The 72,089-nt window shown below is 47.0% G+C and overlaps 1 protein-coding gene across 3 annotated transcripts; it reads right to left on the bottom strand.

Moving 5' to 3' along the window:
* Nucleotides 1–36,198: 36,198 nt before the first annotated feature.
* prrg2 (proline rich Gla (G-carboxyglutamic acid) 2) lies at nt 36,199–71,655 on the bottom strand. 3 transcript variants are annotated; one of them, XM_073033933.1, is made up of 7 exons: nt 71,457–71,655; nt 50,550–50,695; nt 49,455–49,618; nt 45,838–45,877; nt 41,745–41,874; nt 41,263–41,433; nt 36,199–38,445 (listed from the first exon to the last, which is right to left on the bottom strand). In XM_073033933.1, exons 2-7 carry the CDS (start codon nt 50,656–50,658, stop codon nt 38,415–38,417), a joined length of 645 nt encoding a protein of 214 aa, XP_072890034.1. In that variant the 5' UTR covers nt 50,659–50,695; nt 71,457–71,655; the 3' UTR covers nt 36,199–38,414. The 3 variants fall into 3 exon arrangements, with proteins under 3 accessions (XP_072890034.1, XP_072890036.1, XP_072890037.1); XM_073033935.1 differs by having other exon boundaries at nt 71,490–71,655; XM_073033936.1 differs by lacking the exon at nt 71,457–71,655 and adding an exon at nt 71,328–71,426.
* Nucleotides 71,656–72,089: the final 434 nt, after the last annotated feature.

Here is a 72,089-nt window from a genome sequence, read left to right as displayed (position 1 = left end):
CGCTTTGTGTGTATTGCTCAAGGTTTCCAGCATCTGCGGTGAATTCAGAGACTGGAGTGTAAAATGGGACAGCCCCAAGAAAAATGCTTAAGTGACAATAATGGATCAAAGAATACGTACACAACGCTGGAAGAACTCAGCAGGTCAGGCAGCATCCGTGAGAAAAGAGTAGCCAACGTTTCGGGCCGAGACCCTTCATCAGGATGAAGGATCAGGGACCCTTCCTGATGAAGGGTCTCGGCCCAAAACGTTGGCTACTCTTTTCTCACAGATGCTGCCTGACCTGCTGAGTTCTTCCAGCGTTGTGTACGTATTCTCTGATCCACAGCATCTGCAGTTGTATTTTTGAATAATGGATTAAAGATAGCGGTAGAGTTAATGGTCCGAGAACTTGGCCACACCACCAGGAAGGGGACGTGAGAGAGGTGGCTGGTTCAGGAGTCTGACACTTACTGCCCTTTACAACACTGGTGTTTGGGGCAGCAATGAAGGTCCTCCATCTCTGTCTGTATAGAAGAATTCTTCACTGCTGTTTCCTTTCCAAAACAATTGTTTTCTGACCGGTCAGGGTGTTAGCCCCGAGCTGAACCCCTGAACCTGGAGGACCGGTGGACCACTCTTAGTCTGGCCTCTTGCCCTTTGACCTGTCTGGCGTGGGTGACCCCACCAAGAGCCCAAGCACAAGGTCCTGAGTCCAGCCGACACAGCTCTCCGGGTCATTGAGGCACGCAAGCCTCCAAACCCGACGACAAGGCTGTGGTCCTCTTGGAGGAGGAGTGGGGAGAAAGCTGTTCCTGACTGTGGCTGTGTGGGCTTTCGTGCCCCTGCAGCTTCTCCCAGGTGTTAGACGTGAGATAAGGAAATGGAAAATGGCTCCTCTGACAGTGAAGCACTCCGTCAAGCGCCGGCCTTGAATTCTGCCCTCTTCTCACAGCTACCACCTGCAGGAGGTACGGAAGCCTGAAGAGCCACAGTCACCGGGTTCAAGAACAGTTTCTTCAACTATTCAGTTCTCGAACCAACCAGCACACTGACCACTGCAATTTACAAAGCTGTTTATCTGATGCTGCGTGTCCGTGACGCTGCTTCACCTGGATGCACAAGTACTTCAAAGTCAATTTATTATCAAAGTACATATACGTCACCGCATACAACCTTGGGATTCATTTTCTTGCGTGCATACTCAATAAATCTATAGAATAATAACCATAACAGAATCAATGAATGACTGCACCAACCAATTCAACCAGTGTGCAAAAGACAACAAACTGCACAAACACAAAAAGACAGAAATAATAATGATAGTAAATAAATAAGCAATAAATATCCAGGACATGAGATGAAGAGTCCTTGAAAGTGAGATCCCGGGAACACGCTAAGACGGTAGCGTGATATTAACACGCAGCAGCCTCTCCGGACTCTGGACTGGGGATTGCCAAACGTTATGTGGATTTTCTAGTGTAGTCTGTTTTGTCATATGCTTTTGTGATATCATTCTGGAGGAACGTTGTCTCATTTTTTAACTGCATTGCATTTGTGGTTTCTAAATGACAATAAACTGAATCTGAATCTGAATGTGAATAGGTTGTGGGAACAGCTCAGTGATGGGGTGACTGAAGTTACCCCTTTGGTTCAAGATCCTGATGGTTGAGGGGTAGTAGCTGTTTCTGAACCTGGTGGTGTGAATTCTGAGGCTCCTATACCTTCTTCCTGATGGCAGCAACAAGAAGACAGCATGACCTGGGTGGCAGGGGTCAATGTTTTGGGCCGGAACGCTTTATCAGGACTGGAAAGAAATGGGTAGAACACCATATAATTGGGCGTGTGATCTCTTTACTCTGGTAATACAAGCAAGAAAGAGCCTGTTCTGGAGTAATGCCAATCATTCTTGTGATCACTGGGCTGTTATGGTTTGTTTCTAGTCCTTAAGCTTCAATTTTTATACAATTCCTATCAGCAGTAATGAAACAAGTTCCGCCTGTCATAATTTTTGAGGGAGGATAATGCCCAGGGAGCAGTGCCACAGTCCCAGGGTCTCGGCCTGAAAAGTCAACTGTTAATTCTCCTCCATAGATGGGTGTGTGTGTGTGTGTGTGTGTGTGTGTGTGTGTGTGTGTGTGTGTGTGTGTGTGTGTGTGTGTGTGTGTGTGTGTGTGTGTGTGTGTGTGTGTGTGTGTGTGTGTGTGTGTGTGTGTGTGTGTGTGTGTGTGTGTGTGTTTTTTTTTTGCTCTGGACTTCCAGCATCTGCAGAATCTCCTGTATTTACAATAAACTTGTCTGATTTTGATATCAGATCTCTGGAATGGAATTTGAGAAGTGAGAGTGTGACCACCAGCGGCAAAGTATAGACTGTAGTGTTACAGTGGGTAAGAGTCTTATAATTTAATTGTTCATTTTTCCATTTTTTATTCAGCTTATTTCACAGATTAAGTTTTAATTTTCTGATATTACCAGTGCACTCTCTCACTGTATCGATTTATGTTTTTATTTACAGACTTTGGTGCAACTTAGAGTGACCTATATATTCATTAAGATGTTTCTGTGAAATTATTCTGTATGTTTAACTTACCTCCCCGTGATAAGCATACATAGCATCAGGAACGCCAGTGACACAACCACCCAAAAGGCTGTCTGCACACTGGTGGAAACCAGTGTTACCCTAATGTTACCCTTACAGGGCATCTCACTGTACAGCGTAGAGGGATCATTACTCTGTATCTAACCAGTCACATCAAGTTATAGAACTCCACAGCACAGAAACAGTCCGTGGTGAACTAGCGACCTGCCTAGTCTCATTGACTTTTTCCTGGACCACAGCCCTCCATATCCCTCCCATCCATATATCTATCCAAATTTCTCCTTAATGTTAAAATCAAACCTACATCCACTACTTCTGCTGGCAGCTCGAGAAATCCACCCTCATGTTCCCCTCAAATATTTGACCCTTCACCCTTAACTCATGACCTCAGTGGAAAAAGCCTGCTTGCATTTACCCTATCTACACCCCTCATAAACTTATATTCCCCTATCAAATCTCCCTTCATTCTCCTACACTCCAGGGAGTAAAGTCCTAACCTATTCAACCTTTCCCTACAACTCAGGTCCTCAAGTTCCGGCAACGTCACTCTAATTTTTCTCTGCACTCTTTCAATCTTATTGATATATTTCCTGTAGGTAGGTGACCTTGTCAAATACTCCAAATTAGGCCTCATTCATGTCTTAAAAAATTTCAACATAACATTCCAATTTCTGTACTCAGTTCTTTGATTTATGAAGGCTAATGTGCCGAAAGCTTTATTTACGACCCTATTTCCCTGTGACAACTACTTTCAAGGAATTATGGACCTGTATTCCCAGATCCCTCTGCCCTACTACATACCCAACAGCTCACCATGCAAGTCCTACCCTGGATTGACCACCCAAACCAAAACAGCTCACACTTGTCTGCTTTAAATCCAATCCGCTATCTTTCAGCCCACTTTTCCTCATGGTCCAGATCCCACAGCAAGCTTTGATAGGCTTCCTAGTTGTCCATTACACCTCCCAATCTTGGTGTCACTTGCAAATTTGCTGACCCATTTTATCACATTACCATCCAGGTTGTTGATATACAGATCCGTGCCAATCCCTGCAGCACACCACTAGTCACAGGCCTCCAGTCAGAGAGGCAACCATCTACTCCCACTCTCTGGCTTCTCCCGTGAAGCCAATGTCCAATCCAATTTACTACCTCGTCTTCAGTGCCAAGTGACTGAACCTTCTCGACCAACTTTCCATGCAGGACCTTATCTAGGTCCATCTAAGCAACATCACTGCCTCGCCTTCATCAGTTTTCCTGGTAACTTCCTCGAAAAACTCTATAAAATTGGTTAGACATGATTGACCATGCACAACGCCATGTTGACTGTCCCTATTCAGTCCACCTCTCTCCAAATACTTATATATCCAGTCCCTCAGAATACCTTCCAATCACTTTCCCACTGTTGATGTCAGCCTCACCAGCCTATAATTTCCTGGCTTATTCTTGGAGCCTTTCCTAAACGATGGAACAACGTTAGTATCCTCCAATTTCCCATCACCTCACCCGTGGCTAATGACGTTTTTACTATCTCTGCTAGGCCCCCTGCTATTTCTGCACTTGCCTCCCCCAGGGTCTGAAGGAACACCTTCTTAGGCCCTGGGGATTTATCTCCTCCAATTTGCCTCAAGACAGCGAACACCTCCTCCTCTGTAGTCTGGATAGGGTCCATATCCTCGCTGCTGCCTTGCCTCACTCCTATCTGTGTCCGTCTCCCAAATAAGTACAGATGCAAAAAAAATCCATTTAAGATCTTCCTCATCTCTTTCAGCTCCATGCATGGATTACCGCTGGCTGTCCAGAGAGCCAGTTTTGTCCCTTGCAATCCTTCTCCTCTTCATATATCCATGGAAGCCCTGGGGATTCTCCCTCACCTTGTCTGCCAGATCAACCTCACACCTTCTTTTAACCCTCCAGATTTCCTTCTCAAGTGTTCTCTTGCATTTCTTATACTCCTCGAGCACCTCATTTGTTTCTTTCGGCCTGTACCTGCTATGCACTTCCTTCTTTATCTTAAACAGGGCCTCAACGTCTCTCATAAACTAAGATTCCCTAATTCTATTATCCTTGTCTTTTATTTTGACAGACGCACACAAACTCTCAAAAATTCATTGTTTAAAGCCTCCCACTTACTGAGTACACCTTTGTCAGAAAACCGCCTGTCCCAATCCACACTTGCCAGATCCTTTCTGTGACCACCAAAATTGGCCTTTCTCCAATTTAGAATCTCAACCCGAGGACCAGACCTACCCTTTTCCATAATTACTGGATGCAAAGTGCTCCCTCTCACAAACCTGTCACGCGCCCCATCCAACAGGAGATCTAGTATCATACTCTCTCTAGTTGGGATTAAAAAAAACTTTCCTGAACACAGTTCAGTAAATATGCAAAAGGATAGGTCTAGTCCGCGGGTTTAGATTCTGAATTGGACAAAGGCCAATTTTGATGGTATCAGAAAGGATCCGGCAAGTGTGGATTGGGACAGGTTGTTTTCAGGCAAAGGTGTACTTGATAAGTGGGAGGCCTTCAAAAACAAAACTTTGAGAGTACAAATTTTGTATGTTCCTGTCAGAATAAAAGGTAAAGATAACCAGTGAAGGGAACCTTGATTTTCAAGAGATATTGAGGCCCTGGCTAAGAGAAAAAAGGTGATAGCAGGCACTTAAGAAAAAAATCAGGAGGGCTAAAAGAAGGCATGAGGTTGCTCTAGCAGACAAGGTGAAGGAGAATCCTAAGGGATTCTACAGATATGTTAAGAGCAAAAGGATTGCAAGGAACAAAACTGGTCCTCTGGAAGACCAGAATGTAATCCATGTGTGGAGCCAATACAGATGGCGGAGGTCTTAAATTAATTCTTTGCATCTGTATTTACTCAGAAAATGGACACAGAGTCTATAAAAGTGAGGCAAAGTGGCATTGCAGCATCAACTTCATAGACCCTGTACAGATTACAGAGGAGGAGTGTTTGCTACCGTGAGGTAAATCGGGGTGGATAAATCCCCAGGGCCTGACATGGTGTTTCCTTGGATCCCACAGGAGGCAAGTGCAGAGATATTTAAATCATCCCTAGCGACAGGAGAGGTACAAGAGGACTGGAGAATAGCCAATGTTATTCCACTGTTTAAAAAAGGTTCTAAACATAAAGCAGGAAATTACAGGTTGGTGAGTTTGCTGAAAGTTATTGGAGGGTATTCTAGATAGATAGATAGATAGATACTTTATTCATCCCCATGGGGAAATTCAACTTTTTTTCCAATGTCCCATACACTTATTGTAGCAAAACTAATTACATACAATACTTAACTCAGTAAAAAAAATATGATATGCATCTAAATCACCGTCTCAAAAAGCATTAATAATAGCTTTTAAAAAGTTCTTAAGTCCTGGCGGTAGAATTGTAAAGCCTAATGGCATTGGGGAGTATTGACCTCTTCATCCTGTCTGAGGAACATTGCATCGATAGTAACCTGTCACTGAAACTGCTTCTCTGTCTCTGGATGGTGCTATGTAAAGGATGTTCAGAGTTATCCATAATTGACCGTAGCCTACTCAGCGCCCTTCGCTCAGCTACCGATGTTAAACTCTCCAGTACTTTTCCCACGACAGAGCCCGCCTTCCTTACCAGCTTATTAAGACGTGAGGCGTCCCTCTTCTTAATGCTTCCTCCCCAACACGCCACCACAAAGAAGAGGGGAGGAAGCATTATGATCAGATATATAAGCATTTCGATAGGCATGGGCTGATTAAGGGTAGTCAGCATGGCTTTGTGCATGGTCTAACCAATCTTATAGAATTTTTAGAGGAAATTATCAGGAAAATGGATGAAGGCAAGGCAGTGGATGTTGTCTACATGGACTTTAGTAAGGCATTTGACAAGGTCCCACATGGGAGGCTGGTCAAGAAGGTTCAGTCGCTTGGCATTCAGGATGAGGGAGTAAATTGGATTAGACATTCGCCTCGTGGGAGAAGCCAGAGAGTGGTAGTAGATGGTTGCCCCTCTGACTGGTGGTCTGTGACTAGTGATGTGTCACAAAGATTGTGTTGGGTCCTTTGTTGTTTGTCATCTATATCAATGATCTGGATTATAATGTGGTAAACTGGATCAGCAAATTTGCGGATGATACAAAGATTAGGAGTGTAGTGAGGAGGGCTATCATGGCTTGCAGAGAGATCTGCTTGAGCTGGAAAAATGGGCTGAAAAATGGCAGATGGAATTTAATGTTGTGGTGAACTACATATACCTGTCTGGACACGCCCCCCCCCCCCCCCCCCGCTGACTGCTCCTGTGGCTCCTCCCACTGACCGTGGCTCCTCCCACAGACACCGGTATAAAGGTGATTGGAGCCTGAGCCCTGCCCTCAGTCTCCAGGATGTAGCATGGTGGTCAATTGCTGCTTATTCTTTCTTCCAGCCAATAAAAGCCTATATCTCGCCTCACGTCTCCAAGAGTTATTGATGGTGCATCAATTTTATTGGCTGGAAGTTTTAAAACATGGAAAGCATTTTACGTCTGGAAAAATTAGACCTTGATCCTCAAAACTCAGAAGCAGCTCTTGCCTTTGAACTCTGGCTTGCATGCTTTCAATCATACTTGGAACAGATTCCAGTGACTGAGCCTGCCATGAAGTACAAAATATTACTATCTAGAGTAAGTCCGAAAGTATTCTCCCTTATCAGGGACCTACCGACACACACATCCCACCCAGCACCATGCCGACAGCTGCGCTACTGACACCACTTGCAGCCTCTCCACCCTCAAGATCCCTCCCCCACCGCTGTTCGCCAACCTGACCCCCGACTGTAAACCTGTGGCAACTAAAAGCAGGAGGTACAGTGCGGGGGACAGGGCCTTCATTCAGTCGGAGGTGCAGCGGCTGCTCAGGGAGGGGATCATTGAGCCAAGCACAAGTCCTTGGAGGGCCCAGGTGGTTGTTGTTCGGACCGGGCAGAAAAATAGGATGGTCGTGGACTATAGCCAGACCATCAATAGGTTCACGCAGCTTGACGCGTACCCCCTACCCCGCATCACAGATATGATCAACCAGATAGCTCAGTACAAGGTGTACTCGACAATAGATCTGAAATCCGCTTATCACCAGCTCCCCATCCGCCCAGAGGACCGCCCCTACACCGCCTTCGAGGCGGGCGGCAGGCTCTATCACTTCCTGCGCGTCCCCTTCGGTGTCACAAATGGTGTCTCTGTCTTCCAGAGGGAAATGGACCGAATGGTGGACCAGTGCCAACTGAAGGCCACATTTCCCTATCTGGATAACATCACCATCTGTGGTCACGACTGGTCGGATCACAACGCCAACCTCCAACGATTTTTCCAAGTGGCCAAAGCCCTGAACCTTACTTATAACAGGGACAAATGCGTGTTCGGAACCACCTGACTTGCTATCCTTGGGTATGTCGTGGAGAACGGTGTCATTGGCCCTGATCCCGGCCGTATGCGCCCCCTGTTAGAACTCCCTCTTCCCACCATCCTCAGAGCCCTCAGACGGTGTCTGGGCTTCTTTTCCTATTACGCCCAATGGGTCCCCCATTACGCAGACAAGGCCCGCCCCCTGGTCAAGTCTACCACATTTCCCCTTTCTGCAGAGGCCCGCACGGCCTTCAGCTGCATTAAAGGGGAGATTGCCAAAGCAACGATGCATGCGGTGGACGAGACCATTCCCTTCCAAGTAGAGAGTGACGCCTCCGATTTCGCGCTGGCTGCTACCCTCAATCAGGCAGGCAGGCCAGTAGCATTCTTTTCTCGTACCCTTCAAGGCTCTGAACTTCGGCACTCCGCAGTGGAGAAAGAAGCCCAGGCCATAGTGGAAGCTATTAGGCACTGGAGGCACTATCTCGCCGGCAAAAGGTTCACCTTGCTGACCGACCAGCGCTCAGTTGCGTTCATGTCCAGCAACCAACAGCGGGGCAAAATCAAAACTGATAAAATTTTGCGGTGGAGAATAGAACTCTCCACCTACAACTATGATATCCTGTACCGGCCTGGAAGGCTCAATGAGCCCCCTGATGCCCTATCCCGGGGAGCGTGTGCCAGCGCACAGCTCGACCAGCTATACGCCCTCCATGCACATCTTTGCCACCCGGGGGTCACCCAATTTTACCATTTCGTAAAAGCCCGGAACCTGCCGTACTCCCTTGAGGACATCAGGACAATGACCAAGTACTGCTAAGTCTGCGCTGAGTGCAAACCACACTTCTACCGTCCTGAAAAGACGCAACTTATCAAGGCCACCCGCCCCTTTGAGCGACTGAGTGTTGACTTTAAGGGCCCCCTTCCCTCCACCGACCGCAATGTCTACTTTCTCAACATTATCGACGAGTACTCGCGGTTCCCCTTTGCCATTCCCTACCCCGACACCTCTACGCGTCCGTCATAAAAGCCCTGCGCCAGCTCTTCACTCTGTTCGGATATCCCTGCTATATCCACAGTGATAGAGGGTCCTCCTTTATGAGTGACGAGCTGCGCCGGTTCCTGCTAGCTAGGGGCATTGCTACTAGTAGGACCACGAGCTATAATCCCCGGGGAAATGGACAGGTGGAGAGGGAGAATGCCACAGTGTGGAAGGCCACACTTTTAGCCCTTAAGTCAAAAGGGTTGCTGGTCTCTCGCTGGCAGTTGGTCCTCCACGAGGCACTCCACTCTATCCGCTCCCTGTTATGTACGTCCACCAATGCCACCCCTCACGAGCGCCTATTCTCTTTTCCCAGGAACTCTGCCACTGGGACCACCCTACCGGCTTGGCTGACATCCCCAGGACCAGTGCTGCTCCGGAAACATGTGAGGAGCAATACATACTCCCTGCTGGTCGAGAGGGTTCACCTTCTACATGCGAACCCCCAGCATGCCTACGTGGTCTTACCTGATGGGCGGGAGGACACGGTCTCCATCCGCGACCTGGCGCCCGCAGGAGCAGCAGGCCACTACCCCGAACACTCCACGGTAAATATGAACCCTGTACTCGAGGTGACACCGCGCACACCGAGCCCTACACAGACTCCTCACAACACTCCTATACCGGGCGTCTCGCACGTGCATATACCAGGCGCCTCGCACACGCATGAGGGATCACTGACGCCTAGTGGGCCGACACCTCCAGTTAGGCCGGAACCAGCACAACCACCGTCTCCGGTGCAATCACCACCGGCACCTGTGGAATCACAGCTGGTGCTACGTAGATCGCAGCGACAGATTCGACCACCTGATAGACTTAACCTGTAAATATACTGTAAGAAACTTCGCCCCATGGGGACTCTCTTTTAAAACAAAGTGGGGGTGAATGTGGTGAACTACATATACCTGTCTGGACACGCCCCCCCCCCCCCCCCCGCTGACTGTTCCTGTGGCTCCTCCCACTGACTGTGGCTCCTCCCACAGACCCCGGTATAAAGGCGATTGGAGCCTGAGCCCTGGTCTCAGTCTCCAGGATGTAGAATGGTGGTCAGTTGCTGCTTATTCTTTCTTCCAGCCAATAAAAGCCTTTATCTCGCCTCACGTCTCGGAGAGTTATTGATGGTGCATCAAATGCAGACAAGTGTGAGGTGTTGCATTTCAGTAGGACCAATCAGGGTAGGTCTTACACAGAGAACGGTAGGGCACTGAGGAGTGTGGAGGAACAAAGGATCTGGGAATAGAGGTCCATAATTCATTGAGAATGGCGTCACAGGTAGATAGGGTTGTAAAGAAAACTTTTGGCACATTAACCTTCAAAAAGTCAATGTATTGAGTACAGCAGATGGGATGTTATTTTGAAGTTGTATAAGATGTTGGTATTATATAATTTGGAGTATTGTGTGCAGTTTTGGACACCTACCTACAGGAAAGATGTAAACAAGGTTGAAAGAATACAGAGGAAATTTACAAGGATGTTGCCTGGTCTGGAGGACCTGAGTTATAAGGAAAGATTGAATAGGTTAGGACTGTATTCTTTAGAACATAGAAGATTGAGAGAAGATTTGATACAGGTATACAAAATTATGAGGGGTATAGATGGAGTAAATGCAAGCAGGCCTTTTCCACTGAGGTTGGGCGGGACTACAACCAGAGGTCATGGGTTAAGGGTGGAAGGTGAGAAGTTTGAGGGAAACACAAGGGGAAACTTCTTCACTCAGAGGGTCATGAGAGTGTTGAATGAGCTGCCAGCACAAGTGGTGCATGTGACCTTGATTTCAATGTTTAAGAGAAATTTGGACAGATACATGGATAGTAGGGATATGGAGGGCTATGGTTCGAGGTTGTTGGGAGTAGGCAATCTAAATGGTTTTGGCATGGACTAGATGGGCCAAAGGGTCTGTTTCTGTGCTGTACTCCTCTATGACTGTGACCGTTGGGTGGTCTATAATATAATCCAATTAACATGGTCATCTCTTTCTTATTCCTCAGTTCTACCCATACTCACTGGACGAGCTCTCCAGTCTGTCCTGACCGAGCACTGCCGTGATATTTTCCCTGATTAATAATATCACCCTTCCCGCTCCATCACGTCAAAAACAATGGAAGCCGAGAACACTAAGCTGCCAGTCCTGCCCCTCCTGCAACCAAGTCTCACTAATGACTACAATGTCATAATTCTGGTTGCCGATCCATGCCCTGAGCTCATTCACCTTTCATACAATACTCCTTGCATTGAAATATACACAACTCAGAACATTAGTGCCACCATGTTCAACCTTTGACGTTGTACGTAGGCATAACAACATCTTTCGCCACTGTCTGCTCTGGCACTCTGGTTCCATCTGCCTACAACTCTAGTTTAAACCCTCCCCCTGTGCAGCACTAGCAAACCTTCCTGCACGGATATCAGTCCCCCTCCAGTTCAGGTGTCGACCATTTCTTTTGTACCGATCCCACTTCCCTGGAAGAGAGCCCAATGATCCAAAAATCTGCACCAACTCCTTAGCCATGACCAAGTTTTCACAATCTATGGAAACGCTTTCAAGGACTCTTCATCATATGTTCTCAATATTTGTTGTTTAGTCGTTTATTTTTTTATTATTATTTCCTTTTTTTCTTTTTGAATTTGCGCAGTTTGTTGTCTTTTGCACATTGGTTGTTTGACCATCCTGTTGGGTGTGGTCCCTCATTGATTCTATTGTGTTTCTTGTGATTGCCACAAGCAAATAAACCTCAAAATTTACTATGAATGTATCTAGTGTCCAATCTTCTGGCCTCACTAGCACAAGGAATGGGCAGCAATCCTGAGATCACAACCCTGTAGGTCCTGTCCTTTAACTTAACACCTATCTCCCTGAACTCACTTTGCAGGATCTACCCACGTGCACCAAGACATCTGGCTGCCCGCTTAAGAATGCCGTGGAGTCGACCCAAGATATCCCTGACTCCGTAGACCTGACCACTGTAGCTTTCCTCTGCTAGCTCATTACCCCAACAGTATCCAAAGCAGTACATCTGTTGTTGAGGGGAAGGGCCACAGGGGTACTCTGCACTGGCTCCCTATCCCCTTTCCCCCTCCGGATGGGGACGTGTGGACCAGGCAGTCGCGGAGGGAACGATCCCTGTGTCCCTCCCCACAGATCTCCCACCTGGTACTTATCCCTGCAAGCACAAGTGCTACACCTGTCCCTACACCTCCTCTCTTACCACCATTCAGGGCCCCAAACAGTCCTTCCAGGTGAGGCAACACTTCACTTGTGAGTCTGTTGGAGTCGCCTATCGCATCCGGTGCTCCCGGTGCGGCCTCCTCTACATCAGCGAGACCCGACGCAGATTGAGGGACCGCTTCGTCGAGCACCTCCGTTCCGTCCGCCACAACAGACAGGATCTCCCGGTTGCCACCCACTTCAACTCTCCTTCACGTTCCCATTCAGATATGTCCATACATGGCCTCCTCTACTGCCATGATGAGGCCAAACTCAGGTTGGAGGAGCAACACCTCATATACCATGTGGGTAGTCTCCAGCCCCTTGTTATGACCATCGAATTCTCCAACTTCCAGTAATTCCCTCCCTCTCCCTTCCCCCATCCCACTTTCACTCTGTCTCCTCTTCTAGCTGCCTATCTCTGCCTTCTTCTACTACCCTTAGTGCTTTCCCCTTAGATTCCTTCTTCACCTCTCCTGCCTATCCCCTCCCTGCTTCCTCTCCCCCACCCTTGATCTTTCCTCTGATTGGTTTTCTACCCTCCCCCCACCATCTTTATGGGGCCCCGCCCCCTCCTTCTTCAGTCCTGATGAAGGATCTCAGCCCAAAACGTTGACTGCTCATTTCAACGGATGCTGCCCGACCTGCTGAGTTCATCCAGCTTGTTTGTACGTGTTGATCCCTCCACAGACGCTGCCTGATCAGCTGAGTTCCTCCGGCATCAAGTAAACTGAATCAGAGAGCTTCAGTCTGACAGTGAGGGGCCGAAGATGATCTCTGAAAGACAGGCCGCACCCACAGGGCAGAGTGGCTGATGCTCACCACAGGGAGCTGTATGTTATCACCCCACCTTCTTATCCTGGCCTCTTCCTCCTTCCTTTCCAGTCCTAATGCAGGGTCTTGGGCCCAAACGTTGGCTCTTTAGTCCTCTCCATAGATGTTGCCTGACCTGCTGAGTTCCTCTAGCATTTTGTGTGTGTTGCCCTGAAGGTGGTAACCCCTGGAAGAATGGCATTAAGGTGAGAGGGGGAAGTTGAAACAGATATGCGGGGCAGGTTGTTTAAACTGGGTGTGGTGGATGCCTGCAACAGGCTGTCAGGGGTAGTGGTGGAGCAGATTCAATTGAGGCATTTAAGGGTCTCTAGATGGCACTGAGCCGGCCACTGAGATCGTGGCTCGGATTTAGTCAAATTTTAGTTTAGTCAGGATGGCTTTGGGGTCGGAGCGGAGAGTTAGGAGTCAGGTTAGAGTTTAGGACCAGGGATGAGGTCAGGGACAGTAAATGAGTCTGGGGCAAGAGCCTGGGTGCAGGTCAGAGTGTTCGTGCTAAAAGGCTGGTGATCCCCATGATGGATGTCTCGTCAGCAGGCCATGTGGACAAGGTCCACGCAGGCAGGAGCTAAGAGGGCCAATGACCCCAAACCTCCCCCCCCCAGGTTGGCATGTCCCAGGGCTGGAGGTCTGGAGTTCAAAGCCCTGTGATCAGCAAGTCCTGGGGTTGATACTGAAAGTGGAAGCATGAAGGTCAAAGATGTGGTCAGCAGGTGCAGAAGTCCAAGTCCAATGGTCTAAGATTCCAGGGCAGCATGTCTGGACATTGGAGGCCTGATGTCTGTGACTCTGGGCCAAGGACTGTAAGTCGGAAGCAACCTGCCCTGGGTTTGGAAGAGTGTCTGTGCGCTTGTGGGTGGGAGGAAGGAAAGGGGTTTTTTTGTTTTTGTTGTTTTATTCCATTGTTTGTGTTGTTCTGCTGAACATTGGCACCAGAATGGTGACACTTTCGGGATGCCCCCAGCACAAATGATGTATTTCACCGTACGTGTGATAAATAAATCTGAATCTGACTAGGCACATGAATGGAGAGTATGGATCATGGGCAGGCGGGGGATTCGTTCAAAGTGGCCTTATTGTTGCACAGACATCATTGTCCAAAACGTCCATTCATTGGGAGAGGAAGAGAGAGAGGGAGAAAGGAGAGGGAGAGAAGAGGAAAAGGGAGAGGGAGAAGGAGAGGGAGAGAGAGGAGGAGAAGGAGAGAGGGGATTTGGAGGTTTGATGTTCTTGTTGCCGATTGCGTGATTTGATTTTTATGTGAGGGGTTGTTTGGGGTTTGATGTTCTTGTTGCCGTCTGCACGATTTGTTTTCTGCGCGCGGGGAGGTGGGGGGGTTGATGTTCTTGTTGCCACTTGCGCTTTTTTTTGCACGTGGGGGGGAATGGTGTTCTTCTCTGAACATCTTCCATGGTTTTCTTTATTTCGTGGCTGTCTGGAGAAGACGAATCTCAGAGCTGTATACTGTGAACATACTTTGATAATAGAGGGCGAGGGCGAGGGAGAGAGGGGGAAGAGGGGGAGAGGGGGAGAGGGAGAGATTCCATTGTCCCCAGCTACCTCATGAGTAGTTCAAGGGTTCTGAATTATGAGCACTGATAAAATCTATCTCAGCCAACACATCTCACTACTCCTTCCTGTCAACCTGAAATTATTAACCTGCTCAGTTGAGGAAAAACACCAGAGACACGAAATTACCTCTGAAACGGTTTTTATTCAGAGAGGAGTTTGCAGCCCCACGCACTTCGGGCGTAAGGTAGCCAACTCCCAATTTGTTGGTTTACAAAGGTCATACTTATAACCAAAAGCAGGGTACTACATTCGCAAATATGGTTACCGATTCAAATCCATCAATTGATTGGCTATTGCATAGCTAAGCACGCGAAATACTCGGAATAAGCATAGACGCAAGCGTAATACTTGGAATAGGTATGGACGCAAGCAAAACACTCGAAAAAGGTATATAGTTCAAAATACTTTGCCGAACACATTGTCTTGTGGTCGCAAGGTTCCTCTTCTTTGTGGTTGCCACATGCTGTCTGGAATCTTATTTTAGCTACCTCTTCCCAGTTCTATTACACTTCCCCAATGACGTATCCTTTCCCTGATCCTGTCTACATATTTTGCTACTCTTACCCCTTCTACACATCCCCCTTACCCTCTTCACATTCTCATTCCCACCATCAACATACTATACATGCAGACTCTTGCAGTGTTATATAACCCAAGAAAATCCCCAGGGGAGCAGGGAAAATTCCTTTTGGAACTCCCCTTCCACATGGATGTTCACAAACAATTTGGGAACTTCTGGGGTTATCAGGAAGATGGTACCTGTCGAGACATTTGATAAGCACTGCCTGATTTCAGTACCAGAACTAATGAAGCCAATTTGATTGCAGTACCAGAGGGACATCAGGGACTGCTGTGTGCTTTGCATTGCTTCATGGAAACATGGCTCACCGCCACCATTTCAAATGAAGCACCATAGCTCAATGGTTTCACCATTCACCACAAAGACAGACATCTAAAGGTAGACAAGGCGGAAAATGCTTTATGATTAACCCGTCATGGTACACAGATGTGGCAGTTCTGCCTCAATCCTGCTCACCCGACCTAGAACATCTAGCAGTCATTTATCTGCCAAGGTGTTCTTCCGCCATCATCCTGGAAGTGGTGTAGGCTTCATCTCTGGCCAAAGTCACACTGGTACTGGAGGAGCTGAGGACCGTGATCAGCAGTCATGAAACAGCACACTCAGATGCCTTCCCTATCATCTTGGAGGATCTAAACCAGGCCAGCTCGAGGAAGTTTCTGAACAACTACCACCAACATATCACCTGCAGGACCAGAGGAGCCAACCCACTTGACCACTGCCATATCACCATCAAGAATGCTTACCGTACCATCCCACACCTGCAATCACCCGGCTGTACTTCTATTCCTGGCATATAGGTAGAGACTAAAGACCAAGAAGATATGGTCAAAGGAGGCGGGGGAGTGCCTTGAGTGGGTGGACTGAACAATATTCAAGAATTCATATTTAAATCTGATTGAATACGCCACAGTTATCACCGACTTCATCAAGATCTGTGTGGATGAGTGTGTGCCTTGGAGAACAAACCAAACACATCCAAAACCAGTCATGGTGAACGAGCAGATTCGTAGTCTATTGATCTGCGGCATTCAAGACCGGTGATCCAGAACTATGCAAGAAGTCCAGGTATGACCTGCGGAAGGTGATTTTAAGAGTGCAAAAACAATTCTGATTGAAGTTACAGATGGAATTAGATGCACGTCAGCTCCAGCAAGGTTTGCAGGCATTTTTTCCTACAAGGCGAAACCCAACATCATGAATGGTTGTGATGTTTCGCTCCCAGATGAGCTCAACGCCTTTTATGCACACTTTCAAAGGGAGAGTAAAACTACACTTGTGCGAATCCCTGCAGCATCTGGTGACCCTGTGATCTCTGTCTTGCAGGCTTGACGTCAGAACATTTTTCAAGGGGGGGAACTCTTGCAAGCCATCAAGCCCTGCTGATGTATCTGGTTGAGCTCTGAAAACCTGTGCCAACCATCTGGACATCGTCAATCTCTCACTGCAGCAGTTCGAGGTTCCCACTTGCCTCAAGAGGGCAACAATTATACCAGCACCCAAGAAGAGCAGGGTGAGCTGTCTCAATGACAATCGCCCAGTTGCACTCACATCTATTGTTAAGTGCTTTGAGAGGTTGGTCATGGCCAGAAACACCTCCTGCCTTAGCAAGGACCTGGACCCCTGAAAATTGCCTGACACTGTAATCGGTCTACAGTAAATGTAATCTCACTGATTCCCCACTTGGCCTTGGATCACCTGGACAACAGTAGTAACTATGTCAGGCTGTTGTTTGTTGATTACAGTTCAGCGTTCAACACCACCAAATCCTCAGTGCTAATCATTAAGCTCCAAAACCTGGGCCTCTGTACCTCCCTCTGCAACTGGATCACTGATCTCCTCAATGGGAGACCACAGTCCTTAATCAGTGCATAGAAGTCCCAACAAGAGAGTGTACGATACTGGATCTGCTATCAGTGAATAAGACAGTGCAGGTGACAGAAATTTGTGTAGAGGAACACTTTGCATCCGGTGATCACGATACTATTAGCTTCAAAGTAAATATGCAAAAAGATGGGTCTGGTCTGGTCTGCGGGTTGACATTCTAAATTGGAGAAAGGCCAACTCTGATGGTATCAGGAAGGATCTGACAAGTGTGGATTAGGACAGGCTGTTTTTTGGCAAAAGTGTGCTTGGTAAGTGGGAGGCCTTCAGGAGTGAAATTGTGAGAGTACAAAGCTTGTATGCGCTTGTCAGAATAAAAGTTAAAGATAACAGGTGTAGGGAACCTTAGTTTTCGAGAGATATTGAGACCACGGTTAAGAAAAAAAGGTGAATAGCAAGTATAGGCAGATAGGAATAAATGAGGTGCTTATGGTGTATAAGAGACACTTATGAAATAAATCAGAGAGCTAAGAGAAGCCATGAAGTTTCCTTAGCAGACAAGGTGAAGAAGAACCCTAAGGGATTGTAGAGATAAGTTACGAGCAAAAGGATTGCAAGGGATAAAATTGGTCCTCTGGAATATCAGAGTGGTAATCCATGTGTGGAGCCAAAAGAGATGGGGGAGATCCTAAATAAAGTTTTTGCATCTGTATTTACACAGGAGATGGACACAGACTCTATAGAAGTGAGACAAAGCAGTATCAACTTTGTGGACCCTATACAGATTACAGGGGAGAAAATGTTTGCCGTCCTGAGACAATTTAGGGTGGATAAATCCCTAGGGCCTGACAAGATGTTCTCATGGACCCTATGGGAAGCAAGTGCAGATATTGCTGGGGCCTTAGCAGAGGTATTTAAATCATCCTTCGTGACAGGTGAGATACTAGAGGATTGAAGGATAGCCAGTGTTGTTCATGCTAATCAAGAAAGGCTCTAAAAATAAACCAGGAAATTATAGGCCAGCCTGATATCAGTACAGTAGTGGGAGTTATTGGAAGGTATTCCTGAGGGACTAGATATATAAGCATTTGGACAGATGTAGACTGACTAAGGATAGTCAGCATGGCTTTGTGCATGGTAGGTCACATCTAACCAGTCTTATAGTTTTTTGAGCAAGTTACCAGGAAAGTTGATGAAGGCAAGCCAGTGGATGTTTTCTCCATGGACTTTAGCAAGGCATTTGACAAGGTCCCACATGGGAGGTTGGACAAGAAGGTTCGATTGCTCAACATTCAAGGTGAGGTCATAAATGAGACGTCAGCTTTGTGGGAGAAGCCAGAGAGTGGTAGTAGATAGTTGCCTCTCTGACTGGAGGTCTGTGGCTGGTGGATCAGTGCTGGGTCCTTTGGTGTTTGCCATCTATATCAATGATCTGGATGATAATGAGATTAACTGGACCAGCAAACTTGTGGATGACACCAATAATAGGGGTGTAGTGGACAGCGAGGAAGACTATCGTGTCTTGCAGTGGGATCTCAACCATCGGGGAAAAATAGGCTGATGGAATTTAATGCAGACAAGTGTGAGGTGTTGCATTTCAGTAGGACCAATCAGGGTAGGTCTTACACAGTGAATGGTAGGGCACTGAGGAGTGTGGTAGAACAAAGGGAATTGCGAATACAAGTCCACAATTCGTTGAAAGTGTTGTCACAGGTAGATAGGGTCGTAAAGCAAGTGGGGTCACAGGTAGATAGGGTCGTAAAGCAAGCTTTGGCAAACTGGCCTTCATAAATCAATGTATTGAGTACAGGAGATGGGACATTATGTTGAAGTTGTATAAGACATTGGTGAGGCCTAATTTGGAGTATTGTGTGGAGTTTTGGTCACCTTCCTACAGGAAAGAAAATAAGGTTGAGAGAAAAATTACAAGGACGTTGCCGGGACTGGAGGACCCAAGTTATAAAGAAAGATTGAATAGGTTTGGAATTTATTCCGTGGAATGTAGAAGATCAAGGGGAGATTTGATAGAGGTATACAAAATTATGAGGGGTTATAGATGGGGGTAAATGCAAGCAGGTTTTTTCCACTGAGGTTGGGTGAGGTCATGGGTTAAGGGTGAAAGGTGAGAAGTTTAAGGGGAATATGAGGGGAAACTTCTTCACTCAGAGGGTCATAAAGGCGTGAAACAAGCTACCAGCACAAGTGAAGCATGCAAGCTCGATTTCAACGTTAAAGAGAAGTTAGGATAAGTACATAGATGGTAGGAGTATGGAGGGCTATGGCCCCAGTGTAGGTCGATGGCAGTTTAAATGATTCAGCATGGACTAGATGGGCCAAAAAGCCTGTTTCTGTGCTGTACTTTTCTATGACCTTATAACTCTATAACATCTCCCCCTTACTGACAATCAACACTGGTGCACCCCAAGGATGTGTGCTTAGCCCACTGCTCTGCTCTCTACACACACAACTGCATGGCTGGGCACAGTTTAAATGCCATCTATAAATTTGACAATGACATGAGTATTGTTGGCAGAATTTCGGATGGTGACAGAGAGACAAGAAGGCATGCTGGAGTGAAATAGATCAACTGGTTAAGTGGTGTCGAAACAACAGCCTTGCACTCAATGTCAGTAAGACCTAGGAATTGACTGTGGACTTCAGGAAGGGGAAGTCAAGGGAACACACACAAGTCAGCAGTGGAAAGGGTGTCAATACCTGGGTATCAACGTCTCTGAAGATCTATCCTGGGCCCAACATATTGATGCAGCTACAAGGAAGGAATGACAGCACCAATATTCCATTAGGAGCTTGAGAAGACTTGGTATGACACCAAAGACTCACACAGACCTCTACAGATGCACCGTGGAGAGCTTTCTAACTGGTTGCATCACTGTCTAATAGGGAGAGCCCAATGCACAGGATCGGAAAAAGCTGCAAAAGTTGTAAAGTTAAGTAATGCAATGCAGTGCTACCTCGAAACGACAATTTATGACATATGCCAGTGATATTAATCCTGATTCTGATTCTTATTCTATCAAACCCTTTCTCTTGTTTGCTATCAAACCTTGCTTTGTTTTAATTAAAAAGTCTCCAAATTGTGGTCTACCTATGCAGGCGAGTTCAATGTGGGCTTGCACTGTGAGAACAAATGGTTCCAATCATTATCAGAGATTGTATATAGTACACAACCTGAAATTCTTGCTCCTCACAGACATCCACGAAAAACAGAAGACCCCAAAAAGAATGAAATATTAGAACCCCTAAGTCCCCTCCACCCCCTCCCATGCACAAGTAGCAGCAAAGCATCAACCTCCCCTCTCCCATTTCAGCAGAAAACACCCGCACCTACCACCCACCAAGCAATAGCAGAGCACCCAAAGAGAGGCCATGATCTGCAGTCAACAAAAACTATTATTCATCCAACAGTTCGACATGCCACAGGTTCTCTCTCACTAACAGGGGAGAGGGAGATGTCATGCATTTCTCGGTGAAAGGGGAGACTAACGAACAGTCACCGTTATGATGTTAGAGCCTGCCATGACATTTCTATTCGGAGATTCTCCGACTCGAGAATCAACAGAAAACTCTCCCTACCATTGAGAGGAGGAGGAGGGGGGGAGGGATCATTCGAGTACAGAGACCTCTGTCTGCAGCATTCACCGCCGCAATGTTCCTCCTCCCGCGATCCCTCGGTCGGCTGCATCGACCTGGAAACAAGACCAACGACCTCCTGATAAGTCCTAATAGAACTGGGTCAAGGGGCAGCTGTGGCCTGCAACTAATGTGCTCCTGGATTGAATACAATGATGACTGGCTTCGCGGCTGGGACTCGATTTTGTGAACTTCAGTTCTGAATGTTATTTGTTTACTTAAATTGTTTGCACGATTTGAGTTTTTCCACACATTGTTCTTTTTCTGTAATGGGTCCTATTGGGTTTCTTTGTATTATGGCTGTCTGCAAGGAGACAAATCTCAAAGTTGCATATCGTATTCGTTCCTTGATAATAAATGTATTTTTAACTTTGCAGATTGAAATAGTGAAACATGGTGACATGTGACAGGCAGCTTACAAAACTTATACTTCTTCTGAACTACTCTCACTATGATTGGCAGCCTGTGATTTCCCTTTAAGTAACGAACTTTTGAACTGTCTTAAAGAAATAGCAATTTCACTATCTTCTGATTGACTCAGCAGACTTAACTCTAAGGAATGCAGGTGCAGCTCCTTTTAGCGGCTGAGAGGGAGGAGGACTCCAAGCCAGACTAAAACATTAGGGTGTGAAACTTCCTCTGCCCAGTATCTTGTTAGCAAATGTACAGTTGTTGGAGAACAAAACTGAGGACATAAGCGCAAGATTGCTGTATTGGAGGGAAATAAGGGATTGCTGCGTTCTGTTTTTCACGGAGACATGGCTGACCTCAGACATGCCAGGTACATCAGTAAGACTTGAGGGTTTCTCAACACACCAAATGGACCGGACAGCTGATTTGAAGAAGACAAAATGCGGGGTCTGTAGTTCCTGATAAACTCTTCACAGTGCTCGGACACAGCAGCCTTATTACAATCTTGTACTCCTGACCTGGAACATCTGATGATTAAGTGCTGATTGTCCTACTTACCAGGAAAGTTCTTCTCTGTGATCCTGACCACAGTTTACATACCGACAAAGGCTGATGTTAAGCAGGCACTGAATGCTGCCATCTGCAAACAAGAAACAGCCTACTCCAATGCCTTTCAAGTCATTGTTGGGGATTTCAATCAGGCTTGCTTGAAGACATCTCTGCACAATTATCATCAACATATCGCCTGCCGCACCAGGAGCCCCAAAAGACTCAGCCACTGCTATATTAACATTAGGAATGCCTAATTTCCATCCCTTAACTGCATTTTGGAAAATCTGATCACCTGGCTGACCTCTCCCTACCTGCATACAGGCAGAGGCTATAGAGCAAGGCTCCAGAGGTAAGGACAACAAAGGTCTGGTTGCAGGAGGTAGATGAGTGGGTATGGCCGGGGTTCCCAACCTGGGGTTCATGGCACAATAAAAGTTGGGAACCCCTGGGCTATGGGATTGCTTCAAGTCAGCTATGTTCAAGGCCTGATCAGAGGATTGCCCTGATTGATCAGTCATAGACAAGTGTGTCCCCTCAAGATCACTCAGAGCCTTCCCCAATCAGAATACCTGGGTGAACGATGAGATCTGCAATCTGCTGCGGTCAAGATCAGTTGTGTTCAGGCCTGGCAACCAAGTACAAAAGGCCTAGGTACGATCTCCAGAAAGCCATCTCACCTGTGAAGTGGCAATTCCGGACTAAACTCGCATCATTGAAGGATGCAAAGTAGCTGTGGCAGGACTTAAATGATATCACCTCCTACAAAGTGAAAACGTGACATATGTGAGCACAAGGTTTTGCTCTCAGATCCACTCATGCCTTTTATGCTTGTATTGACCAATAAAACATGGAGGCACCTTCATGAACTCCCACAGCCTCCGATAATCCTGTGATTTCAGTCTCTGAGGCCGACGTGAAAACATTCGTCAGGTGGGTGAACCCACAGAAAGCATCTGGCCCAAATGGGGTATCTGGCTGAGTATTAAAGACCTGTGCTGATCAAATGGCTGGAGCGTTCACCGATATTTTTAACCTCTTGCTTTGGCAGTCTGAGGTACCCACCTTCTCCCAGCAAGCTTCAGTTATACTGGTTCCTAAGAAGAACGTGGTAACCTGCCTCAATAATTACTGTCTAGTAGCATTTACATCCACTGTGATGAAGTGCTTCGAGAGGTTAGTGATGAAACATTATCAACTCCTGCCTGAGAAGTGACTTGGGATCTGCTCCAGCTTGCATACTGTCACAACAGGTCAACAGCAGATGCCATTTCATTGGCTTGTCACTCAACCTTGGATCATCTGGGTACTGAAGATGCATACATCAGGATACTCTTCATTAGCTACAGCTCAGCATTCAATACTATCATCCCCTCAAAACTAATCAATAAGCTCCATGACCTTAGCCTCAATGCCTCCCTATGCAACTGGATCCCAGATTTCCTCACTTGCAGATCTCAGTCAGTTCAGATTGGCAACAACATCTCCTCCACAATCTCCATCAGCACAGGTGCATCACAAGGCTGTGTACTTTGTCCCCTGCTCTACTCACTTTACACTTATGACTGTAAGGCTAAACGCAGTTCCAATGTCACATTTAAGTTTGCTGACGACACCACTGTCATTAGCCAATTCAAAGATGGTGACAAATCAACTAGGATGGAGGTTGAAAACCTGGCTGAGCGGTGCCACAACTATAACCTCTCACTCAATGTCAGCAAGACCAAGGAGCTGATTATTGCCTTCAGTAGAAGAAAACCGGAGGTCCGTGAACCGGGAGATTAGAAGTGGAAGGTGTCCCCAACTTTAGATTCCTTGGTGTTATCATTTCAGAGGACCTGTCCTGGCCCTGCATGTAACTTCCATTACAAAGAGTACAGGGCAGCACCTCTACTCTGGTAGAAGTTTGTGAAGGTTCGGCACGTCACCTAAACTCTGACAAACCTCTGTAGATCTGTGGTAGAGAGTATATTGACTGTTTGCATCATGGCCTGGCATGGAAACACCAATGTCCTAGAAGAGTTGAGTCTACAAAAAAGTAGAGGCAACGACCCAGTCCAGAACAGGTAAAGCCCTCCCCACCATTGAGCACATGTACAAGCAGCGCCATCATAGGATAGTAGCATCTATCATTAAGGTCCCCCACCATCCAGGCCATTCTCTCTTCTCACTGCTGCCATCGGTAATGAGGTACAGGAGCCTTTGGACCCACACTCCAGGTTCAGGAACAGTTATTACCCCTCAACCATCTGGCTCTTGAACCCAAGGGGTAACTTCACTCACCACAACACTGAAATGTTCTCACAACCTATGGATTCATTTTCAAGGACCCTTCATCTCATGTTCTTGATATCTATTCCTTATTTATTTTCTTTTTGTATTTGCACAGTTTGTTGTCTTTTGCACACTGGTTGTTTGTCCATCTTGTGCGCGGTCTTCCATTGATTCTATTGTGTTTCTTTGTATTTACTGCGAATGCCCGCAACAATATGAATCTCAGGGTTGTATATGGTGACATAGATGTACTTTGATCATTGATTTGCTTTGAACAGTCCTAGGAGTCACAAATCAGCAATGATGTGAAAACATAGGAGAGAGTGCCGACAGTATTTACTGATTTTAAGCATCTCTGTGGAGTCTTTTCTACAGGGGCCAAGCATTGGTCATAAACCAACTGGTAAAGACAAGAGATTCTGCAGATACTGGAAATCCAGAGCAGCACACTCACAAGATGCTGGAGGAACTCACTAAATCAGGCAGCATCTGTGAGGAAGGGCCAAGACCCTTAATCAGGAATGGAAAGGAAGGGGGAAGAAGCCAGAATAAGGGTGGGGCAGGGAGAGGGGATGGAATACAAGCTGGCAGGTGATAGGTGAGGAGGAAGGTGGGACTGTGATTGAGGGGGGGATGAATTAAAAAGGTGGAGGAGGTAAAAGGTTGAAGGAGGAATCTGACAGGAGAAGACAGCAGAGCATGGAAGGAGAGGGAGATGATGGCCAAGTGAGAAGAGGTGAGAGGGTAATCAGAATGGGGACTGGAAAAAGAGAAAAGAAGGGAGGGAGTGGGAGATGACCAGAAGATGGAGACTTTGAATTTCATGTTGTCAGGTTAGAGGCAACCAGAGGGAATATGAGGTATTGCTCCTCTGACCTGAATTTGGCCTCATTGGGGCAGTCGAGGACACCATAGAGAAACGTGTCAGCATGAGAACGGGGAGTCGAATTGAAATAGGTGACCATCGGGAGATCCTGATCTGCATCAGGTCTCACCAAGTTCACAACAGGAGCACTGGATACAACAGAAGACCCTGACGGAGGGTCTCGGCCTGAAACGTTGACGATTGGTTCATTTCCATAGATGCTACCTGACCTGCTGAGTCCCTCCAACGTCTTGTGGGTGAGACTCACAGCTGAAATATTGCCCCACCTGGAATGGCTGTTTGGGGTCCCTGGCACACCAACTGGTGACCTCTATGCTATGACTGACTGACTGCATCACAGCCTGGTATGGAAACAACAATGCCCGTGAACAGAAAATCCTTCAAAAAGTGTGGTTGCAGCCCAGTCCAACACAGGTAAAGCCGTCCCTACCATTCAGGACATCCGCATGACACACTGTAGCAGGAAAGCAGCGTCCATCATCAGGGACCCCCACCACGCAGAACATGCTCTCTGCTGCCATCAGGAGGAAGGTACAGGAACAGTTACTACCCCTCAAGAAAAAGGCTCTTGAACCAAAAGGGGTTAACTTCATTTGTCCCATCACTGAGATGTTCCTACAATGTACGGACTCACATTCAATGACTCTTCATCTCTTGTTTTCCATATTTATTGCTTATTTATTTATGATTCTTTCTTCTTGTACTTGCACACTGATTGAATGTCCAAGTTGGTGGGGTTTTCCATTGATCCTATTTAGGATTTATTAAGTATGCCTGCAAGAAAATGAATCTCATGGTTGTATATGGTGACAGATGCATGTACTTTGATCATAAATTTACTGTGAACTTTGGTCCCGGCCAGTTATTGGTGCCACAATCCAAAGGAGCTGGTGAGGCAACAGGAAACACTGAGTGTCTGCCATGACTTTGGGCCTCCTGGTTGATTAGTGTGGACGAGCTGGGCCAAAGGGTCTGGTTCCGTACTGTATTACACCAATCTATAAATATGATGGGGGACAGAGAAGCTGCATCGTGGGAAAAGTCCACCTCCAACAGCCCAAGCAGGATCCCTCCAATCAGCTAGTATGGGGGGGGGGGGGTCGATACTGACGATCACAGCCCGAATGACGATCGGAAGTCCAGTAGCTGAAGCTTGAAGACTGGAAGTCTGTCCTGAAGTTGAGGGTGAGTGAGTGTGAGTGTGAGAGAGAGAGGGAAAGGGACTTGTTTTATTGTTATGTTCTGTGTTACATACATAGATACATAGAAATCTACAGCACATTACTGGCCCTTCTGCCCACAATGTTGTGCCGACCACATAACCAACACCAGAAACTGCCTAGAATTTCCCTACTGCATAGCCCTCTATTTTTCTAAGCTCCAGGTACCTATCTGAGAGTCTCTTAAAAAGACCCTATTGTATCCATCTCCACCACTCTGTGTGTGAAACACTTGCAACTGACATCCTCCCATACCTACTTCCAAGCACCTTAAAACTATGCCCCCTCATATTAGCCATTTCAGCCCTGGGAAAAAGCCTCTGGCTATCCACACGATCAATGCCTCTTATACACCTTATCAGGTCACCTCTCATCCTCCGTCGTTCCAAGGAGAAAAGGCCAAATTCACTCAGCCTATTCTCATAAGGCACACTCTCCAATCCAGGCAACATCCTTGTAAATCTCCTCTGCATTCTCTCTCTATAGCATCCACAGTGTTGTTCTCCAAAGCATCGTGTACACACTATGCTGGTGCCAGAATGTGTGGCAACGCTTGTGTGCTACCCCAGCATTCCTTAGTTTGTTTGTCAATGACACAAATGGCACATTTCAATGTATGTTTTGATGTGGATGTGATAAGCAAATCTGAGCCTGTTTCCGTGCTGTCTTAATCAAATCTATAAATGACTCACTGCAGAAGAGGGACATCTCCCCCTTCAACAGAACCAGATACTTCACCCATCAGTGGGAGGCAATTCTACTGACGATTGGGGAAGAAGAGGTCCAGGGTCCAGCACCCTGTTGCCCACGCCATGTAACATAGGGTATGCTCACAGATTTCACATCATGATACCCGTACAGAACTACCAAACAATCCCACTGCTGCCTCTGTTGACTGCCAGCTACGTTTTGGCATTACGATTTAAGTTGGAAACACAAGAGGCAGCAGATGCTGGAATCTGGGGTAACAAACCATCTGCTGGAGGAGCTCTGCGGGTCGAGCAGCATCTGCGGAGAAAGAATCGTTAACATTTCAGGCCTATGCTGTCTTGGTATAGGGTTTCAATACCACATCCCCTCCCCCCCCACTGATGCTGCCTGAACACTGAGCTCTTCCAACAGATTGCTTTTTGTGCAGGCACTGATTCAGACCCATACAGCACAGAAACCGGCCCTTTGTCCCAAATGATTCACACTAACCATCGAAACACACGTGTGCTCCATATGCCAGAGAGCCACGTAATGCTACAGCATGCCTACAGGTACTTTGGCTGACTGACACCACACCATCCACAATGCCCACCCTGCCAGTCAGAAATTCAAGTGTTGGGTCCATAATCACTCTAAGACCTGCCCCTCCATGTACCTGTCCAAGTGTTTCTTAAATGATACCATTGCACCTGTCCCAACCACTTCCTCTGCAGCTCGGTCCACATACTCCCCACACTCTGCAAGGAAGTAGCTGCCTCTCCGACTCTTCTTAAATCTTTACCCTCCAATCCTGTGCCTACCCTGGGGAAAAGACTTACCACCCACCTTTCAATGCCTCTTCAAAGGTCATCCCTATTCAGAATCAGATTTGAAATTACTCGCATATGTTGTGAAATTTGTTGTTTTGCAGAGCAGTACATTGCAATACATAAAAAAAACTGTACATTACAGATGCATATATAGTTGCAAGAGAAAGTTTGTGAACCCTTGTAGATACCTGGTTTTCTGTATTAATTACTCATAAAGTCTGATCTTCATCGAAGTCACAATAATAAACAACCACAATCTGCCTAGACTAATAACACACAAACAATTGTACTTTTCATGTCTTTATTGAACACATTGTCTAATTATTCACAGTCCAGGCTGGAAAAAGTATGTGAACCCTTGTACTTAATAACTAGTAGAAACTCCTTTAGCAGCAATAATCTCCACTAAATGTTTCTTGTAACGGCTTATCAGATTTGCACAATGGTGAGGATGAATTTTAGACCATTCCTCCATACAAAACTGTTTCAGTTGATCAATATTTCTGGGATATCTTTCATGGACAACCATCTTCAGGTAATGCCACAGCATCTCAATTGGGTTAAGGCCTAGGCTGTGACTTAGCCATTCCAAAGCATAAATTTCCTTTTTAACCTACTCTGTTGTTGATTTACTCTTGTGTTATAATCATTGTTATATTGCATCTTCCAGGCTTCAGGTGATGCACTGCTACCCTGACATTCTCCTGTAAAATGTCTTCATATGATTTTAAATTCATTGTTCCCTCAAAGACTGCAAGCTGACCAGGCCCTGAGGCAGTAAAGCAGCCCCAATCCATGATGCTCCTTCCACCGTGCTTCACATTTGGGATGAGGTTTTGGTGTTGGTGTACAGTGCCCTTTTTCTCCCAAACATAGCAGAGTCTTTTTTCTGCCAAAACTTTCAACTTTTCTCTCATTTATCGACAGAACATTGTCCCGGAAGTGTTGTGGAACATCCAGGTGGTCTTTTGCAAACTCGAGATGTGCAGCAATGTTTTTTTTTTTTGGAAAGCATTGGTTTCCTCCGCGGTGTCCTTCCATGAACACCATTCTTGTTCGGTGTTTTTCTTATAGTGGACACATGAACAGAGACTTTAGAAAGCTCGAGAGATTTCTGCAGGTCTTTTGCTGTTACCCTTGGGTTCGTTTTCACCTCCAGCATTGCACGTTGTGCTCTTGGTGTGATCTTTGCAGGATGCCCACTCTAGGAAGAGAGCAACAGTACTAATTACTAATTACTAAGTACTAATTAGTACTGCCATGTGCAGAAGTTCGCTGATGACACGGCCATAGTGGGGTGTGTCAGGAATGGACAGGAGGAGGAGTATAGGAAACTGATACAGGACTTTGTGATATGGTGCAACTCAAACTACCTGCGTCTCAATATCACCAAGACCAAGGAGATGGTGGTGGACTTTAGGAGATCTAGGCCTCATATGGAGCCAGTGATCATTAATGGAGAATGTGTGGAGCAGGTTAAGACCTACAAGTATCTGGGAGTACAGTTAGACAAAAAGCTAGACTGGACTGCCAACACAGATGCCTTGTGCAGGAAGGCACAGAGTCGACTGTACTTCCTTAGAAGGTTGGCATCATTCAATGTCTGTAGTGAGATGCTGAAGATGTTCTATAGGTCAGTTGTGGAGAGCGCCCTCTTCTTTGTGGTGGCGTGTTGGGGAGGAAGCATTAAGAAGAGGGACGCCTCACGTCTTAATAAGCTGGTAAGGAAGGCGGGCTCTGTTGTGGGCAAAGTACTGGAGAGTTTAACATCGGTAGCTGAGTGAAGGGCGCTGAGTAGGCTATGGTCAATTATGGATAACTCTGAACATCCTCTACGTAGCACCATCCAGAGACAGAGAAGCAGTTTCAGCGACAGGTTACTATTGATGCAATGCTCCTCAGACAGGATGAAGAGGTCAATACTCCCCAATGCCATTAGGCTTTACAATTCTACCGCCAGGACTTAAGAACTTTTTAAAAGCTATTATTAATGCTTTTTGAGATAGTGATTTAGATGCATATCATTTTTTTTTTACTGAGTTAAGTATTGTATGTAATTAGTTTTGGTACAACAAGTGTATGGGACATTGGAAAAAAGTTGAATTTCCCCATGGGGATGAATAAAGTATCTATCTATCTATCTAATTTTTCTCCATTTGTAGACAATTTCTCTTTCTGTGGACTGATGGTCACTCGGGCCTTTAAAAGTGCTTTTGCAGCCTTTTCCAGCTTCATTCATCTCTACAATTCTCCTTCTAAGGTCCTCTGAAAGTTGTTTTGATTGAGGCATGGTGCACATGAGCAGATCTTTCTTGAGAAGAGCAGGCTCTGTCAGTAACCTGTGTATTTTCTTTAATAGGGCGGGGCACATCTACAACCCTCACCTCCAATCTCATCTCATCAACTGGAATACCTGACTAAATAGTTTTTGTAGAAGGCATTACCCCAGAGGTTCATAAACTTTTTTTTAAAAATCGAGACTGTGATTATTTAAATGGTGTACTTAGCATTGATGAAAAGTACAATTGTGTGTTATTAGGTTAGGCAGATTGTATATGTCTACTATTGTGACTTAGATGAAGATCAGTCCACATTTTATGAGTAATTAAAGCAGAAAACCAGGTCATTCCAAAGGGTTCACAACTTACTTAACTTAAAAAATATATACAAGTAGTGCAAAAAGCAAAACAAAAAGTAGAGGTGGTTTTCATGGGTTCAATGTCCATTCAGAAATCGGATGGCAGAGGAGAAGCAGCTGTTCTTGAATTGTTGAGTATGTACCTTCAGGGTTCTATACCTCCTCCCTGATCGTAGCAACGAGAGGAGGGCATGTCCTGGGTGATGGGGGTCTTTAATGATGTATGGCACCTTTTTGAAGCATTGCTCCTTGAAGATGTCCTGGATGCTGGTGAGGTTAATTCCCATGATGGAGCAGACTGAGTTTACAACTTTCTGCAGGTTATTTTGATCCTGTTCAGTACCTCCACCCCATTCCAGACAGTGATGCAGCCAGTTAGAATGCTCTTCACTACCTCTATAGAGATTTGCAAGTGCCTTGGCCATATACTAAATCTCCCCAAGCTCCCAATGAACTATAGCCTCTGTTGTGCCTTTTCTGTAACTGCATCGATATGTTGGGCTCAGGCTAGATCCTTAGAGATGTTGACACCCAGGAACTGCTCACTCTTTCCACTTCTGACCCCTCGATGAGGACTGGTGGTGTGTGCCCTCGTCTTATCCTTTCTGATCCCCCTACGTTCCAAGGGATATAGACTTAGCCTGGCCAACTTCTCCCTCTTCGATTCTGTTGTCCTTGCAACAACCTTGTCTGCACTCTTTCCAGTTTAACCCCATCTTCCTACAACAAGCTGACCAAAAGTGCACACCTGACCAGGCATCATTTAAAATTGGTAATGTACGGGGTATCTAGGGAGGGGTAGCACCTCTGGTGGGGGGCCTGCCGTGCCCTTTTTCAGGGCAGCTTGTCCACCTTTGGTCCCCACCTGGCGCTCAGCTCTCACCTGTGGATCCAAGTAGCTGTAACACGCGCAGCGGCCACACCCCGGTAAACCGTCTCGGCAGACAGGCCAAACCAAGTGAGGATAGTCGGTGAGGTAGGGGATCTATCTATCCCAGCGTGTGATGTCTGGCCCTGGCAGATGGAGTGGAAGAGACCAATTAATGGTCCAACAGTCAAGAAGGCCGGCCAGCAGGCGTTGGTGGAGCGCTAGGAGCACAACAACGCACTTGGGCGTCCTGTCATCCACTACAAGAGGCGGTGATCTCTTTAACCTCACCCGGCAGGAGGCAAAGGCAAACCACCGCTGTAACCTGCCACGTACATGATTTCCCAATGTCAGAGCGGCGTGGAGGGAAATCGTCCGCCAACTAGAAATTCCAGATGCGACTTAGCAACGAATGTACCTACCTCAACCATTTCCTCTGGCCTACCACCCGCTTTGTGCGAAAAGTCACCACTCAAATTCCTATAACCTCTCACCTTAAAACCTATGACCTCCATTTCTTGATTCCCCAACTCTGAGGGGGAGGGGTGGAGTGTGTGCATTCACCCCCCCCCCCCATGCACCTCATGATTTTATTCAACTCTATAAGGTCTCCCCTCATTCTCCAAACTCCAAGGAATTGCAGCCTGCTAAACTTCTTCCAATAACTCAGTCCCCCGAGTCTTGGCAACATTCTCGTTAATATGTCCTACACGCTTTCCAGATTAATTAATTAGCAACAGAGTGCAGAGTAGGCTCTCCCAGCCCTTCGAGTCACACCACCCCAGCAACCACCAGACAACCCGATTAACCCTAACCTAACCAACAGGACAGTTTACAATTATTAACAGCATCTTTCCTTACACAGGGTGAATCACACCGAACACAGTTCATTGTTACCTGCAAGTTACAGAATCAGAAAAGAATTCTGGACCACTTTTCCAGAAAAGCAAATTCGAATCCCACCACGGCAACGACGAAACAGTTTTAAGTAATTTTTTAAAAATTCAATTTAAAAAAAAACTTCATTACAGTGACCAAGAAACTGCAGGATTTTTTTTTATTTGTACAATGAAATGTGATGCCAGGGAGGAAATCTGCTGTCCTTACGTGATCTATGTACCTAGGCGACTTCCATCCTAATGTCCTTCGATTGCCCCTCAGTTCTGGGGCCACTAGGCAGTCAGTGCCGGCATTGTTGCCGATGTCTCAGAAACAAGTAAAACCCAAATTCACACCAACTTCTGGTCACATCAGCAGTACGAACAACCAAGAGGGGTAAACCGACTCTATTTTGCTGCTTTCGAGCAGTCTTCATATCAGTAGAGGGAATTAGGAGATCTCACTGAGAAATCTGCTCAGAAGTCATATGTGGGGGTTTTGGGGGGGGGGGGTCACTGCCTTTTAATGCTGCTTGTGCGTGGGAGGGGGCTTTGGGGTTCTAATGTTTTAACTGGCATTCATTCTTTGGGGCATTCTTCTGTTTTCGTGGATGTTTGCGAAGAAAAAGAATTTCAGGATGTATATTGTATACATTTTTCTGACATTAAATGTACCTATTCATGTTAACCCAAAGCCTGCAATAGGAATAATTATTAAAGAGTCTACGGAACAAGGAACTCTATTGCAAGCCAGTTTATTACAATGGAGTTATTATATAATTATGTTAATCTATGTAAAATATTAACATCCAATACAAGGCACAGTGACTCAGTATTTCCCTGTCTGAGAGAAAGATTAACACAGGAGTTTTTCTTTACACAACACCAATCACTCACCCCCCCACCCCCACCCCAATCCCTTTCCTCTTCTCCAAGTGTCAACTTTGAAGGCACAAAAAAAAAATCACCTCAAACACGAGAGATGCTGGAAATCCAGAGAATAAACAGTCGACGTTTCGGGCCAAGACCCTTCATCAGGACTGGAAAGGAAGGGGAAGGAGTACAAGCTGGCAGGTGGTAGGTGAGACCAGGTGAGGGGGAAGGTTGGTGGGGGGGGGGGGTGGGAGGGGATGAAGTAAGAAGCTGGGAGGTGATAGGTGGAAGAATTAAAAGGCTAAAAGAGGAATCTGATAAGAGAGGAGAGTGGACCAAGGGTGAAATGGAACGATGAGGGGACCCAGAGGGAAATGATGAGTAGGTGAGAAAAGAAAGGGTGAGAGGAGGACCAGAAGGCCAGGGAGGCTGGAGAAATTACTGGAAGTTCAATAAATCGATGTTAATGCCATCAGGTTGGAGGCTACCCAGACAGAATATGAAATGTTGCTGCTCCAACCGGAGTGTGGCTTCATCGTGGCAATGGAGGAAATCATGGACTGGCATGTCAGAATGGGAATAGGAAGTGGAATTAAAATGGGGTGGTGGAAGGGGCGGAGATTCACTGGGAAAGTTCACCTTTTGTGGGGGATGCAGCGAAGCGGCTCCACGAGAAACCCGTCTGTGGAGTCTACCGATCAGACTGGCCCACACAATCCCCAGCTGGAAGGTCAGTTAACACTGCTGTCACATTGGTCTCGTGTCCTTAGCTCTGGGTACGTCAGCGAGGAGACCCACCCACCCCCTCCCCAATAGTTATGGGTGGAGATGTCACGCACTCTGTTGTATGCACTTCCTCATCCACCTCTCAAAAGTCCGATGGATATTATCAGAAAGATTTTAAAGATAAAGATTTATTTGTCTCATATACATCGAAACACAAGACTGAGGTGCATGGCTTGCGTTACAAAAACTGCGCCGGGGGAGTCCGAAAGTGTCACCGGCATGTCGTGTTATAGTGCACTAAACGGAACTCGTGACTTTGGAACGTGGGGGGAAACCGGAGCACCCGGAGGAAGACTTTGCGGTCGGGGGAGTACACACAAACTCCTTCCAGACAACCAGGAGTCAACTGCGACTGATGGTTCCTGGCGTTGTAATGGCTGAAGATTATTGACAATGGATGGGGTCACCCGTCTTGTAAAGTCACTGTGCAGAAGGAGGCAATGGAAAACCACTTTTGTAGAAAAAAATTTGCCAAGAACAGTGGTGGTCTTGGAAAGACCATGATCGCCCACGCCATAGGACGCGGCATAGTGATGATGATAAATTTATTATAACCCGGCTTTCCCTGAAACCAGTCAAGGCCTCGCTGCCAAATACTGGATTGATAAGGTGCTTAGAGGGAGTGTGTGTGGGTGGGGGTGGTTGTAGGAGGCGGCTTGAGGTGGGGAGGACCCCAGTTCACCTTGCTTCTGTTCTCCTACATTGTGAGCCCAAATGCTTCAGTGGCTGCCCCCAGTTTAATGATGTCCTCAGCAACGATGGCAGTGAGGGTCAGAGAACAGGGAACCGGGCCATTCAGCCCATCAAATCCATGCATGTCGATCACCAACCTCCTACGATCATGCGGATAGCCAGAGGTTTTCCCCAGGGCTGAAATGGCTAACACGAGGAAGCAAGGTTTTAAGGTGCTTGGAAGCAGGTACAAGGGGGATGTCAGAGGTAAGTTTTTCACACAGAGAGTGGTGGGTGCGTGGAATGCACTGCCGGTGACGGTGGTGGAGGCGGATACAATAGGGTCTCTTAAGAGACTCTTAGATAGATACATGAAGCTTAGAAAAATAGAGGGCTATGCGGTACTGCAGTTTCTCGAGTTGGTTACATGGTCGGCACAACATTGTGCGCTGATGGGCCTGTAATGAACTGTAGATCTTCTATGTTCTATGATTTACACTGATCTCATTTTATTCTCTCCACTTTCCCCCAACTCCTAACTCCACAGATTTTACCCTCCCCCCCTGCCCTAGATGCACTTTACTGTCCTCAATGAATCAGCCAACTGACCAGAGCAGCTGACGAAACCCCATGCACATTCCGCACGGAACAACAGACACGGGAGGTCAAGATTGAACCCAGGTCTCTGGAGCAGGGGCAGTGGATTTACCCACTGTTCCTCCCTAACGGAAACTATTTCAGAAACGCCCGATCTCATTTCCTTCAAACAATGGGCCACCCAACACTCCAATCGGCAATGCAACTCGAGGGGCGGCTGTCCAGCAGAGGTGGGAACAACAGGTTGTGAAGCAGTCTTTGTTTTAGGGACTTGACATCAACGCAGGGACAACAGTACGAATGTGTGGGTGGGGGTTCACAACTACCCATGCCAGGCGGGGAGCCCAGTCTAAAGCATGTTCTGATGAAACACAACACACACGAAATTCTGCAGACGCTGGAAATCCAGAGCAGCACACTCAAAATGGTGGAGGAACTCAGCAGGTCAGGCAGCACCTATGGAATCCTGAGGAAGGGTCTCAGCCCGAAACGTCGACTGTTTATTCATTTCCATAGATGCCGAGCCCTGATAAAATATCGGGGCGTGGATCAGAATGGGCTAATCCTGCTTGAATACTCTATCTGGGATGGATGGCAGTCACACAGCATGTACCGGCCCACCAAGTATGCATCAACTATCAAGAATGTGTCTACACTGATCTCCCCACATTCCCTTGAACTGCCCAGATACTATACCCTCCCCACCCATCCACAAATACTGAGGGCAAACTACAGAAGCCAATCAACCCACCAAAGACCCTCAGGACTTAGGGATGTGGCAGGAAACTGGAGCTCCCCAGGGAAACACGTACTCACAGGGAGAACGTCGGACTCCACATAGACAGTACCCAAGGTCGGGTTTGTACTGGATCTCAGGATCGGCAAGGAAGGGGTACCACTGTGTTCCAGTTTAAGTCCTCACCCGGGTCAGGTTCCAGCTGGGTCAGGTTTTAAGTGCAAGCAAATGAGACTAGCATAGGTGCACATGGTGGTCACAATGGAAGTCGAGGCGCAGCAGTCAGATTTGAGTCTGCAAAGTTCTGTGAGTCCACGAGCTAGGTCGAAGCCCCACTGGAAGTCTGAGAGTCCAAGTCCACTGGAGGATGGAGGCCGACTACCCAGCTTGCGGGTGGGGGGGGTGGAAGAGGGGGAGGGGGGGAAGAGAGAGAGAGAGGGGGGGAGGAGAGAGAGAGAGAGAGAGAGAGAGAGAGAGAGAGGAGAGGGGAGAGGGAGAGGGAGAGGGAGAGGGAGAGGGAGAGGGAGAGGGAGAGGGAGAGGGAGAGGGAGAGGGAGAGGGAGAGGGAGAGGGAGAGGGAGAGGGAGAGGGAGAGGGAGAGGGAGAGGGAGAGGGAGAGGGAGAGGGAGAGGGAGAGGGAGAGGGAGAGGGAGAGGGAGAGAGAGAGAGAGAGCGCGCGAGCGAGCGCATGCGCGCGCACACACACACACCACGGGGCTTGTTTTTCCATTGTTGTTTTGTTGCTTGCTGTGTTCTGTTTCGTTTTGCTGAGCATGGTGGGCGTTATGTTGGTAGCGGAACGTGTGGCGACACTCGCGGGCTGCCCCCAGCACACCGTCAGGTGTGCTGGTTGTTAATGCAAACACCACATTTCACAGTCTGTTTCCATGTACACGTGATAAACAAACTTGTATTAGACTGGCAAGTTGGGCCAAAGTGTCTGCTTCCTGTCAGCATTTGACTAAATGACGTCTACCGGAGTACGATCGTATCCTATGAGGAAGTAATTCTCTTCCAGAGTTACAGGAGTCCACACTCCCAAAACACTGTCCTGTTAAATCAGACCACACCCAATGCCCCTTTTACTCAACACTCAGAGAGATTACCAACCCACAATGTCCCCTCTTCCCACTCATAATTCATCCTCCTCCTCAATACCAAATCCCAGTGTATTTTTCCCTCCTATTTGGATGATTATCCAATTATCCATACAACTCTCCCCCCCCCCTCCCACATCCAACTGCAGCCTATTTTTAGGGGGAAAAAAGCACCCAACGCCCGCCTCATTTCAACGCGAGCACCCAGGATCAGTGGGAATAGATTGGGAAGGGATGAGTGTGGTCACAGGCCAAGGCCCGGACGCCATGGAAACCCTTGAGGTTGCACGCTGCTGTGGTTTCTGGTACAATCTGTAAAGGGGGTTCCTCCTTCCACTGGCTGATAGACTGGATGGTCACAGGATAAGCAGGGATATCCTGATACTGTGTCTGAAACACAGGCTCTCAGCTGAGAATTAAAATCCAGCATCAGAGAAGTTCTGGCAATTTGAATTCTGTCTGCAGGGAATGATCCCATTAAAGCGTGGACTTAACAGAAGCCCTGTGGTAGACACAGGTTTGGGTTGGACTTGCACCCTATTCAACTCTTTCTCAAACAGGTATTGACACAGGAATAAATCTACAAGAAAAATCCAGCCCCTAATTAACACCTCACCCAGGATCTCTAGTGGGGTTAAACCCTCCCCCCTCCCACCTATTCCAAGGGTGTGGTTTCTGCCCCAGGGAGGAGACTGTGAGCAGAAGAGGCAGAGAAGATCAGCTCCCCAGAAATACGCACACATTAGATAGGGGTTAAGAACAATAAGGTTATAGGCCGTCCCAGGGTTACAATTGACTGATGTGGGACATGAGCCTGAACTGGGAGCACCGAGTGGACCTCCCTCACTCCGTGCCAGCAAAGCCAAGCCAGCACCCCTTCTTTGACACCCATCACAACCATCTCTGACACCTTCTCCCATCTGCCCGATTGCGACATCTGACATGGGAACAATTTTTGAAGTACAAACGGTTCTCAGGGACTGAGCCCTGCCGTAATCCAGGGATTGCCTGTATTGGCGAGGTGGACTGTTGGGTCCGTCCGGTGAGGTTTGGAGGATCACCTCCTCAACAGCAGCGAAATGCACACAGCCTCTCCCATCACTGGCACGCCCCCACCCACACAACCCCCTCACCTCAATACCTGCTCAATGGAAGCTCTGTGCAGGACTTCACCATCGACCTATTCATTTATCTCACCTGTCTGCTGCCGAACTGGTGCTGTCATTACAAAAGTTTCACAGGATTCTCTCTCCACCCATTGTTCCACCTCCACCCCTCTCCAAAGTTTCTCGGTGGAACCAGAGTCTATTAAGTTGTCTCTTGCCACGATGGAAGACATCAGACGACCCAAATCAGGCAGAGTGCTCTCAAACATGACCCGAATGTTCCTTAACAGGTGCTTCCCCCGACGACATGAAGAGTAGGGAAAATTGTTCAATCGAAGATCGAATCAGAGGACAGTAATGTTCAGCTTTGAGTGATAATTATTCACAGAACCCAAAGGTTGGAAGTGCTTGCACTGGGGAAAATCCGCAAGAGTTTGCTGGTTCCCGATGATTCTCCGAGAGAAAGGACACACCCCAGGAATCCCAAAGACATTTTCAGGAACTCCCACCCCTTCCCTCAACCTCCCCCCTCCCCCAATCTTGTCTCGTGATTCTTCAAATACTCTCTGGTACCTTTTCCTCTCCACGTTACAGGACTTTTCCAGCGGATGTAAAAAAAAAACATTCAGGAAAAGTTCCAGTGGAATTCCAAGTTTCAGCTGGGTTGTTGCTCCCGCATGGACCCCCTGGAGAGGTGAGAAGACAGGTTAGAGCACGAGGAAATAGGAGAAGAACTCTCAAGCCTCCCTCACCATTCAATTTGCTCATGGCTGATCTAGCCCAACCCTCAACCTTTCTCATACATATTCAAAGACTAAAAGATTAGTAAGTTGAACTGCACCTAATATGAAACTGCACATTTGGAGTACTGCATGGAGTTCTGGTCTTCCATTACAAGAAAGCTGTGAAGGCACTGGACAGGGTTCACCACAATCCTGCCCGGATTAGAGGGCACGAGCTACCCGGAGAGATTGGATAAGCCTGGGTTGTTTTCTCTGGAGTGTTGGAGGCTGAGGGGAGACCTGATAGAGGCTTATAAAATTATGAGAGGCAGAGAGAGGGTAGAGAGAATCTTCTTCTCAGGGTGGAAATGTCTAGTTCGAGCGGGCATGCCTTTAAGTTGAGAGGGGGAAAAGTTCAAAGGAGATGCGTGGGACAAGGTTTAATTAATTTTTTTTTTTTTAAACACACTAAAAGCAGTGGGTGCCTGGGAGGGGTAGTGGAAGCAGACACAATACAGACATCAAAGTTGTCAGACGCACGTTAGCCAGAATCTTTCTGCCAGGGTAGAAATGCCCAACACCAGAGGACGTGCAATTCAGGTGAGAGGAGAAAGATGTAAAGGGGGTATATGTGGGGCCCAGCACGCGGAGTGGTGGGGGCCTGGAACAGACCGTCAGGGGTAGTGGAGGAAGCAGACATGACAGCATGTTCAGATTTTTTAAACAGGCACGTGAATGAACGGATACGCATCATCTTCAGGCAGACTGAATTAATTCAGTATTGTGTCCAGCGCAGATATTGTGGGCTGAAGGGCCTCTTTCTCTACTGTTCTATGTTCCAAGCTCCCTTCAGTCTTGTGAGCTTTCAAGGATTTATCCATTCGGTTCCTCATGACGTAGCCTTCACTCCCCTCCAGGGTAGGCAAGGACAAGGCCACCTTAACTTCCACCTCAGGACAAAATGGAGGAGCTCTCTTGATGACCAACCTGCAAATATCAGTATGCTACGGGAGCCACGGTAACGTAGCTGTTAGCACCACGCCATTGTGGCGCAGGGCGTCTGTAAGGAGTCTGTACATTCCTCCCCACAGGTTTCCTCCGAGTGCCCAGGTTTCCTCCCACGGTACCAGTTAGTTGGTTAATTGCTCATTGTAAACTGTCCCGTGATTAGGCTAGGTTGAAACTGAGGGATTGCTGGGCGGCAGAGCCGGAAAGGCCTATTCCGTACTAAATCTCTAAATAAAATAATATAAAAACAAACAACAGTTTGGTGGGTAGAAAGTGGGAGCTAGGTTAATGTACAGAGTTGCTCAGCCTCCTTATTAATCAATGCAAAGATTTCTCAACCTTACCATCTAAACGAAAAAGATGAGAGATTATTAGCTTTGTCACATGTACATCAACACATACAGTGAAATGCGCCGTTTGCATCAATGACCAACACAGTCCAAGGATGTGCTGGGGGCAGCCGGCAAGCATCGCCACACTTCCACTGCCCACAACTTACTAACCCTAACTGTACGACTTTGGAATGTGGGAGGAAACCAGAGCACCCAGAGGAAACCCACGTGGTCACAGGGAGAGCGTACAAACTCCTTACAGACAGCGGCAGGAATTGTACCCTGTTCGCCGAAGTTGTAAAGCATCACACCAACTCCCATGTGGATTTTTGGGATTGAGTTCCCATCATTTCCTACTCCCTCTCCCACACTGGACAATCCATCGTTGGTCAACGGCCCCACCCTCCCAGTACCAGCAGCACAGCTGACTTCAGCCAACCAGTGATCTCCGGAGTTCAGACCTATGGTCATCGCCATGGCAATTATGAATCTGATTGGACACTGAACCCAGACCCTTTAGGAAGCTTGCAACCTCCAAATAATGACTGAAGGTCCATTGAGTTATAGATCGATACAGCACAATAACAGGCCCTTCAGCCCAATTCATCCATGCTGACCATTATGCCTGTCTAAGCCACACTGCACATTTAGATGGGAGATGTAACAAAGATTTTATACTCCTCATGTATGTGAAGGATGTAAGAAATGAAATCAATTCAATTCAATTCTCTGGTGAAAAAGGTTAAATATATTCACTTTATCTCTGCTCCTCTGTGATTTTATACTCCTCAGTCAGATCATCCCTTACTCTCCTACACACTAAGGGATAAAGTCCCAGCCTGTCCAATCTCTCCCTATAAGTCAGGCCTTCTAGACCTGGCAACAACCTTGTAAACCTTCTTTGCATTCTTTCCAGTAATGACACCTTTGTTATAACAGGGTGACCAAAACTGTACACAATACTCCAGTTGTGGCCTCACCAACGTCTTGTACAACTAGAAAATTCATAGAATGGCAAAAGAGAAACTCTGTTTAATTTTATTTTCTTCGTGCAGATTGCTTATTAAAATATCTGAGACGGGAATCAAAAATGTTTGATTGACAATCACAATAATATTCTCCACATGAGTAATAAACAATTCACTGTGTGCGCTGCTCTGGATTTTTAGCATCTGCAGAATCTCCTGTGAACAATTCACTCACTTCCTGATTGCCCGTGGGAAGGGCATGTTAATTGGCACGTTGAGTAACCAATAGTGGGAGGTGGGGGGGGGGGGGGGCAGAAGGGTCATGTGACACTTCTGGAAATGTCCACCACAGAGCTGGCTATCCAATCACTGCGCCTTTAGTCACCAGGGAGTGAGGAGTCGTGTGGATTCTCCTAGCTGTACAAAACTTAGTTCAAATCAATGATGGCTTTAAAACAAGTGACTGTACAGACCCAGCATACGGAGGGGGTGGGGCATCGTAATGGCCCGATCTCCTCAGAGCCTCCTCGTAGGAAGGAAGACCAGGAGCACTGGCCTCCAGGGTGTTCAGGGGCAGCTCCTCGCTCGGTCTCGGGGCTGGTTGGCTGGCCACGTTTGCGACTTGCCCGTGGTACTCTGGAGGTCTGGCAGAGAAAAAAGCAAGGTGTTAGAAATAATGCAGCAGTGGTCGAGGATATTCTGCCCCTTAGTCACACTTCCTTTCGTGTTTCACCCCCTTCCACCCACGAGAGCAGGGGTGGAGGGGTGCAGATACATTCAGAAAAGTCAGCCACATAATTATTTCCACCAGGCACACAGATCAGACGTTATTTAACTGAAAAGGTCTCACCCCACGCTGATCCCACCCGTCTCAAACCTTTCAAACGCACAATGTTTTTAATCGAGCCCACTCTCGCTCTGGTGGGGGGGGGGGGGCTTGACGTCTGACACCAACCTCTCACTCCGCTTCCCACTCTGCTTGCAGAAGTAGACCACCAGGAGTCCAATCAGGATGAGGAGGACGAAGGCAGCGATAAGGCCTGCCACCAAGCCGGCGACGTCAAACTTGTGTGCAGTGGGGCCTCCTAAAGTGTTGGCAAGAGTTACCAGAGAGTTACAGTGGGAAACAGCTCCACTGGCCCATCAAACTTCAAACCATGCCACCCATTAATCTCCCAGCTACCCTATTCCCATTTTAATTCTTCCCACATCCCAATCAAATATCTCTGAGGGCCAAACCTGGTCGTAATATATTGATGCCGCTTTAAAGGCAAGACCGCGGCTACGTTTCATTAGGAGTTTGAGGAGAAAACTTCTATGGATGTACGATGGAGAGCTTTCTGACTGGCTGCATCACCGTCTGGTATGGGGCGGAGGGGGAGGAGAGGGCGACTGCACAGTTGCAGAAAGTTGTAGAGTTAATCAGCTCCATCTTGGGTACTAGCCTCCACAGTATCCAAGACATCTTCAAGGAGCGGTGCCTCAGAAAGGCGGCTTCCATCATTAAGGACCCCCACCACCCAGGACATGCCTTCATCTCATTGTTATCGTCAGGAAGGAGGTACAGAAGCCTGAAGACACACTCTCAGTGACTCAGGAACAGATTCTTCCCCTCTGCCATCAGATTCCTAAATGGACATTGAACCCATAACATTACCTCACAACTTTTTTAAAAAAATGTAATTTCTGTTTTTGCACTACTCATTTTAAATTAACTATTTAATATACATATATAATTACTGTAATTCCACTTTTTTTCCTATATTTATCAAGTATTGCATCAGTATTTACCAAGGAAATGAACCAGGAGATCAGTGCCTAGTGTACAAATAGTTTAGGATGTTTACAGGTCAAAGAGAAGGAAGTGTCGGGCAGTGAGTATTAAGGTGGACAAGTCCCAAGGGCCTGATGGGATTTACCTCAGGTTATTGAAAGAGGCCAGAGTCGAGATTGCTGGGCCCTTGACCAGTATCTTCATGTCCTCTCTAGCAACAGGTGAGGTTCCGGAGGACTGGTGAGTGGCTGTACCTCTATTCAAGAAGGAAACGAGGGAAAATCCTGGAAACTACAGACTGGTGAGTCTCACATCAGTTGTAGGGAAATTGCCGGAGAAAATTCTTAGGGATAGGATACACGAGCATTTGGAAACACATTAGGGAGAGCAGCACGGGTTTGTGTGTGGCAGGTTGTGTCTTACCAACTTGAATGAGTTTTTGACACGGTGGCGAGAGAGACTGATGAGGGTCGGGCGGTGATTGGTGTCTACATGGCATTTGACAAAGTCCCTCATAGAAGGCTAATCCAGAAGATTAAGGTGCAAGGGGTCCGCGCATCTTGGCTGTTTGGATTCAGAACTGGCTTGCACACAAAAGGGTAGTGGTTGAAGGGATTTATTTGAGCTGGAGGTCTGTGACTAGTGATGTTCCACAGGGATCTGTGCTGAGACCTCTGCTGTTTATGATGTATATAAATGACATGGATGAAAATGTAGATGGGTGATTTAGTAAATTTGCAGTTGATACCAAGATTGGTGGAGTTGTGGACAGCGTAGAAGACTGGCAAAGAATAGTGTGATATAGATCAGTTGCAGAAAAGGGCTGAGAAATGGCAGGTGGAGTTTAACCCAGATAAATGAGAGGTGTTGCATCTCAGTAGAACAAATGCAAGGAGACAGTATACATTTATGGTCAAGGTCCTCAACAGTGTTGGTGAGCAGAGAGATCTTGAGGTCCAAGTTCATAGCTCCTTGAAAATGGCTACCCAGGTCGATAAGGTGGTTAAGAAGGCTTATGGATCAGTTGATTTTATTAGTCAAGCCACTGAGTTCAAAAGTCAGGAGGTTATGTTGCAACTTTATAAACTCTGGTTAGGCCACCTCTGGAGTATTGCGTACAGTTCTGGGCACCCAGTACAGTGGAGGCTTTGGAGATGGTGCAGAAGAGGTTTACCAGGATGCTGCCAGGTTGTCACGAGAGGCTGGATAAACTGGGGTTGTTTTCTCTGGAGCGTCAGAGGCGAAGGGGAGATCTGATAGAGGTTTACAAGATTATGAGAGGCATAGATAGAGTGGACAGAGAATATCATTTCCCAGGGTTGAAATATCTAATACCGGAGGGCATGCATTTAAGGTGAGGGGGGTAAGTTCAAGGGGGATTGAGGAGTAAGGTTTTTACTCAGAGTGGCGGATGCCTGGACTGCGCTGCCTGGTATGGTGGTAGTGGCAAATATATCAGAGGCTTTTAAGAGACGTTTGGATAGGCACATGGATGTAAGGAAACTGGAGGGATATGGAGATTGTGCAGGTAGGAGGGATTAGTGTTTGGGTGTTATTGATTTGCTTTTTAGCTGGTTCAGCACAACATTGTGGGCCGAATGGCCTGTTCGTGTGCTGTTCCTGTGTTCTATATTCTCTGCCCTAAAGAGGGGACCCCAGAGGAGGTGACAGGCAGGTGAGAAGAGGCAAGAGGCTAGAGTGGGGAATAGGAGAGAAGAGCGATTTTTTATTAATCTGGAAGGAGAAATCGATGTTCACGCCATCAAGTTGGAGGATACCCAGACACAATATGAGGTATTGCTCCTTCACCACGAGGGTGGCCTCACTGTGGGAGCAAAGGCAGCCATGGATCAACATGTCAGAATGTGCATAGGAATCAGAATTAAAATGACATTCAGCTTTTGGTGGCCGATGGAGAGGAGGTGCTCGATAAAGCAGTTCCCCAATTTAGGGCAGGTTTCACCAATGTAGAAGAGGCCACATCGGGAGCGCCGGACACAACAGATTCACAGGTGAAGTGTTGCTTCACCTGGAAGGACTGTTTGGGGCCCTGAATGGGGGTGAGGGAGGTGGTGTATGGGCATGTGGTCGTACCTTGGCCGCTTGCAGGGATAAGTGCCGGGAGGGAGGCTAGTTGGAAGAAATGAATGGACAAGGGAATCACAAAGGGATGATCCCTGCAGAAGGCAGAGAGTTTGGGGGAGGTAGTGGGGTCCCATTGAAGATGGCAGAAGTTGTGGAGTATGATGTGTTGGATGCAGAGGCTCTTGAGGTGGGAGGTGAGGACAGGAGTGACTCCATCCCTGTGAAGGCAGTGGGAAGAATCACAATCTGCACTGCTTTTGAACGTGGGAGGAAGCTGGCGTACCTGGAAGAAACCCATGCGGTCACAGGGAAAACATGCAAATTCCTTACAGACAGCAGTGGGAACGGAACCCCAAATGCCAGCACTGTGAAGCACAATGCTAACTGCTTTGGTTCCGTAGCTAAACCAGGGCGACCAAAACTGAACGCGATATTCCAAACGCAGCCTCACCGACGTCCTGGACTGCAACATCCCAACTTCGAGACTCAGTTCCCTTACTGATGAAGGCCTTCACCACCCTGTCTGTCTGTAACTCCACTTGTATTCGGCATCGAATCACAGGCGACAAATGGCAGAAGAGTGTACAGAATTATGGGAAGGTTAAGGCAAGATGGAGGCCACTCCACACAGAGGCTGCTCAGAGGTGTACGGAATGATTGGAGGCATCGATAGAGTGGACAGCCAGAGACCTGCACTCGGGGCAGAAATAGCTAATAGATTTAAGGTGATTGGAGGATAGTATGGGGGGGGGGGGGAAAGAATGTCAGAGGTATGCTTTTTTTTTAAAAACATAGAGAAAAATGGGTGCGTGGAATATCCCGCCAAGGGTGGTGGTAGAGGCAGATACCTTAAGGGTGTTTAAGAAGCTTTTAGACGGGCACATGGATGAAAGAAAAATAGAGGGCTACGTAGGAGGCAAGGGTTAGATTGATCTTAAAATAGGTTAAATAGGTTAAAACATTGTGGGCCAAAGGGCCTATACTGTTCTACGTTCTGAAACTCCTGAAAAGTGAATGGAAGGCCTCAGAGGACGGACGTCCTCTGGAAAAACCACGGGGATCTACAAAGTCTCAGAATTTGGTCAGAGGGGCAAGACGCCTGTCCCGGCAGGGGAAATGTTCACATTGAATGGTGCGTTCACAGCCTCAGTAGCTTTACACCGAAATCAGGCACTAGGTGGTCACTTACCCGGCTTCTGGTTCTGCTTGTAGTTTTTCCAGAACTGAAGCTGGAGGAAAGAAACACACACACACACACACAAACAGAATTACTTGGAATCATAAAACATAACCGAGGTTAGAGCTAGATAGAGTAGGAGTTGGATTTAGATTTATCACATGTACATCGGAGCATACAGTGAAATGCGCCATTTGTGTTAACGACCAACACTGCCCAGGTGTCACCAAACATTCCAGCACCAACATAGCATTCCCCCAATGTTCAGCAGAACAGCAGCATGCGAGGGGTGGGGAAAGACTCTTTCCCCACCCCTCACATACACAGACATATCCAACCATAGGATGGTCTGCTTCTGGGTCTCCATCCTCCTCATTCAAATGATTTTGAGAACCTGGAAAACCCAGTTCCTGTCTCCCACTTGCAATTAATGTGGGAAAGATCAACAACTGTCTGTCTCCACCACAGGAAAAGCCCATAGCAACTAGTGTAGATTTAAAAAAAAAATCACATTCTAAATCTAATACATCTTCAATAACACTGGACAACAAAGATTTTGCTTCCTGAATACTTTGGGTGTACCTTATGGATTTTGGGTTGATCATGAAAAAAGCCATGAAATTTCCCTATCATGCACCATTTTTCTTCAAAATCACCTATATTTATATTTCAATTCACAATTCAAGTCAGAATAACTGATGCCACGATTAAGGAAGGCATTTTTGTTGGTGCACAAATCTAACAGGTCATCAGTGACAGTCAATTCAAAGAACTTCTAGAGGGACCAGAGACAATCACATGGAAGGCAATCAAGGCTGTTGTTTGAAATTTTCTTGGCAACTACGGACCACCAGACTACGTGCAGCTGGTTGACAACTTGCGTCAAGCACACAAAACCATGAAGTGCAACATGCCACTGAAGATTCATTTTCTGCATTCCCACTTAGACCTCTTCCCTGCAAATCTTGGTGCTGTCAGAAAGGTTTCACCAGGACATAGTGGTCATGGAGAAATGGTATCAGGGCAATTGGAATCCATCAATGCTGGCTGATTGTTGTTGGACATTTAAGCGAGAAGCCCCAGATACTGAGTACAAACGGGAATCATTAACAGGACGTTTTAGCTTAGTTGAACTATTGCAAATCATCAGCACCGTTGTGCTATTAAACGTGTCAAAATGGTTGTTGTGTCTAGTGTTGTAGTGTACTGGATAATGCTTACTGCTCTCAGCTTCAGCTTCCACCGCTGGCCAACAAAAGGAGAGCTGAATGTGTAAGTCTCTCCCTGCCCCTACACAGCCTCTCCAACAGCAAGCCTCATGTAGTGCCTCCTCGCTGGTGACACATGGAAACTGAACTCCTTTCAGACTCAGGCAGAATGACAGAGGACGGGGAGGAGGTCTGGCCCCGCACACATAGCACACAGGACCACCAGTGTGTGGATGCACCCTGGTGCTCGTGAACCAGATCCCCAGCTACGGGTAAATAGCCCCACTGCCTTGTGGGCAGCCTCGGGAGAGACGAAGGCTACGGGAGTAAACCCAGACAGCAAATCCGGAGTGGAGCCCCTGAGGCGTCTGGGAATCACTGAACATCCTTCCAGCAGCTCCTGCAGCCAAGCTGGTGCCATATACATTGTTTATAAGCTTTCCTGTGGACCACACTGGTGGGGCCAAGAGGGGGATTTTGACAGCTGGGCATCTCAAGGTCTCCGTACCTTCCACCCAGGCTTGTGATGATGATCATCATCACACATTGTCCTTCAAGACAGACAGATGCCAACCAACCATTCAATAAAAGTTAATTTCTTGTTTCTCCAAATTCCTACATGATACAAGTAGTCTGATATTAAATTTGTGTTCAGCTTCAAGCTGTCTATCATAAACAAAAAAAAAATTCTGAGAAAGCAACACTTCAAAAAAAATTTTTTTTTTAAAAATAAAATTGTCCAGTGTAATTGCTGACAAAATGACCCGGAGTAAGAATCCAAACATTGAATGTGTGACAATCAACTGCAATTCATCATCTACCCCTCCTAAAGGCATTATTAAAGTGAAGAAGAAAGCATTTAGCTTATCGACCTTCCTCAGTCTGGACATCCAGCTTAGGAGTACAGACATTATGTTGCAGTTGACCTCGCTGGGAGTACTGTGTCCAGTTCTGGTCTCCCTCTTATAGGAAAGAGGTGTCACCCAGCTAGAGAGTGCAGAAGAGATTTGAGGGCCTGAGTTACAGGGAGAGGTTGTCCAATCTGGTCTCTATTCCTTGGAGCATAGAACCATAAGGGGTCACCTCATTGAAGCTTTAAAAAGTGGGTGTGGGGGGGGAGGTCTGGATGGGGTAGACAGTCATAGATTTTTCCCCAGGGCAGGGGTGTCCAAAACCAAAGGGCACTGATACAAGATAAAAGTTAGAAAAGATTGGAGATGCAACTTCTTTACAGAGTGATGCAGCGAGCACTTGCAGCAAGGTGGCAGAGGAAGTGACCAAGTTAGTTACAACTTTTGAGACATTTGGATAGTTGCATGGAGGGGAAAGGGCTTGGAAGACTATGGGCCGAAAGCGGGAAATCGGGATGAAGGAGGAATGGCAGAGGCTACATTTCAGTAAGAGCTTTGAGGAGATTTAGTATGTTGTGGGAGGAGTTTTGTGATGGACACTGAGGTGGATCGAGGGCATTTTCCAACATTGTATTTCACTTACCACTTTCTTGCCCATTCTCCTAATCTGTCCTTCTGCAGCCTTCCTGTTTCCTCAACACCACCTGCCCCTCCACCAATCTTCGTATCATCTGCCAACTTGGCAACAAAGCCATCCATTCCATCATCTAAATCATTTATATACAGCATAAAAAGAAGTGGTCCCAATACTGGCCCCTGCAGAACACCACCAGTCACTGGCAGCCAACCAGAAAAGGATCTTTTTATTCCCACTCACTGCCTCCTACCAATCAGTCAATGCTCTAACCATGTTAGTAACTTTCCTGTAATACCATGGGCTCTTAACTTGGTAAGCAGCCTCATGTGTGGCACCTTGTCAAAGGCCTTCTCCCTGTAACCGTTGCCACCCTAATAATCAAGAACCTATTAATCTCCACTTTAAATACATCTTCCAGAGCCATCTATGGCAATGAATTCCATCAATCCACCATCCTCTGACTACAGAAATCGCTCCTCACCTCTGTTCTACAGTGTCGTCCTTCTATTCTGAGGCTGTGTCCTCTGGTCCTAGACTCTCACACTATTGACAACATCCTCTGCACATCCACTCTATCTCAGCCTGTTTCAATGAGATACCCCGTTATTCTTCTAAACTTCAGTAAGTACAGGCCCAGAGCCACCAAACGCTCATGTTAACCCTTTCATCCCTGGGATAATCTCATGAACCTCCTCTGGATCCTGCCCAATGCCAGCACAACCTTTCTTAGATAAGGGGCTCAATATTCACAATACCCCAACAGCAGTCACTGCCTTATAAATCCTCAGTATTACAGTTTTGCTTTTATATTCTAGTCCTGTCAAAATGAATGCTTACATTGCATTTGCCTTCCTCACCACCGATTCAGCCTGCATGTTAGCCTTGAAGGTGCCTTACATGCCTGAAAGCAAATCAAACTGGGAGGATCCCTACCGTCGCCTTATCATCCTCGAAGATTTCCCGTGCCTCCTCGTAATTGCACACCTCTTCACGGCATTCACGTTCAATATTTCCTGGAGTTAAGAGCTCAAAATCCCAGCTATTGTAGAGCAGCTTCCGGTTTAAGAAGGTGGCCGCTTCACGTTCATCCATAAACACTAAAAGCAATTTTAAAATGTTTGAATAATCACAACACACATCTGTCCCCACTGTCTCTCCAAAAAAATACTTTCTCTGTTCCTCAATGTGTGTGTCTGTGTCACACCTTCCTCCCCCAGCTCTCTTTCTCAAAAAGAAGAATATGCGCCTGTGCGCCTCAAAATTTATGACCCCATCACTCTTTCAATAAAATTTCTGTCACTTTCTCTCACTTTTCCTTTTCCCTTTCCGACAACCTGTGTAAAGCCCTTAAAAAGAAAAAAAGGTTATAAAGGATTCTACTGGATTCTCAACAGGAACTATCATTCACACACACACATATATATATCAGAACTATATTTAACGTCCTCTACTTTGCTCACGTTTATCAGCAGAAATACTTCCCCTACATGATGGTGGAAGGAGCCGGACTGTAGTCCTTTTCCACTGAGCTCCAGTGCGTCCCTCAGCACATTCCTCTGCAGGCTAGAATGTGCCAGTCAGCAGCTTTCCACCACGGACCTCTCAACGTGCCGGTCGACCAACAAGTTTCGGGCCGACCAAAGAAACTCTGATGATCTTCCATGCCTGTCTGGACGTGTGCCCTTGGGAACAGCCCAGGAGATCGAAGAGACCTCTGATACACAGCCGCTTGGGCACAGAGGGGCTGAGTCAGAGGGGACCCCCCCCCCTCCAGACAACAGGAGATTTAGTGAGTTGTGGGCACGCTATGTTGGCACCAGAAACGCGGGGATACTTGCGGGCTGCTTCCAGCACTAACCTTCATGATCTGTTTTGAGCCAAATGACACATTTCAGTGCAGGCTTCAACGTGTGTGTGAAAAATAAAACTAATCTTTAATCTTTTCCCAATTTATGCCCCATTAGACAGCCTCTCCAACGATGTAGTCTAACCTCTCCGGGAGGCATCTTTACCAGAGAGTCTACCCACCTTTCCGTCCAGCATCTCCTTGATGGGTCAGTGCACGTGCGTCGGTACAGTGAGTACTGGCCAGCAGCCACAACAGAAACACGCCATGCAGGAAGCAGCGGGTGACCATGTTGGCTTGTCGTGGTGCAAAAAAAGCACAACGGAACCTAGAAACAAAAACAAAACTCAGTCATCCCCTGTTGGATACAACTCCTCTCTGTCACCTTTTTAAAAAGTTGCATTTAGAGATACAGCACAGTAACAGGCCCTTCTGGCCTAATGAGCCTGTGCTGGCCAATTACACCCATGTGACTGATTAACCTACGTCTTTGGACGTGGGAGGAAACTAGAGCACCCAGAGGAAACCCATGCAGTCATGGGGAGAAAGTGCAAACAGCAGAATTGAATCCGGGTCAACTATTAAGGCTGATTTATACTTGTGCGTTGCATCTATGCTGTAGGTACCGCGTACCCTACACTGTAGGGTGACGTGCACCTCCCCAAAAAAGTAACTCGCACATCGCGGCAACACAAACCGCAGCAACTGTGATTGGTCGGCTTGGTGGCATCGCATTTCCTCCTACGCATTTCCGGTTGCTTCTTCTCCGCCATGTCTGTACACCGATGCGAAATAGATGAACCAAATCGTCAAATCTACGTGCCGACATGCGAAAACGTTTGAAATACACTTCCTCATCTACGTCTCTCATGAAGAAACACAACATAGTGGCATAGAAACCCCACCGCCAACTAGCGTTTTGGAGCACACCAACACATGTTCACTACGGCGTAGAGCCTACACCCAAGTCAAAATCAGGGCTACGGCGTAGCCCGTACGCACAAGTATAAATCAGCCTTTACTGTAATAACTTTACCCTAACCATGTCACCCCAAAGTTCCTCTCTCAAAGTCTGCAAGGTCAACTGATTCTCTCCTACCTAACCTGACCAATCCACACACCTCTGTTGTGTGTGTGGTGGGGTGGGGGGGGTAAACTCCTAGCAGCTGTGTAGCCATCTCTGATTGGATAAATCCTGAAATTTCCAACCTATCACCTTCTAGCCATCCTCCTGTGTGACAGCGGGAGAAGGGACAGCACTTCTCAGCGAGAGCAAGATTGAAAGGCCTAGATAGAGTGGACGCACAGAAGACATTTCCAATAGGGAAAGAGTTTAGGACCAGAGGGCACAGCTCAGAATACAAGGACGACCCTTTAGAACAGAGATGAGGAGGAGTTTCTTCAGTCAGCAGGTAGTGAACCAAATGGCCTAATTCTGCTCGTGTCTTATGGCCTGATGTAACAGACAGGAAGTGTTACCTCACCTGGAAGGACTGTCTGGGGCCCTGAATGATGGTGGGAGGGGGTGGGGGAGTGTAAGGGCAGGTGAAGCACTTGTTCCGCTTATAAGGATAAGTGCCAGGAGGGAGTTCAGTGGGAAGGGATGGGGGGAACGAATGGACAAGGGAGTCACATAAGGAGCGATCCCTGTGGAGAGCAGAAAGTGGGGGGGGGGGGGGGGGGGAGGGAAAGATGTGCTTGGTGGTGGGATCCCGTTGGAGATGGCAGAAGTTATGGAGAATATGTTGGACACGGAGGCTGGTGGGGTGCTAGGTGAGGACAAGATATACTTCATCTATGAGTCTGCTGCTGTGATAGATTGTGTCGGGTGCTCCCAGTGTAGCCTTTCTATATATTGGTGAAACCCGACGCAGACTGGGGGACCGTTTTGCTGAACGCCTATGCTCTGTCCGCCAGAGGAAACGGGATCTCCCAGTGGCCACACATTTTAATTCCTTGTCCCATTCCGATATGTCAATCCATGGCCTCCTCTACTGTCGAGATGAAGCTACACTCAGGTTGGAGGAACAACACCTAATATTCTGTCTGGGTAGCCTCCAACCTGATGGCATGAATATTGATGTCTCTAACTTCCATTAATGCCCCTCCTCCCCTTCTTACCCCATCCCTAATTTTTAATTTTTTTTCTCTCTCTGCCCTTCTCACAATCACTCCTTGCCTGCTCTCCATCTTCCTCTGGTGCTCCCCTCCCCCTTTCTTTCTTCCAAGGCCTCCCCCTTCTCCAGCCTTGTATCCCTTTTGCCAATCAACTTCCAACTCTTAGCTTCATCCCTCCCCCCGTCTTCTCCTATCATTTTGGGTCTCCCCCTCCCCCTCTTAAATCTCTTGTTATCTCTTTTTTCCCCGTTAGTCCTGACAAAGGGTCTCGACCCGAAATGTTGACTGTACTTCTTCCTATAGATGCTGTCTGACTTGCTGCGTTCCACCTGCATTTTGTGTGTGTTGCTTGAATTTCCAGCATCTGCAGATTTCCTTGCGTTTGCAGGGATAACACAATCTCATTTCTAGCCCTGATGAAGGATCTTGGCCCGAAATGTTGACTGTTTTTATATTTTATCTAGAGATACAGCAATGGCAACAGGCCCTTCCAGCCCAATAAGTCTGTGCCCAATTATACCCATTGACCAATTAACCTACGTGCCTGTACGTTGTTGAAACGTGGGAGGAAACCGGAGCACCCGGAGTTAACCCACAGGGAGAACGTAGGGAGTCACTTCCTTCTGGGATAATGCTCTGCATTTCTATTATTGCCTTCCATGCATGCTGCTCAACTTTCTGAGTTCCTCTATCGTGTGTCTGTTACGTTTCTAGGACTTCCTGGTCAAGCTCAGAGACCCGCAGCACTTTACAACTCATGGTGATATTGATGTAATTATGGCTATAATAGAACGGGAAGAGAAAGATCACAGACACAGCACCAGGTGATAGGACTAGGACTGCCAGACTGGGTAACAGCTTCTTCCCTCGGGCAGAGCCACCACTGAAGCCTCAACACTAGGACAGCCAACTGTCCACTTGTGCTGCTCACTAATGCAGTTTGAAATTATATTTTATTAACTTATTTGTGGTAATATTTTGTTTTATGTGCTGTGTGTGACACATGTTGTGAATGATATATGACACGACCGTGGTGGGTCTCATCAGCAAGAACGACGAGTCAGCTTACAGAGAGGAGGTGCAGCGGCTAACGGACTGGTGCAGAGCCAACAACCTGTCTCTGAATGTGAACAAAACAAAAGAGATGGTTGTTGACTTCAGGAGGGCACGGTGCGACCACTCCCCGCTGAACATAGACGACTCTTCGGTAGAGATCGTTAAGAGCACCAAATTTCTTGGTGTTCACCTGGCAGAGAATCTCAGCTGGTCCCTCAACACCAGCTCCATAACAAAGAAAGCCCAGCAGCGTCTCTACTTTCTGCGAAGGCTGAGGAAAGTCCATCTCCCACCCCCCCATCCTCATCACATTCTACAGGGGTTGTACTGAGAGCATCCTGAGCAACTGCCTGGTTCAGAAATTTCACCATCTCGGATCACAAGACCCTGCAGCGGATAGTGAGGTCAGCTAAGATCATCGGGGTCTCTCTTCCCGCCATCACAGACATTTACATTACACGCTGCATCCGCAAAGCAAACAGCATTATGAAGGACCCCACGCACCCCTCATACAAACTCTTCTCCCTCCTGCCGTCTGGGAAAAGGCACTGAAACAGTCGGGCTCTCACAACCAGACTATGTAACAGTTTCTTCCCCCAAGCTATCAGACTCCTCAATACCCAGAGCCTGGACTGACACCTTACTGCCCTATTGTCCTGGTTATTATTTATTGTAATGCCTGCACTGTTTTGTGCACTTTATGCAGTCCTGGGTAGGTCTGTAATCTAGTGTAGATTTTTTTCCTGTTTTTTTTTTTGCGTATTTCAGTCTAGTTTTTGTACTGTGTCATGTAACACCATGGTCCTGAAGAAATGTTGTCTCATTTTTACTGTGTACTGTTGATGCACCAACTCTCCGAGACGTGAGGCGAGATAAAGGCTTTTATTGGCTGGAAGAAAGAACAAGCAGCAACTGACCACATACTACATCCTGGAGACTGAGACCAGGGCTCAGGCTCCAATCGCCTTTATACCAGGGTCTGTGGGAGGAGCCACAGGAGCAGTCAGCAGGGGGGCATGTCCAGACAGGTATATGTAGTTCACCACGACTGTACCAGCAGTTACGGTCGAAATGACAATAAAAGTGACTTGACTTTATGGGGGCTCCATAGTCCGGATGAACCTTGATCCGTTTAGTTCTATACATGCACAGTCAGAAGAATAAACTTGAACTTTGTTTTAAGTTATTTTTTAATATAATTTATTTAGAGATATGTCACAGCAACAGGCCCTTCAGCCCAATGATCCTGTGCCGCCCAATTGCACCCATATGACCAATTAACCTACGAACCCTTACATCTTTGGACTGTGGAAGGAAACCCCCACAGTCATGGGCAGAAGGTACAAACTCCTTACTGGCAGCGGTGGGAATTGAACCCAAGTCGCTGGCTTTGTACAGCATTATCCTAACCACTACGCTACCATGCCAAGGGGTGTCAAAATAGACAAGAGAAAATCTGCAGAAGCTAGAAATTCAAGCAACATACACCAACTGCTAGAGGAACTCAGCAGGCCGGGCAGCATCTATGAAAAAAGAGTACAGTCGATGTTACGGGCCGAAACCCTTCATCAGGACTGGAGGGGGAAAAGAAAAAGAGATGAGGAGTCAGAGTTAGAAGGTGGGGGCAGGGGAGGAAGAAACACAAGGTGAAAGGTGAAACCTGGAGGGGCAAAGTAAGGAAGTTGATCGGTGAGAGAGATACAGGGCTGGAGAAGGGGGAATCTGATAGGAGAGGACAGAAGGCTATGGGAGAGAGAAGAGGGGCAGGTAAGGAGATGAGGTGAGGGGGGAAAATGGGAATGCGGAATGGTGGGGGGGGGTATTACCATGAGTTCAAGAAATTGATGTTCGTGCAATCAGGTTGGAGGCTATCCAAATGGAATAGGTATCGTTCCTCCAAACTGAGTGTGGCCTCATCACAACAGTAGAGGAGGCCATGGACTGATACGTTGGAATGGGAATGGGAAGTGGAATTAAAATGAGTGGCCACGGGGAGATCCCGTATTTTCTGACAGATGGAGCAGAAGCGCTCGGTGAAACAGTCCCTCCCAGTCAATAATCGGGTCTCACCAATATACAGAAGGCCTCACCAGAGGCATCAGATACACTATATGACCCCAACAGACTCACAGGTGAAGTGCCACCTAACCCGGAAGGACTGTTTAGGGTCCTGGCTGGTAGTGAGGGAGGAGGTGTAGCACTTGTTCCGCTTGCAAGGATAAGTGTCAGGAGGGAGATCAGTAGGGAGGGATGAATAGACAAGGGAGTCGCGTAGGAAAGCAGAAAGTGGAGGGAGGGAAAGACGTGCTTGGTGGTGGGATAGGTTTGGTTTAATCTGGCATCGTGCCAGACACCGTGGATCAAAGGGCCTGTTTCTGAGGTGCAGTGTTCTACGTTCTTTGAGGACAGGAAACTGCAAAAGAGGAGTAAACTTAGAATTATCTTTGCCAGCAATAAATTACAGCACCAGACACAAGTGTTCAATGGGCTCCCTGAACAGCCGGATCTCTGCTGATACTTCCTTCACTGATACACAGTCAGTGGAATCTAATACCGGGACCACAGATGCAGAATTAAAATTGAAATGCTCCACCACTTCCTTCCTACCAGCACACTCGCTCTGGAGGCCTGCAAACCATTCGCTCACTCCTTTTGCCGCACACTGCACAGTCACACAGAAATTTCTGCCCCGGGCTCCACTTTCAACGCCACACGAAACAGGTGCTCGTGTTGCCAACAGAAAACATGGGACGGCCCCACCTCGGCATTCACGTTGCTCTCGAGAGGGATGGTGAACATCACTGTCAAAGCCAGCATTTATCACCTGCCTCTTATCATCTTTCAGAAAAGGTGTTTGGGGGTGGGGGGGGGGGGGGGTGTGAACTGCCTTCCTGAACCGTCTGGTCAAGTAGACCTTGAGTGATGATGAAACCAAAATGACGCGGGACTCAGATATGGATCGGGGAAACATCTCAAATTCAGTAACAAAACACGGGAACATAGAACAGTACAATACAGGCTATTCGGCCCACAATGTCATGCTGACCTTTTAACCCATCTTAAAATTGACCTAACCCTTCCCTCCAACATCAGCCTCCATTTTTCTAACATCCATGTGCCTATCTAAGAGTTTCTTAAACATCCCTTTCTTAAATGCCTCTATCACCACCCCTGGCAGGGCACTCCATGAACCCACCATTCTCTGTGTAAAAAAATCTTACTTCTGACATACCCCTTATGCTTTCCTCCAATCACCTTAAGATTGTAGGCCTCCATTAGTCTTGATAGACCATGGATTTGCACCTTGGAAAGTTCCCAGGGCACAAGCCCGCAAGGTTTTTTTTAAAAAATGGAAGATCAACAGTTGTCCAAGCTGCAAGTCTCCCCTCTCCACGCCACCAATGTTGTCCAAGGGAAGGGCATTAGGACCCATACAGCTTGGCACCGGTGTTGTCGCAGAGCAATGTGTGGTTAAGTGCCTTGCTCAAGGACACAACACGCAGCCTCAGCCAAGGCTCGAACTAGCGACCTTCAGATCACTAGACGAATGCCTTAACCACTTGGCCATGCGCCAACACACCTTAAGATTATGCCTTTTGAATTAGCTATTTCCACCATGGGGATAAAAAGTTTCTGGCTGTCCACTTGATCTATGCCTCTTATCATCTTGTACACCTTCATCAAGTCATCCCTCATCTTCCTTTCATCTGCCACCTCTTCCTTCACCACTTTCCCATAATCATTTCTACCACCTTTCTCCCTTCTTTCTTTACTGTCCTTATGCCCAAAATGCCAACTGACCTGCTCTGCTGAGCTCCTCCAGCGGTTTCTGTGTCCCTCAGGAAAACCTGCCTGTGCTGGTCTTGGGAGAGCCCGGTTCTCAGAGTTTACTGAATCTTGAAAGGTATCTATTGCATTGCCAACATCTGCCAATGCAGACCCACTACCAAGTATACACCACTCTTGTGCATGGCATCTTTCTGTGCGCTGACAGCAAAGGGGCAGGGGTCCTCTTGTAAGATTCCCAGAAGGTCAATTTACAGGTTGAGTCTATGGTAAAGAAGGCAAATGCAATGTTGGCATTTATTTCCAGGGGAATAGAATATTAAAACAAAGAGACAATGCTGAAGCTTTATAAGACACCAGTCAGGCCGCACTTGGAGTATTATCGATTGGGGCCCCATATCTCAGAAAGGATGTGCTGTCATTGCAGAGAGTCCAAAGGAGGCTCCCGAGGATGATTCTGGGAATAAAGGGATTAACATATGAGGAGCATTTGGCAGCTTTGGGCCTGTACTCACTGGAATTTAGAAGAATGCATGTGAATCTCATTGAAACCTATCGAATGTTGAAAGGACTAGATGAGGAGGATATGGAGAGGATGTTTCCTCTGGTGGGGGTATCTAGAACTATAGCGCACGGCCTCAAAATTGAGGGGTGACCTTTTTGAACAGAAATAAGGAGGATTTTTTTTAGCCAAAGAGTGATGAATCTGTGGATTGCCCCTGCAACAGACTGCGTTTGAGGCCAAGCCTATGGGTATATTCAACGTGGAAACTGAAAGTTTCCTGATTGATTAGGCATAAAAAGGATATGGTGAGAGGACAGGTGCATGACGTTGAGTGGGATCCGGGATCAGCCATGATGGAATGGTACAGAAAATTCGATGGACTGAATGGCCTAATTCTGCTCCTGTGTCTTACGGAGGGGCTGCCAGGATTCTGACAAAAATATTGTTACACGCTCACTGGCTGCTTAAGTAGTTGCAGGTCCAAGGGTTAAGCCAGGCAGACCATCAACATCTCAACCAACTTTCTGACTCCCACAGAAAAGGCATCTTCAAGCTGGAGAGGGCGCAGATGAGATTTGAGAGCCTAGCTATAGAAGAGGGTGGCTATGCTGGATTTTTATTCCCCGGAGCTTGGGAGAATGAGTGATCACCTCACAGAAGTTTATATACTCATGAGGGGTCTGGATAAAGTGGACAGTCATAGTCTTTTCCTCAGGGTTGGCGAATTCAGAATCAGAGGGCACAGTTGCAGTATCCAGCCCCCAACCCTTTGTTCAAATCAATGAGTATTACAACCAGGGATTTTGATTAATTTAACTGAGAATTTTTATTTGTGAATCTCGTGCTTTTTCTCCCCCACAGCAGAGCCCAAACAAAAGGGAAAATTGCAAAGCGTGAAAAATTAAACACTTGTAAACTGAAATGTCAGCTGTTCAAAAGTATTCATCCCCCTTTGCTCAGTATTTAGTTGAACCACCTCTCGCAGCAGCTATTACAGCAGTGGTCTTTTTGAATAAGTCCCATTATTGTTGCACAGCATGGAGTGAGATTTGCCCATTCTTCTCGCAAAATTGCTCAAGCCGTGCCAGGTTAGTTGGGGAGCGGCAGTGGACAGCAATCTTGAGGTCTTGACAGAGACGTTCGATCGAGTTAATGTCAGGACTCTGACTGGGCCACTCAAATACACCAATTTTCTTCATTCGAAGCCACTCCATGGTTGCTCTGGCAATGTGCTTTGGGTCATTGTCCTGCTGAAAGACAAACTTCCCTGCCAGTTTAAGCTTTGTGGCAGAAGCCAACAGGTTTTTATCCGGGATCTCTCTGTATTTAGCAACATTCATCTTCCCATCAGTCCTGACCAGATTTCCAGCGTCTGCTGCTAAAAGCGTCCCCGTAGCACGATGCTACCTCCACCGTAGGGATGGCGTTACCGGCTGATGCGCAGTATTAGATTTACACCACATGTACCACTAAAAAGAAAACAGCCTTGAGCAGAAAGACTTTTCAAAGTGTCACAAAGACAATGAAAAGATGTGGAAGAAGCTCTTGTGGTCGAAAGATACTAAAATGGAATATTTTTGGCCTCAATGCTATGCCGCAAGTGTTGCGTAAATCTAATGCACTGTGCAACGGCTGGGCTGGGGGCTGAATACTTCAAGGCACTGTGCATCAGTCAGGGTTCCAGATTAGGAGCAAGTAGGTCCTTTTGCAATTATATATGTCATTTGCAAGACTGCACTTGTAGCATTGCGTACAGTTTTGGTCACCCAATTGTAGGAAGACGCTGTCAAGCTGAAGAGGTGCCCGAGAGATGTGAACAAGCTTCTTAGGCTAAAGGTCCTGAGTTATAAGAGAGGCTGACCACGCTGGGTCTTCATTTCTTGGAGAATGGGAGGTGACCTCATCAAAGTTCATAAAACCATGGATGGGGTAGTCTTCTCTCCCACCCCCAGGGCTGCCCGCAGGACAGTCTGTTCCCCCCCCCCCCCCACCAGGGCTGCCCGCAGGACATCTGTTTTCCCCCTGGGGCTGGGCAATCCAAAACTAGACAGCATAAATACGAGATAAGGGAGGGAGAGATTGAAAAGAGATCTGAGCGGTAATTCCTCTCACAAAGTACCTGGAATGAGTTGCCAAAGTAATTAAAGTGGGTGCAAATGCAACATTTAAGCAGCTTGGAGGACAGAAGTTTGGAGGGTTACAGGTCAAACGTGGTGACTGGGACCAGCAGAGAGGATGCTGTGGTCGGCTCAGACCAGGGCCTGTTTCCATTCTGTAATACTCTAAAGTAAGGCTTTGCAAGAAACTTGAACTCCAGAAGTTGCAAACAATGTGATGTGGCTAATCAGTAAACCAACAGGATGTTGGTTGCAACACCAAAACAGTAAAACATGATTTCAGAGCTCGTAACAATTAACCTGGGGATCTCCTGTGCGAGGAGGCAGCTTCTCGTTCATGCTGAATGAGAAAGAAACCTCAGATTTACAACACACATCACATGATCTCAAGGCAGCCCAGAATATTTTTGACATTTGGCCATGCTTGTACAGAAGGAAAGGAGACGAACAAACGCCCTCAAGTGACAGTGACTGTCGGGTAAAACATTGCCTTTGCCAGAGTAACTCATCAGCTCTATTAAACAGCACTCAATGAGGTGTAGGGTCAACATCTCCACTGAAGGACGACTCTTAAAATACTCACTCAGCGCCCCCCCCCCAAGCGGCAATCTAGACTTTGTGCTCAAGTCCGTGGAGTGAGACTTCAATCGAGGAGCTGCTGACTCAGGAAATGCCAGAACTCACTGAGTCATCCATTAGTCACCAAGAAAGACTCTGGACCAACAGTAACCCTTTATTACCGAGGGCTGACAACAGGTCAAAAGGGTGCCTTAAAGGAACACTACCATTAAACTGGAGACACGAGGGACTGCTGATCAAAACACACAAAAAGCTGCAGGAACTCAGCAGCTCAGAAAGATTCTATGGAGAAGAATAAGTGACATTTTGGGCCGAGACCCTTCATCAGGACTTGAAAGGAAGGGGTAGAAGCCATTATAAGAGTGTTGCTCCAATCTGATAATGTAAACATCAATTTCTCTAACTTAATAGCAATTTATAGCCTCTCCATCCTTCTCTTTTTCCATTTCACATTCTTGTTAAGACATGACACATAACAAAAGAATGATTCTTGCTCACATCTCTTCTCCTCACTGCCCATCACCTTCCCTTGGTGCCCCTCCTCCTTCCCTTTCTCCCATGGCCCACTCTCCTCTCCTATCAGAATCCTTCTTCTTCAGCCCTTTACCTCATCCACCCATCACCTCCCAGCTTCTAACTTCATCCTCCCACCCCACCCACCTTTCCCCTCACCATCACCTGCCAACCTGACCTCTCTCCCCTCTTCCCACCTTCTTATTCTGTCTTCCGCCCCCTTCTTTTCTAGTCCTGCTGAAGAGTCTCTGCCTGATATGCCAGCTGTTTATTCCCCATCCTAGCTGCTGCCTGACCTGCTAAGTTACAAGACCATAACCACAGGACAAGGAGCAGATTTATGCCATTCGGCCCATCAGGTCTGCCTCCACCATGCCATCATGGCTGACTTATTATCCCTCCTGCATTCTCCCCATAACCTTTGACACCCTGACTAAGCAAAAACCGATTAATCTCTGCTTTGAATATACCCAACAACTCTACCTCCACAGCTGTCTGTGGCAATGAATTCCACAGATTCACCACCCTCTGGCTAAAGAGATTCCTCTGCATATCTGCTCGAAGTGATGTCCCCCTGTTCTGAGACTGTGCCCTCTGGACTTAGAATCACCAATCATCCACCCTATCGAATACTGAAAGGCTGAGATAGGTGTCAATGAGATCACTCCTCACCCTTCTGAACTCCACCGAGGACAAGTCCAGAACCATCAAACGCTCTTCATACATTAGCCCTTTCACTCCCATAATCATTCTCACGAACCTCATCTGCACTCATACCAATGCCAGCGCATCTTTTCTTAGATAAAGGGCTCAAAATTGTTCACAATACTCCAAGTGTGGTCTGACCAGTGCCTTATAAAGCCTCAGCATTACATCCTTCCTCTCAAAATGAATGCTAACACTGCATTTGCCTTCCTTAACTCCAATTTAACCCGCAAGGCAACATTTAGGGAATCCAGCACAAGGACTCCCAAGACCCTTTGCACCTCTGATTTCTGAATTTTCTTCAATCTCTTCAGCTACCTCTTTCAGAGCCCTGGGGTTTAGTCCATCTGGTCCAGGTGACTTGTCTACCTTCAGACCTTTCAGCTCCTCAAGCACCTTCTCCTCAGTAATATCAACTACACTCAGTTCTGCTCCCCAGCACTCTTGAATTTCCAGCATACCGCCACTTCCTCCCACAGTGAGGACTGATGCAAAATACTTAATAAGTTCATCCGCCATTTCTTTGCCCCCATTACTACCTCTCCAGTGTCATTGTTCAGCAGTCCGATATCCACTCTCGTCTCTTTTACTCTTTATAGATATGAAAAATCTTTTGATGTCCTCCGTTATATTATTGGTTAGCTTACCTTCATATTTAATCTTTTCTTTCCTATAATGACTATTTTAGTTGCTTTCTATTGGTTTTTAAACTTTCCAAACCTCTAGCTTCCCACAAATTTTTGCTATATTATATGCCCTCTCATTTGGTTTTATGCTGTCTTTAACTTCCCTCGTCAGCCACGGTTGCCTCCGCCTCCTCCCTTTAGAATACTTTACCATCTGTGGGCTGCACCTATCCCACATCTTCTGAATTGCTCCCAGAAACCCCAGCCATGGCTGTCCTACTGTGATCCCTGCTAGTATCCTCTTCCAACTAGCTTCGGCCAGCTCCTCGCTCATGCCCCTGTAATTCCCTTTCCCCCACTGCAATACAAGTACATCTGACTTTATCTTCTCCCTCTCAAACTGCAGGGTGAATTTTGTCATATTATGATCGCTGCCTCCTTAGGGTTCCTTTACCTTAAACTCCCTAATCAAATCTGGTTCGTAGCACAACACCCAATCCAAAATTGCCTTTCTCCTAGTGGGCTCAACCACAAGCTGCTCTAAAAAGCCATCTCATAGGCATTCCACAAATTCCCTGTCTTGGGATCCAGCATCAACCTGATTTTCCCAATCTACCTACATACTGAAATCCCCCATGACAGTCACAGCACTGCCCTTTTTAATATGACTTTTCTATCTCTCATTGAAAGCTGTATCCCACATCTTGACGTCTGTTTATAACTCCTAGAGTCTTGTTACCCTTGCAGTTTCTTAACTCTACCCACAAGGGTGCTACATCTTTCGATCTACGTCATCTCTAAGGATTTGATTTAGTTTTTTTTAAACCAACAGAGCCACCCATCCCTCTGCCTATCCCTTCAATACAAAGTATATGTTAAGCTCCCAGCTGTGATCCTATTTCAGCCATGGTTCAGTGCTGCCTGCAACTTCAAACTTGCCCATCTCTAACTGCGCTACAAGATCATCTGCCTTAGTCTGCACAGTGTGTGCATCCAAATGTTATACCCCCAGTCCTGTATTTGTCACCCTTCTCAATTTTGCGTCCATGTTAAACTTCAACTCATGCCATTGACCGTAATTTTGCCCTGTCACCTGCCCGTCCTTCCTCACAGACTCACTACACACTGCATCTACTTGTATACCAACTGCCCCAACCTCAGCCCATCACTCTGGCTCCCATCCCCCTGCCAAATTAGTTTAAACAGTCCCTAACAGCCCTAACAAACCTGCCCACAAGGACATTAGTCCCCTCAGATTCAGGTGCAATCCATAATTTTTGTGCAGGTCATGCCTTCCCCAAAAGAGAGCCCAATGATCCAGAAGCCTGAAGCCATGTCCTCTGCACCAATTCATCAGCCACACATTCACCTGCCAAATCATCCTATTCTTACCCTCACTGGAACAGGCAGCAATCTAGAGATTACTACCTCGGAGGTCCTGCTTTTCAGCTTTCTACCCAGCTCCCTATATTCTCACTTCAGGACCTCCTCCCTTTGCCTACCTATGTTGTTGGTACCAATCCGTCCCACAACTTCCGGCTGTTCACCCTCCCCCTTTAGAATGCTGTGGACTCAATCCGAAGCATCCCTGACCCCGGCATCTGGGAGGCGACGTACCACCCAGATATCTCTTACATGTCCTCAAAATCTCCTGTCTGCTCCAAGTATGGAATCCCCTATCACTACTGACCCAGAGCCAGAGAGCCAGTCACTGCTGCTTCCCCGGTAGGTCATACACCCCACTCCCCCAACAGTGCTCAAAGCATTATACAGCGGATTCCAGTTAATTGGGCCATCGGTTAATCAGAGCAGACGCTTATTTAGACGACTTTTAAAGAACAAAAACTAACTGGGGAATTAGCAGTGATTCCTTTCGCTTATTTGGGACACTATGCTGCTTATCTGGGACAGGAGACTGTTGCCGAACAGTTTCGAACTAGTGTCAGTTGCGTGTACTGTGTGGCTGTTAGATACTACACTGTGCTTCACGTGAACAACTTTTAAATAATATCAATTGCATGTATCTATGTTTAAAAAAATATTAATTTTTGTTATTGATAGTTGGCGAGAAATAAGGGGTAAGACAATTCAGAACTGTTTTGCTCACTGCAGTTTCAAGCATTCAGGCTTGGAGATGCCAGAAACGGCCGGGAGTCACAAAAGGAACAATTTCGCGACTTCAGCAAGTTAGGAACTACGAAGAAATTGAAAGTACTGGCAAACATCATGAATGTTAGAATGAAAATTTAGATTTTGAGGACCCTATCGTTGAAAGCATTGTATGAAGACAGTCCATTATCTGCACAAGGCGTCTGCACTGATTTTGTTCATTTACAGTCAAAGGAACATGGCAGAGTACACTGGATTAATTCCTCCGTTGATACCTTTTAGGAACTAATACACAGTTTTGTAGTGCTGTAGTAGTTTGATAGTGTTCTAATTTGTTCTGCATTTCATTTAAATACATAGTCTGTCACTCAGTTAAAACAATAGTTTTTTTTATATACCTTTTTAACTATTTCCATGAAATTTCAGGTAATTGGGGCAGCCGCTTAATTGGGTCAAAACGTACCGGTCCCGATGCGTTCCAATTAACTGGAATCCATGGTACTTATTATCGAGGGGAATGGCCACAGGATGAAAGCAACGCGCACAACACGCTGGAGGACCTCAGCAGGTCGGGCAGCATCCGTGGAAACGAACAGTCAATGCTTTGGGCCGAGACCCTTTGTCAGGACTGAAGAGGGAGGGGGCAGGGGCCCTATAAAGAAGGTGGGGGGAGGGTGGGAAGGAGAAGGCTGGTAGGTGCCAGGTGAAAAACCAGTAAGGGGAAAGATCGAGGGGCCACAGGATTACTCTCCTATGGCTGCCCATTTCCTTTCCCTCTCCTAAAAGTCACCCAGGTACCTGCCTCCTGTAATTTAAGGTGTCTACCTCCCTGTAGCTCCTAACTATCACTTGCTCATTCTTCTGTACGAGTCAAAGGTCATCGAGATGCAGCTCCATTTCCTTAACGCGGTCTCCAAGGAGCTGCAACTCAATGCACTTCAGGCGAATGTAGTTACTAGGGAGACTGGCAGTCTCCCAAAGTTCCCACAGCACACACAAAAAACATACCACTAACTCTGGACCCATTCTCAACATAGTGGCTATGTACAACTAACTTACTTAGAATCTTTGCTTGTGCTTGCCCAAGCCTGCTGAGGCAAAGCCTCCCACTCTAACACTGGTCCACTCCAACAAAGACCTACAACACACAAAGAGTAGGAGGAACTCAGCGGGCGAAGCAGCAGCTGTGGGCAAAGATTCTCAACCTGAAATGTGGACTGCTTATTTCCCTTCACAGATGCTGCCTGACCTGCTGAGTTTCTCCAGCATTTTGAGAGTTAATGCCCATCACAGTGATTATAACAAGTGGAACTCAGGACCTGCTTTCACATCCCTTTTGGAACAACCTATACAGGCAATAAAGTATTTTTGAACCTTAATTGCCTTTGTAATGTAGCAAGTGTAGTCATCATTTTATGCACACCTTTCAACAGACAAGAGAGGTCCATTGATGTACCTCTCCGCTGCCAGCCAAGTAGATACCAGGGCAGAGAATGGTCACAAAGTTCCCCAGACAGCGACTACTCATGTGCCAAGGTCAAAAGTTTTGCTAAAACCGTGGTGAATGTCAGGGTCGAGTATTTATTATAGCAAGGGTTGAGCCAGTATGGATATGACAAGACTGGGCTGCTTGCCTGCACTTGTTCTCCCTCGAACACACCCATCCCTTGCGACAAAGTTCATCGCTCAAAGTAAACTTACTATCAAAGTACACATATGTTATCTCTGCTTTATTATTTCATACATTATTACTATGTACATTGTTATTCTGCAATTTATTATTACTCAAGTCTGCAGACTGTTAAGTGTGTTTTTAAATGTTGCTCCTGTAACGAAAGAATTTCCTACTCAGGATCAATATTATTATATACTACGTTCAGATTCATTTTCTTGCAGACAATTACAGGGGAGGGGGGAGAACTATAAAAGACTTTATGAAAAACTATATATAAACAAAGACTGTAACGAACAACTTATGTTCAAAAGACAAACTATGCAAATAAAACATATGACACACACAAAATGCTGGAGGAACTCAGCAGGTCAGGCAGCATCTAAGGAAATTAATAAACAAACAGTCCATACTTCAGGTCTGAAAAGGAAGGGAGAAGATGCCAGAATAAAAAGGTGGGGGGAGGGGGGGGGAAAGGAGGCTAGCTAGAAGGTGATAGGTGAAGCCAGGTGGGTGAGAAAGGTAAAGGGCTGGAGAGGAAGGAAAATGATAGCAGAGGGGACCATCAGAGAAAGGGAAGGAAGAGGGGACCCAGAGGGAGGTGATAAGCAGGAGAAAAGAGGTAAGAGACCATAGTGGGGAATAGAAGAGGGGAGGGGGAGGGAATTTTTTTCAAACCGGAAGGAGAAAACGATATTCATGCCACCAAGTTGGAGGATATCCAGAAGAAACACAAGGGGCTGCTCCTCCACCCTGAGTGTGGCCTCATCTTGGCACAAGAGGCAGCCATGGACCAACATGTTGGAAAGCATGTGTTTTAAGATGTCTCCAGTTACAGAATGAGTTCCGAGTTGAGGTGAGTGAAGTTATCCACAGTGGTTCAGGAACCTGATGGATGAAGGGTAATAACTGTTCCTGAACCTGGTGGTGTGGGTCGCATGATCCTGTACCTCACTCTTCGCGGCAGTCTCATTGGCTCACTTACACGCAATCCAGACACATCACTCTGTACACAAGCAGATGGGACTAGACTGGGTTTCAAAGCATAGGCAGCATTTCCAAGCCATGGACTTACTGGACTGTGCTAAAGTCTTATGGAACTTTAATATGGACTTGGAAATGCTGGACTGTGCTAAAGTCTTATGGAACTTTAATATGAAACCACATAAATTTAAAATTTATATGGTTTCAAATGGTATGGGCTCCACAGAGCCTTGGTCACAGCATGATCGTCTACATCATACAACACGGCACATAACAATGATGATGTCGAGCCCCATCTTGTCTGACCCACTGTCTCTGTCTAATCCCACCACTCACTGGGTCGCTAGCCCCACAGGTCTGTCTACATTCAGGGACTGTTTCACTATGAGTAAGGGTACTGCTGCTGTGATCTTTTCTTTTGGGGCACGTAACTCCTCTTTACTGAAAGGAAGGAACAGAAGCTTTTGGAAACCAAATGGATACCGCTATCCTGTGAAGGTGCCACCAGGAGGAAACTGTCATCTTCACCGGCACAATGGTGACCTGATGAAGGGTCTCGGCCCAAACTGTCATCTGTTTATTTCCATCAGAGACACTGCCTGACCTGCTGAGTTACTCCAGCACTGGCCTCCTCTACTGTTGTGATGAGGCCACGCTCAGACTGGAGGATCAACACTTTATATTCTCTCTGCGTAGCCTCCAACATCAATTTCTTGAACTTCTGGTAATCCCCCTCCACTTCACCATTCCCCAACCCCTTTTCCCTCTTTCACCTTTTCTCCTTGCCTACCTCTCACCTCCCTCTGGTGCTCCTCCCCCCTTTCTTCGACAGCCTTCTGTCCTCTCCGATCAGACACCCCCCTTTCTCCAGCCTGTATCTCTTTCACCAACTTCCCAGCTCCTTACTTCATCCCTCCCCCTCCTGATTTCACCCATCACCTTGTGCTTCTCTCTCTCCTCCTTTTAAATCTATTCCTCATCTTTTTGTCTCCAGTCCTGCTGAAGGGTCTCGGCCCGAAACGTCGACTCTTTACTCTGTTCCATAGATGCTGCCTGGCCTGCTCAATTCCTCCAGCATTTTGTACGTGTTGCTCGGATTTCCAGCATCTGCAGACTTTCATTTTTTTTGTGTGTATTGAGCTGATTGTTTTATTGACATTGACCACGAGTAATATTGGCCAAACCTCTGGGGAGAACAAAGCTTTTCTACAAAAAGCAGGGTCTCGCAGAGGTGATAGGGACGCTCACAAGGTTTTCAGGTTGGCTTGTGAGTACACAGGGAACAGAGAGGCATGGATCACAAACAGGCAGAGGTTTAATCCAGCACCATGTTAAGCACAGACATTGTCTTCCAAAGGGCCTGTTCTTGCGCCGTACTAACCCGAGAGCCCCCGGTTTATCGTCTCCTCCACCTGACACAGGGACTCACCCTCGGTCCTGCCTGCCTTGCAGTCCAACTCCTGAGCTGAGCTAGTTGAACTTCAACCTGTAACCTCCTGTGACCAAGAGCCAGCACTTCTTTCCTGTTCCCAACCCACCCAGATACCCAGTTCCCGTTTCCTTCAAAAACTGACTGCAAAATTAGGAGACTATAATGTCACGTTTAAGGGCGTGAAGTTGTATCGCTCTGGGCAGCAAGCTGATCTGAAGACCCTGAGAGCGGCTTCAGGCTGGGCGATGGAATCTGAGCCCAGAGCGAGTTGCTGGACTCTGTGGTCTTGGCCGGGGCCTTTCGCAGCAGCGGTGCCCAGGCCTTAGTGTGAGGTACGATACGCTGTTCCGACAATTTAAACACCAGCCCACATTGGAGGCCAGAACAGATTTTGCTCGCTCTCCGCGATCTTCACTCCTCTCTCCAGAGCCCTGCAGCCTTTCGCTGTTCCATCGTTGGGTTAATTCAAAGTCTGGCTCAGACAGACTGAAAAGACAGTGTGTCGGCTGGGATGAGAGCCGATTTCACTTGCTCTCTGCGACAGTCATCTCCATGGCGCTGAGGCTATAAAGACTGCCCCGGCGGCTGTGCTCTGTGCCCGCTAACATGATGAACTGATAAGTGAGGCTTTGGGCCTACTCCGGGCTGCGGATCTGAGGGCTCAATTTTGGTTCAGATTGTTCATTTCAATTGTTTGCATGATTTTTCTTTCCTTTCTCTTGCACATTGAGTGTGTCTTTTATTTTTATTTTCTTTAAAATTGGGTAGTTTTGGGTTTCTTGCTTTGTGGCTACCAGTGAGCAAGCAAATCTCAAAGCTGTATAATTCACACATTCTTTGAAAATAAATGAAACTTGAATCTCTTAAAGTCATTACAACACAGAAACAGGCCCTTCAGCCCAACTGGTCCATACTAGCCAGGATGTCTATCTGAGCTAGTCCTACTTGCTTGTGTTTGACCCATGTCCCTCTAAACCAGGCGTTCCCAACCTGCGGTCCATGGGCCCCTCAGTTATTGGTAGGGGTCCATGTACCTGTTCAAGAATTTTGCAAATACAGTAATTGTACCTGCCTCTACAAGCTTGTTCCATATACTCTGTGTGAAAAGGTTTGCCATCCGGTCCCCTTTTAAAGCTTTTAAATTTAGAGCTATTTATTGTATGTATACCAGAACATAAAGTGAAATGCGCCATTTGCATCAACAACCAAAACACCCTAAGGATGTACCAGGGCAGCCACACATTCTGCTGTCAACATCTGCTGTCACAATGCTCATCAGAACCACAGGGTATATAACAAGCAATAAAACTACAAGAGCAACACACACACACACCTCTCTAACCCCAGGGCAGGCCATCTTCAGCCTCCAGCCGACTCCTGGATTCGCAAGACAGCGGGCCCGAACTTCCCTAGCAGACTTAGTCTCCCTTAAATCTGTGCCCTCCGGTTTAAGATCCCCCTACCCCACGGTAAAGATTGCAGCCCTTCATCTTATTTCTGCCCCTCATGTTTTGATGAGGGTCATCCCTCAGTCCCCTACACTCCAGAGTAAAAAAATGTCACAGTCTAGATAGCCCTAAGGTGCCAATAATATCCTCCTAAATCTTTTCCTGCACCCTGTCCACCATAGACTCCAGGACAGAGCACACTTTCCAATAGCTAAGGAATAAATTTGAGAATAGGGTGAACAAAGATGCTTTGGAATGGGATTTTAAAGACAAAAATCCCCCAATACTTCTCAGGAACAATTCAACACAAGTGGTGGAAGATTTTTAGAATAGTCCCCCCTCAAGGAATCGGTTATTTTAATCCTCCCCCCCCCCCCCCCCTTTTTTTATTTAACCTTCGACCAGAGTGTTTGATGGTTCTGGGCCTATACCCGCTGGAGTTTAGAATGGGCGGGAGGAGATCTCATTGCAAGGCCTAGATAGAGTGGACGTGGAGAAGATGTTTCCTGTTGCGGAGGAGTCTAGGATCAGAGGGAACAGCCTCAGAATAGAAGGCCGTTCCTTGGGAACAGCGATGAGGAAGAGTTTCTTTGACCAGAGGGCGGTGAATCTGTGGAACTCATCACCACAGACGAACGTGGATGCTAAGTCATTGGGTATATTTAAAAGCGGTGGTTGATAGTTCTTGATTAGTCAGGGCGTCAAAGGCTGCAGGAGGTTGGGGCTGAGAGGGAAAATAAAGCGGCCATAATGGAATGGCGGAGACTCGACGGGCCGAACGACCTAATTCTGCTCCGATACCTCACCGATTTCCCCCCAAACGCCAGAGGACCTCCGAGGTAAATAAACAAGGTCGAGTTTAGATAGAAATGCCCAAGGAAAAGAGCGTCAGAAGAAACGAAAACTCGCCGGGAGTTCAATATAAACTGTGGTGGTGCTTTTGGTGTGGAAAACACAGGGTCTCCTCTCTCTCACTCTCTGACAATCCCGAAAATAAAAATCCACAAGGCTTCACACCGAGAGGATCGAATCCGGCCGGGCATCACAGACAACAAACACGCCTCTGCCATCATCCCCGCCGCCAGCCGGGAACAACCATGTCGTAACTCCAGCCGGTGTGTTCGCGGATATACAAACATAAAAATCGTCAAACCTGAAAATCTGGTTTAATACCAGATTCGTTCTACCTCAGAGGTACTTTCCCACCCACCCCACTCTTTAACTCCTAACCCCCCCCCCCCACACACACACACAACTCACCCCACACTCGTTTACTCAAACCTGCTTTTAATTGCAAGTTAAAATTCTACCTTTTTTTTCCACGTAGGATTCGAGTGTTGGGAGAGGGGGTGTTGTTGTTTTTCCCGATGCGAGTCCTTTTGGTTAAAGCAATACCGGGAGGGGGGGGAGAAAAACTGTCTCAGGAGTGTACAACTCACCAGAAGTGGAGTGGTGGCGAATCCCGGAGTCACCAAAAGTGGAGTGGTGGCGAATCCCGGAGCAGGGGTGAGAACTGAATCGACTGCCACCGCACTGTAAATCACTCTATTTCCTTCCCTCTTCGGGTTAGGTGGATAGGGAGGGAGGGATGTGAGAGAGAGAGAGAGACGAGTCGGCAGAGTGGATCCAACAACTACACAGCCGTCACGTGTGCTCCGCTTGCAGGTGGAGTTCCTCTTAACAGCGCAAATTAAAAGTTCCTCCAGGCGACCCGAATCACCCACACACACACACACACACACACACCCTGAAATTTTTTAAACCTCGGGATTTAAATCTGCAACGCGGAAAGAGACAGTTCGGCCCGTCGTGTCTGTACTGGCTCTCTGGTTCAGCACAGTAGCCCCACCAGGTTGCGAGGACCTTCCAACCAGGATGCTGCCTGGATTAGAGAGATCCTGTCTTAGGAGGGTAGGTTGAGTGAGCTGAGGCTTTTTACTCCTTGGAACGATGGAGGACAAGAGCTGACTTGATAAATTTTGCACAAAGTGAGAAGAGGCATTGATCGACGGTTTGATATATAAAAAATTCGGGTTGGGGGGCGGATCGAATGTTGAAAGACCATGATAGAA

This window comes from Hemitrygon akajei, chromosome 31, assembly GCF_048418815.1.
Source record: "Hemitrygon akajei chromosome 31, sHemAka1.3, whole genome shotgun sequence".
NCBI lineage: Eukaryota > Metazoa > Chordata > Chondrichthyes > Myliobatiformes > Dasyatidae > Hemitrygon > Hemitrygon akajei.
This window is presented reverse-complemented; position numbering and strand designations above follow the sequence as displayed.

What these genes read in the sequence shown, in the direction of transcription:
- prrg2 (XM_073033933.1), bottom strand. Translation starts at nt 50,658, where the DNA reads ATGGTCACCCGCTGCTTCCTGCATGGCGTGTTTCTGTTGTGGCTGCTG. An exon ending in AGGAGATGCTGGACGGAAAG is followed by an intron (nt 49,619 to 50,549) that starts GTGGGTAGACTC and finishes AATTGCTTTTAG; the next exon opens with TGTTTATGGATGAACGTGAA. An exon ending in CCACCCCCTCCGTATGCTGG is followed by an intron (nt 38,446 to 41,262) that starts GTCTGTACAGTC and finishes TCACCTCTCCAG; the next exon opens with GGGGTCCATGCGGGAGCAAC.